Raw genomic sequence first — 72,089 nt, 5'->3', positions numbered from 1 at the left:
CAACCCGAAAAAAATTTTAAAAAATGCTCGAGGTTTTAATATTTCATATGAAAAAATTAAGAAATACTCCATATGAATATAGACTATACATGTTGTAAATAATGAAGTTTAAAAGATTATTTCAAAAGGTTTTTTATCCCACATTGAAAAGATATTATCTTATACTTTTAAGTCGAAGTATTTAAACCAAAAAAGTTTTTCTATCTCACAATGAAAAAACATTACTTTTTTTTCTTGTGAACATAGAGTATATATACTAAAGGGCTTTAAATTCCACATTGAAAAAATAAAACATTCTTTTGGTATTTATATAGTGAACTTTGAAATAGAGAAGTAACCAACTGAAAAATATGAAAAAAATAAGGGTTTCTAGCTAGGAGAAAAAACATATTTGAAAAAAATAGGGCCTCTATCGAGTTTTACCAAGTCTCTCAGGTTTTAGGTTGACCCGGCGGGTCGAACGATTTTCCCCGGGCCAATTACAAGCTCGAGTTTTTAATGAAACAGACCCAGGCAAGGCCCCAGGACACCCGGGTTCCGGGTTGACCCACCAGGCCAAGCCAGGTCTGATAACTATGCTTCTTGTTCTTTCTGTACATGTGATTCGTTGGCAAAAACTATCGGTGGTAATAAAAAAAGACATTTTATCGTTATTTGTTAGCGTGACTACCTTGGTAATTTCCATACAGTATGGACATGCTAGTTTTTCACCCGTGCTCCAAACAGAACCATTCTATAAACAGGGAAAATCATTGATAATCCACATAAAAACTGCCTTCATCAAAAAAATTTATTTCTTCAATACATCATAAGTCAAAGCCTTGGATTCTAGAACTACTTCAACCCATCAATCAATGGTCAAAGACAAATATATATATTTCAACCCGAACTATCAGGACTAGGTATGATCATAGATAAAAACATGAACCCTGGCATCATACACATCCCCAATGTCATATTGTAAACCGTGAGTATCATTGGTCAATAAGAATAAAGAGTAGAAAATGACCCAGATGAATTCAATTCGTCTGTACATAACCCAAGAAACGTGTTCCTTGATTCCACTAAAAATTTAGGATACACATTGTTAAAGCATTTACAGGCTTCAACAATGAAAAAATACACCATCACTCCATCCACTGCATCATGTGATTGGTGTCATGTCATATGATTAACAGTCTAAATATGATTGTGAAGTATCTAAGTTTTCTGTGTATGACAAGAGTCCTTTCCTTGACAGTTCTGGGTTTATAATGAGAATGCTCACATGTTAAATGTCCATGTGTTTCGCAGTCGGTCAACTCTATATTTTCAAGGTAGTACAAAATGCAGCAATTTAGACACGTGTTAATTTTTTGATATCCTAAAATGAGAGGTTTCATCATAGACTTCGCAACATAAAAGTTCTCTTTCAGCTTATTCCCTTCAGGTAAAATGTTTCTCGCCCATTCGACAATTCTGTTATAATCAAACTCACTCAACCCATGATCTGACTTGATGGTAAACACATGTGCAACGACTGATAATTTAATATAATTTATGCAACCATCCTATAATGGTTTGTTAGAATCTTTTAAAAGATCAAAAAGTTTAACATTAAGTTAAGTTCTTCATCTATGATTGAACATTGACTGAAATAATCCCGATTCATTCCAATCACATCTATAACCATATTCTTATAAGAAATACTATTGTCATCTACAACTTCATGCACGTTGTTAGCACTAGAAGTTGACCCAACCATCCTTTATACCATGGTATCGTAAGGAACATATGATTTTCTATGTGCATACTAACACATGTATTTCTTCATAAACCCTTTTTTGTAGAAGATGTATCATTACAACATCTAGATCTAGAAATTTGTTATTCTTACACGTTTTTCATGAATATCTAATACCGTCTCCACTAATATTTCTCGAATTAGATAGTGCGTAATTAATAAAACCTCAAACCCCATTACAATAATTCCATCATCCGCAACCCTTGGGGGTGAATCTTGATATATCTATGAACGAATCATTCATTACTTACATCAAACCTATTTAAATAATGATGACACCATGTATTAATTAACTACGTTAACTAAATAAATTTGCAAAAATATGGGTTTAGCTCAAACTTATTCAATGTATTTTAATAGTACTCTTAATCCATTATCAATTATCTATATAAATTCAATTTTTTACATATTTACTGAAAACTTCAACTCGGCAATAAAATTGACTAGGAAATAAAACGAACATGTTAAATAAGTCATTATTTATTTCATCACAAAACACCTAAGTCAAAAATTCGACATAAGCTTCATCAATTTACAACAAATAAAATTTTACAAAAAAAAACTAACCCTAATATGTATAAATCATAAATCCATACAACAAATTTGTATGAAAAAAACTATAAAATAAGTAAACACTCAAATAAAATACATATACTACAGAAATATGCAAAGAAAAATTTAGATTTTAAAATTGTGTTTTAAAAAATAAAAATGTAAATTTGTTTACTTAAGATGGAGAATCCTCAATAAAATTTGAATAAGAACGTGAATGTTTACGAATCAAGTGTTGTAGTAACTGAATTTGTTGTGGGAGGTTGAGTTGTGTTAATATTAAGAGGGGTGGTTGTTTTTGTTGTTTGTTGCAAAAACAAAATGCATAAGGAGCAAGATAAAAATTGTAGATTGGAGAGGAGGGCCGGTCATTAGGTCATAAATTAAATATTATTGATGAATTTTTCGATGAAATTATTCCATCGATCATTCTATTGGTGAAACATTCCATGTCACCGTACGATTTGTCTTTTTAAATCCTACTGTAATATTGTCTGTAATTCTGTCGATATATCTATGAATGAACTTTACCGTCGGGTTAGTTCCATTGGTAAAGCCATTGGTAAAAGATATATGTCATCATACTTTTTTGGTTTTTTTATTCATTTTTTTTTCATTGTAATTCTCTCGGTATATACCGGAGGAATATAGTGATGGAGAAGTCTATCGGTAAAATTCATTGCAATCTATAAATGAAAAAAAATTCATCGGTATTTCTTTTTATATTGAACAAATTTTTGGCAATGAGGATTTTCAATCCCATGTTTTAGTCAGATCCTACAGATTGTGGCCATGAAATTGTGAGTTTGATGCACTTCTCAATTAAAACTAGCTTGGTCCAAAATGAAATTTAAAGTATGTAAAAAATTCTCTAGTCTTTCTACAAGCAAACGAGTAAGTTTGAAGGTTATTGACCAAGAAATCAAAACAAGTTAAGGCTAGTGAGATAAACAAGATTCGGTAATGTTCTCTAATGGGATGATAATAAACAATTGATATTATATATACTTTATTTAAGAGTGTAGTTATAGTTATTTTTTAAATTATTTTTTATTTAAAAATATATTAAACTGATGTTTTTATATTTTTAAAAAAATTATTTTTGATATTAGTACATTAAAATGATCTGAAAATACTAAAAACAATATTAATTTAAAAAAAAAAAATAAAAAATAAATTTTTTTTAAAACGTTTTTACAAACAAAACCTAAATAAATGGTATAATTGACGATCTCTAATTCCTATAGAACTAATGTTGGGAGAAAAAAAATGAGTAAAACCTACGCGTAGATATCTTTTATATATGAGCCTGCTAGAGTCTATACCTATGTATTGGCAGGCGCTTCATTCACTTTGAATCTTTTTTTTCTTCTTTTGCAGGCAATTAAGCAACGAAGGGGACGACCATTGTTTTGTCTTGCACGTTGCAAGCCTTCTTAATCCCTTTTAATCTATTAAATTGCTTGACAAAACCATCGACTGAGTATTTTGATTTCCATTCCTTGTTTTTTCTTACAATTATTTAGAATTCTAATAATTAAATTTTCCAAGTCAAAGAAACACATGAGTTTGGCCAAAGTTCAACGACTATGTCGCTGGCTTCCAGAAGTTATTAGATTGATTAAAAAATAAAAATAAAAAAGAAGTTATTGAATCATAAAACCCTAAAAATCAAACAAACTACTTAATTTATTTTTTTCCAATATAAAACGTCAAACATTTTAATGGAGTATTTCTGGATAAATTGTGTAATTAGAATTGAAAAAAATAATGAAGTAACACATGATAGTTTTTTTTTGGTTAAATAACATAGTTTGAAGATGTCACGATTCATAATCATGATATTTTAATCATGTCGCATTTCAAAACCACGATATTTCAAAAAAATAGTTAGACAATAGCTAGAATGGTCCGACTATTTTGACTAATGTCCAGTTTTGAAAATTTTTTATGTTTTGAGCCTGGAAAAGTTCATAAAATCATAGTTTTTATTAATCTAAAATTTAATTTACTTTATGATTTTAGAGAGTTAAGAATTTTATAATTTTAACAAAGTTTGGACAAAGTTTTCCCTATATATGATTTATACCTAAAATCTCATTTCTCTTAAAAAGACTTTCAAAAAATCACAATAACTTCAATAGATAAATTCTAACTAAACTCAACAAATTCTCATATTTCATATCAACAAGTAGCCACACAAACTCTTAACTAATTTCACATTAATTCAACAAATCCTAAATTCAACCTAAACAATTATTTCATTTCAACTAAACAAAATATAAATTTATAGTAATATAGTATGTTTACCTTACTTATAAGATTAGAAAACAAGCTGGGGTGGCGAAGGCGGTGACAATGACAAACAAAATGATCAATTTTGCACACATAAACATCTAATGATGATTACAACCCTCCAATTGGTTTGATTTTTGGTTGTTTTAAAGGTTAAATGAAGGTGTTTAGCAAGGGTTTGTAGAAAGAAAGCGAACGCGTAAATTGGTTTGGAAGAGAGTGGCTATGAAGGTCTTTCTATTATGTATTCTTGGATTTGGGTTGATTTTAATTGATGTTATACTTTTAAAGAATGAAATCTTAAGTTGTTGCGCTTTTTAAGTGTAACATATATTTTGTTGCTTTGCAAAAACATAATAATATTAAATTGTGTTATTTCATCCATTTTTTAAAATAATACAATCCTATTAATTTTTAATATTTACTGTGCTAAGTTTTTTTTATTAAAAAAATCAATATTTCTTCCTGAGGGATCTGAAATACTTGAGTCAATAATTGCCTGCTGTATAGCATTTCTTCAACCTTCTGGGTCTCCTCTGCAAATGTCAAGTCTTCTTAACGCGATAAGTATTGGATTAATGAATCCAATAATTTAAAATTGAAGTGTACGTCAATGGAATCTAACATGACAAGACTTAAGAAGGTTGTGAAAGGAATGCTGCCGAGTGCCGACATTTGTTGTGGTGGAGAGGGAATAGATAGATAGAGAGAGAGAGTTTTTCTTCCCTCGGTACTCTATAATTATTTTTGGACAACGACTAGTGCCTTTCAAGTTTCGGTGTAAACTCATAGTGCTTGGAAACATGGTATTTGTTGTTTTATTAAGATATATTAAATTAATTTTTAATTGTATTTTATAGTTTTAATAAGGTGATATTAAATTATTTTTTAAAAAATTTTATATATTTTTAAATAAAAATATCCATCACAATACTAAATACTCGTTAGGTTGTTTCGTATTGTGATTAAAATTATGTTTAAGTGTGTTTTGGCTTGAAAAAAATATTAAATTTTGATATTTTATCATATTTTCTGATAATTTTGATGTGCTAATGTAAAAATAAATCTGAAAAAATCATTTTAAATATTAAAAGAAAAATATTTTTGAAAAATATTTTATATCACAATATCAAATACACGCGGTAGTAGTATATTAATTCATTTTCTTCTAATTAATTGTTTTTCTTGTTTACATTTTTCAACCATTTCATTAGATGTTTAGCAGAAATACCAGGTACTAGTTTATCAATATAAGCTAAGTGTTTGTTTTTGTTGCAGTACCATGTTTTTTGAAAAAATAATAATTTTTTTTTTCAAATAAATTTTTTATTTGATGTAATTATGTCAAAAATATTATTTTGATGTATTTTCAAATAAAAAATAATTTTAAAAAAAATCACTACCATAATACTAAACACTATCTAAAATCAGTAATTGACAAAGGATTTTAGGATGCTTCACAAAAAGCAATTTAAAATGTTATAGATTCTTTTTTTTTTTTTCAATGAGTTCCAAATTGTTTTCGTACAAGTAAGGGTAAAACTATTTCCAAATTGTTCAATTTGATTATGATATATTTTTTTTAAAAAAAATTAGATTTTCCAACCTTGATTAGTTTTATTAAACTCGGTTTAATTTAATAAATTAATTAGGTAATTTATTCACTTGAGATCTAACTTGAATTAAATTTTATGATAAACTGATGATAGTTGACTCAATAAAATATTGTTGATCTAGTTAAAATATAAGTGAGGCTAGTTTGATTTTAAAAAAGTTAAATTGAATCATTTTAATTTTTTTAAAATATTTAAAATATGTTATTTTAATTGGATTTAGGTTCATCCATCCAATCTATGATCCGAACTAAATTATGGGCATGACCAAGTTTTATAACCATGTTTTAATTACTTTGTATTCATCAAAATTAAACTCCTCTTATTAAACAGGCTATCCACATTTAGATTGTTGGATTCTCAATTTTTATTTTGCTTGCAAATAAGCCTTAAAGGTAGAAATCAATAAATTATTTTCATGCAAGAAATCTGTCGAAGTTCTCCCTCAACATGACCACGCTCAAATTTACAAGCTCCACTACGTGATATTTATTAATTAATTAGCAAAAAAAAAACCTAAGGAGGGTTTATTTATCTACCTCTCTTCTATTCATTGTGATTGTAATTTTTTTTCCCCTTTCCTTCCTTTATTGTTTTTTCATTTTATGTTTTTTTTTGAAAAAAATTAATTTTATTCTTAAACATTAAATTTATTAAGGATCAAGCTTCGTAATTCTTTTTAATTTAATTATTTATAAGGTTATTCTAGAATTATGACTCAAACCACGATTTTAATAGGTTAACTCAGTTGGTTTCAGTTTTTTTTTCCTTTTCCTAATTAACATTTTTTTTCAATTTCATACTTTAAAATTGGGTTGATTGGGAATTAGGCTTCTTGATTTGTTTTGGTATGCTTTTTATGAGGTTATACCCATCTCATGACACGGGTCACTGTTTTGACAGGTTAATCCTAATTGACTCGAGTTGTTTTTTTTTTTTTATGTCCTTTATAATCATTTTATTTTCAATTTCATCTTTCAACGCAAAGTTAATTAAGAATCGAGCTTCATAATTTGTTATAATTTTTTCTATTAGGTTATTCCGGTCTCATAACTTGGATCGCGGGTTTTGAAAGATTCACTCTAGTCTTTTTTGGGTCATTTTTCTTAATTGGCTTTTTTTCTACTTTGATCCTTCAACATTGAGTTTATTAGAAATTAACTTTTATATTTTGTTTTGATTTGCTTTTTATAGGGATACTCATCATCTCATGACTTGGCATGCGCATTGGCAAATTAACTCGGGTTTACCCGAATCGATTCAATATATTGTTATCTCAATGTTTATGACCAAATCTCATTTTAAATATTTATTTGAGTCAAATTATGTTTTTACTTATCATTTTGATCATTTTTGGACCCACCAAGACAACTAAGTCACATAGAATCAATCTCAACTTTGGTCATGAGACTGAGATAATGTCATAGAAAGTAAATTAAAACAAATTATGAAACTCAATTTGTATTCGCTCTTATTGGGACCAATATTGAATGATGGAATTTGAAAAAATATTAACTAAGAAAATGACACAAAAAATAAGACAAGTGAACCCAGGTTACTCCGTTAAGCACTATTTTTAGGTCATGAGGCTGAGATACCCTAATAAAAAGAAATAAAACAAATCATGAAACCTAATTTTCAATGAAACACACTATTAAATAATGAAATTTAGGGGGGGGTCAATTAAAAACACTGAGTCAATTGGGTTAACCGGTCAAACCCACGACTCGATTCATGAGACGAGGACAACCCAATAAAAAAAATTCAATATTGAAGGACCCATGACCAGGATTATGAGACCGAGATGAACTTCGTTAGAAAGAAAATAAAATACGACTCTATAGATTATACTACACAACATATTCATTTGTTAAAATACCAAAAATTCCAGCGATCTTGAATCATAATTATGGAGAGCCAAAATCTGGCATCAGTTGCTTTGATAGAAAGCAAATAAAAATAGATTATGAAACCCAATTTTCAACTGAAAGTTCGTTAAATAATGAAATTAAAAAAATCAATTCAAAAAATAAGATAAAAAAAAAAACAACTAGAGTCTACACTAACCCTTTTAAGCACTATTTTTTGAGTCATGAGGCCGGAATAACATAATAGAAAGTAAACAAAACAAATTATAAAATCAAATTCTTAACTAATTTAATATTAAAAGATGAAATTGAAAAAAAAAAATTAAAAAAACCTTGAATCAACCGGTTAATTTTTCAAATTGGGTTAACAAGTTAAACCCACAATCCGTGTAAAAAAAAAAATTGATTGAAAACGAATAAAACAAAGCATTAATTTAATGAATAGTGTTTTGAAAGTAGCGGTACAATAAAACTAACTATTCTTTTAGTTTATATAGTTAATACAACAGGCATTTTCCTTTGATACTTAAGAAAAGCATGGATTAAGAGGGCTAATTAAGAGGAGAGTTCATTGCTAATCGGAGTCGTCCCCACCAATAAATATCATCATACTTCAATTTAATTGGGGAGAAATAAGGGGTCAAGATGAGGCTTCCAACTGGCATCTTTTGCTTCCATTCCCAGCTTTTCAAGAGCATAATTCCAAGTCTATTCTCTAACCCTACATTTTGCATAATAATAATAATGTCCTGTGGGCAAAATGTAGCCACAAATCATTCAAACTCGTGATAATGCAACAGGAAGGATTTACGTCTTTCATGGCACTACCTGCATTCGTCGTATACACTCACATCGCTCTCCTCTTTTACCCCTCCGTGAACAGGTTGCTGATAAGCAGCTCCGGCTATGCCACAAGCTGCTATCTGTATTTATCAAGCTTTTTTTTATATATATAGTGCAATATTGTACTGTGTTATTGACACGCAACGTGTAGTGAAAACCCTAGCTTAACAAGCTAGATTGAGTTAAAATTTTGTCAGTCGTCTTGTCATTTTTAATAAATATGAAAAAGCTTCATCCCAGCATAGCTAAATTTAGCCTAGAATATTATTTACTTTTCTAGTTGTAATTGGATTTTTTTTCTTGTTTAAATTATAATTTTTAATTTAATTAGGATTTTGCTAATTAAAATATGAATTTTTTTTATATTTAAACAGCTTTGTAGGTTATATTTTTGAAGGAGAGTTCATGAATAAAAACTATCAAAGCTTTTAGGGTTGTAAGACATTAAAGATTAAAGAAGCTTGTCAGCATCAATTAAGCCATTATAAATGATAACTCTTTATTTATTTATTTCAGTAATAAACGACACAAAAGCTTAAAAAATCATAAACGAAGATGATGCATTCGGAGAAGAGCCACCCCACCATGTTAGCACAAAGCAAAGGACCGGAATCTAGGTCTAGAAGATTGCCATGACTGGCCTCTTTAAATAAATGTAAGATCAATTTGATCTCTTTCTTATTCTGTCTAAAAAAAAATAATTGCCAAACTAACTATCCCACAGACGGACCATGTCTTTACAGCATCTTAAAATACTGTAAAACTTGCCAAAAAAATACAAGAACAAAAGTAATTAAACTTGGGACACAATTTGCGGATACTAAAATTCAATCTAAAAGGAGCTCGATTAGTAAATTGGTTTTGACCCATTTCATAATTTAAAGAAATATAGCTTGTGTTGAGAAAAGAACAGTGATTTTTTTAGAGGTGGTTGTTTGCAGTTTGAAAAAGAAAGAATTAGAATAGGAAAGAATAAAGAGAAATAGAGAAGAAGAGAGTCATCAGAGTGGTGATATATTAATTTTTTTAGAGGGACTCATCGACAGACTCATTTTGTCGATGATTCTATTGGCAATTTTAATAGAGAATTGGTCACGTCATTATACAGAGATCCAGGTTTGAATCCCTCAGTGATTCCATCAAGAAAATCAGCTGTAAAAAATTTCACGTCAGCGAACTGTTTTATTTTTTAATTCTTAATAGTTTGTCTGTAATTACGTCGGTATATACTGAACAAAGTATTTCATTAATATATACCGACTGAATTACAGACAGAATAGTGTTTATTAGTAATTATCATCGTAATTTATCAAGAGAATTATTTTATCGTTAATTCTATTGATATTAAACAAATTTATAGTAGTGATCATTAACGAAGATGATGCATTAGGAGAAGAGCCACGCCACCCCACCATGTTACCACAAGGCAAAGGACCGGAACCTCTGGAATGAGGTCTAGGTCTAGGTCTAGAAGATTGCCATGAACCTATTTAAATAAATGTAAGATGAATTTGATCTCTTTCTTATTCTGTATAAAAAATAATAATTTTCAAACTAATTATCCCACAGACGGGTCATGCCTTTACTGCATCTTAAAATACTGGAAAACTTACAAAAAGAAAAGAAAAGAAAAGTAATTAAACTCGGGACACAATTTGCAGATGCTAAAATTCAATCTAAAAGGAGCTCGATTAGTAAATTGGCTGTGACCCATTTCATAGCTGTTTCACTTGCAAAATCTATCCAAGAACACAGCCAGCCCAAAGTGGTCAAAAGCCATCCAACTGCAGCACACAGACAAGGAGGAAGATGACCACAGCATGTAGATATACAAGGATCGACAGATGCGATGCATCTCATTGGGACACATCTTGTCCAGTGTTTCCAAGTACAAATAGAACAGATTGTGAATGCCCTAATTCATGAAAATGAACTTATTATCAAGTACTAACGTACCATAGCATAGTTACAAATGCCACTAGCTAGCTAGTCCACCGTCTCTACTAGATCTTTTGACATATCAACTCTCTGTCCATATCAAAATACCAATTAGTCTTTGTTTACTTTGGTAAACAATATCTATCGTATATTAAATTGTGATTTTCTAGTTTGTCTCCCTTGATTTATTAATTTCTCTTTCTTTCTTTGTCTTTATCGTCCCATGTGATTAGGGAGACCGACCTTACAAGTAAGGGTATATATATTGTAGAGAGCCCCATATAACAAGGTACCCTACCAACCTTCCCCTTCCCTTCACATCCCATTGTAGGCTCCTTCCTCCCGGCTTCTCCCACCGGCTCGAAAGGACACAATATGTAGGGTCCCATTACACCCTTGTGATTTTTTGGACATTGATTCTAGGATGTACGTATGAATGTGATGAAATTAACTTGCCTAAAACTTTAAATTTTAATCCATAACAGATAGATCTACTCATCATAATCATGCATCATTATTATTATTAATCTAAGCTAGAGACAGATAGATCTCCATTTTCTTGGGTCTGTAGTGTCGGAAAGCAAGAATTTTGAGGTCCATTTTCTCACTTCTTCCTTGACAATCACTACAAATTGCCCACCATTTTGTTAGGATTTACAAGATCCAATCCCAACAATATTGTTCTAGATTCTAAGACCAATCTTTTTGGCTAAGATGATATATATATATATATATATATAGACAAGACTAATCAATTAAATTAAAGATCACCGTCATGTTATAGGAACCTTTGTTATGGTAAAAAGGAAATTTAGATATGTCATGATTTTTTCTACAATTCTCCAGTTGATTTTGAGGTTGAATTTAATGGAGTAATTTTCCATGTAATTTTCCGAACGAATTCCCTTGTTTTTTTTTTTTTTGCTCCATTCATAATTAGTTGTGTTACCAAGTTTACTAACATAGAAATATTTAACATACATTATCAAAGAAATGATATACCGGATAACCATGCACATCTACTCTTTTGTTCGGAACTTAATCATGAAAAAACATAAAAGATTACAATATAACTAAAATGAAAAAATAATAAGAAAATATTTAAAAAAATTGTGAACTATTGGACCGCTTCGATAAAACATATTTAGTTTGTTTGTAATCGAGTTCTTAGCACTTGAATGAATAAATTAATATACATAAATTATAATATTTTTATATGATATATAAAACATATGTTATTACCACCAACGTTACATCTCAAAGGTTCTTTCACTGCTAAAATACCGACAAAAACATTTCTAAATAAAGAATGAATAGGTAATAATGACATCCATTGATAAAATTAGACATAATTAACCTAATTCCAGCCCACCAGTTTAGATCCGTAATCAAGGCCACCGACTAGTCGACAGATTATTCCTCGCAGCATCTTGGATTTAGGGTGAAGATGGGCACCAAAAAACGAAATCTCACTTTGACTAGCCTAACTCTACATCAAATACAAGTGCTTAAAGAGAGGATAGATTGCACCATTTGATCCTTAACAAAGGACAAAATCTAAAGTAAAAGATAGTTAGAGGCTTTAACACTCTTGTCGGTAACTACCAGTCAGACGAGAAACAGCATTAATTTGTAATCAACAACAACTTTACCACGTGGATTTGTTTCTCTAACCTTTTCTCTTCTCTTCGGCCAAAAATATCAGTCTTTTGATCTTTTTTTCTTTAATTTAAAGGTGTTCGAGCTGTTCTTCTTTATTAACGAGCTTCTGTTCTTTCTAGATGACTAACCATTCTTGTTCAAGCATAAAACACGAGATTATCTAACCCAAAGAGATGGAGAAAGAGAGGTTACAAAATGAAAAATATCCATTTTCATTATACTGTAGCTAAAGATCAATGCTTTCTCTTTTTTCAATAAGATCCAAAAACACCAGTAAAAGGCACTCGATTTCATCCAAAACAAAAACCCAATTAATATCAGCATATACCTTTCTCTTTATCGTATGATAAAGAGGAAAAGGGATTACAATGAGAATTAAAGAACAAAGATACCCGCACCAAATATGCAAGAAATTATTTATCCATGAGATGAATGTGGAGGTTGTGTCAGGAATATAGTAATTAAACATAATATCTAAATTTTGATAATAATTTGATAAATTCACTCGAGTTAATCAAGGTTAATTAAAACAATATTATTTTTATCAGATCGAACTAGTTAAATCAATTAAGTCATGACAGATGGACATGATCAAACCTAGTCAGCCAAGGCTAAGAAGCCAGTTGGCTAGGTCCTCAATTGATCCACCTATTTTAATAGCTGTGGGAAAAAACTTATTTTGTATATTTGTGATTATGATGATAATTGTATAGTTGTAATTTTAAAAAAAATTATAAACTGTAATTTTTTATAATTATTTAAAAAAATAATAATATGACATCTTTAAAATTGTAATGTATATATTGATTAAAGAAAGACTTCAAAACTAAATAAAATATAATTTTAATCACACCCCGCACACAACCAAACATATGTCAGACCTACTTGGCTAACAACAGGATTATTAATCACCCCATCCACGAGGTGAATTAGACTTTAAAAATTGCATAAATCCATGCCCTTATTACCTGCATGAAACTCAGTTGACCCCAGAAACAGCCGACTAAGGTAAACCCATTTTGTCAAGCCTACTAATCATGTCTGAATAGGATTTGAAAATCAAAAAAAAAAAAAAAAAGACCCAAATTAGTTAAATAAAACGGGAGTAGTGCTCGCATCAATCCTGAACCTGAACCTGAATATGAGCAAGAACTCACATGTGAGTGAGGTTTTCTACAGACCAGGGTAGCTGGCACTTTCTACTTTCCATTACTTAATAATTGCGAAGGATGGGGGTGGATATTCCTTTGTAATTAAAACTTGAAAATAAGGGCATTTTCTTAAATATTGTTTTTTAATATATTACTTTTCCCCACTTTTCCATCTGCAAGCAGCTAGTAGCCTAGCTAGTAGAAAGAGAGTATGTGTTAAAGACGCGCAAAGTGGTCTCCAACCAACACCAACCCATCCCCACTCCCTCTCTTTCCTTTATATAATCTTCTATCTCCGCTCTTCACAAAATCAGGGCTCTAACTCGAAATTCAGCTCTATCACATTGAGCCCTTTGATTTCTTCCCCTTGAAACCCTAAACAACAGCAAGACCATCGCTCACCATCTTCCTTGATAGCAATACCACTTGTTGATTTCTTTCTTTCTTTCTTTGACACAAAGTAATGGCTTCGCCACCAGACACAAGCAAGACCATAAAGCTTGAGCGTTACAATAGTTACCTTCGCAGGCTACACAGTACAAAAGTACTGAATGCCTCATCTAAACTTCTCTTCCGTGCTACGCTCCTTATTGCTCTTGTGTTGATTCTCTTTTTTACCCTTAATTACCCTCCACTTTCTGATAATATTCCCAATCATGCCCATCTCCACCACCACAACTTCCTTTCCACTGCCTTCTTCGCCTCCTCAGCCGGTGGCGCTGCCTGGGAAAAGCAAGTCCGCCACTCCTCCACTCCAAAAAGGCGAAATGGGTTCTCTGTTTTAGTGACTGGGGCAGCTGGTTTTGTTGGTTCTCATTGCTCTCTTGCCTTGAAGAAAAGAGGTGATGGGGTTCTTGGTTTAGATAACTTCAACAGTTACTATGACCCAACACTTAAAAGAGCAAGACAGAAACTTCTGTTGAGACATGAAGTTTTCATTGTTGAAGGTGACTTGAATGATGCCTCATTGTTAAGAAAGCTTTTTGATGTTGTTCCTTTCACGCACATCCTCCATCTTGCTGCACAAGCTGGGGTTCGCTATGCCATGCAAAACCCACAATCCTACGTGAGCTCGAACATTGCAGGTTTTGTCAATCTTCTTGAAGTTGCAAAAGCTGCAAATCCACAGCCAGCTATTGTCTGGGCATCATCAAGTTCAGTTTATGGACTAAACACTCAAGTACCTTTCTCAGAATTGGATAGGACAGATCAACCAGCAAGTCTTTATGCAGCTACCAAGAAAGCAGGAGAAGAGATTGCACATACTTATAATCATATTTATGGTCTTTCACTCACTGGATTAAGATTCTTCACGGTTTATGGTCCATGGGGTAGACCTGATATGGCTTATTTCTTCTTCACAAAAGATATCTTGCAAGGTAAACCAATTGATGTCTACCAAACTCAAGATGACAAGCAAGTGGCTCGTGACTTCACTTACATTGATGATGTTGTCAAAGGGTGTCTCGGGTCATTGGACACGGCTGAGAAGAGCACAGGAAGTGGTGGAAAAAAGAAAGGGCCCGCACAGTTGAGAGTTTACAACCTTGGCAACACCTCACCAGTTCCTGTTGGAAATTTAGTTTCAATTTTGGAAGGATTATTGAGTACAAAAGCAAAGAAGCATGTGATCAAGATGCCAAGAAATGGGGATGTGCCTTACACGCACGCTAACGTTACTTTGGCATTCAAGGATTTTGGGTACAAACCCACCACAGATTTGGCTACTGGGTTGAGGAAATTTGTCAAGTGGTATGTTAATTATTATGGGATTCAGACAAGGGTGAAGAAGGGCAGTGCCATCAACAGTGAGCATCCCGAGGAATCAGCTTAAGGATCATCATCACATGGTTGGTCTCTTCTTTTTCTTCCCCCCTTTTTGTGTGAATTAAATGAGTTCTACTCTCTCTTTTACTGGGTTCAAGTTATTGTCGTGGTCCTTCGATGTATTGGTTAAGATTGTGGCAGCTGTCGCTGATGTTGTAGCATATAGAAATAGATTTGATACAGAAGAAGAAGATAAAAATGTGAATGAAGAGAAGAAAAAAAAAGGGCAGGGGGGCAAGGTGTAAGATCTGTGAAGTTGGAGGATGTAATAATTTGGTATGAGACTTCTGCTCAAAAGGGGATGCAGATCTCAACCAATAGAATTCATATTAAAGAAATTTGTGATTGAACAACAATGATCACATTAATATTCTTTTTTCTTTTTTATTATTTTGATGCTTTTTTGCCTTGAATTTTCTTTGTTTGGCTATAATTAGCTTTTCTTCTTTTTAGTCCACGTTTGTTACTGCGTTTCCATTTTAAGAATAGATTTGTTTTAAAATTGTGTTTGTTTTGAGAAAATATTAAATTGATGTTTTTCATATATTTTAAAAATATTTTTAAAAATTATCATCCACCGTACACGTTTTGTGCGCGTAAATGAGATCTTATATCTTCTATTTTTCTTTTCAAGTTGCCTTTTTTCATGTTGTTTACAAGCATCATGAATAAAGAGGGGGCAAGGCTGTCCCCTTCCATGTTTATCCCTAAACCAATTCCTTAATTGTCAAATTAGGTAATAAAGATTAGTGGTTAAATCTTTTATTATAATATTGTTAAAGAATTATATCAATCTAAAAGTTTAAACTGTTAAGTAAGATTTCAGACTATAATTTATATTATTTTCTAACACACTCTCTCAAGTAAAAATCTTTTGAACTAGAAATTTATACAAGTTTACATTATCTTATGCTTAATTTTTTATCAAATAAATGAGGATGGTGAGATTTGAATTCGTAACCGCTTGATCATTAAAGCTCTAATATCATATCCAAAAAATTATCTCAATCTAAAAACTTAAGTTATTAAATAAAATTTCATGATATAATTTATATTATTTTTTAATAACTATCATAATTCATGCAAAAAATTCAGGTGGTACAGGCAAGATGGGAAATAAAATTTAGATTTTCCACTTCTGAAGTGAATAAAAAATATGCCAAAATGTTTCCACTAACAATTTCTCATCAATATAAAAAATATTAGTATTATTTTATTTCAATTCCAACACTATCTCAAATACCTCCTATAAAATAATTTTAAATACCTAAGGTATATAGCTTTTATGCAATTGTGTTTTTTTTTTTTCATGTTTATAAATTCTCTTCACTTAATGAGTATTTTTAGTTAATATATAATGTAAAATAATTTCATATTTTAATCTTAATAATTAAACATGTTTTTGAATAATAAATTACAGGACTAATTGGCTATTCAGAATACGACATCAAATATCATCATCTAAAACTACAAATATAGATATTGATTTATCCATATCTTACAAATTTCAGGGAGATTTAGTAAGAAATTCTTTTTGTTTTTTTATTAATACGAGTGTTTGAGTTAATTTACGTAACTTGACTAATTTCACATGCTCTAAAATTATTGATCATATAAGTTTATAATAACCCTAAAAAAACTTGAACGTGTGATCATTCAAGAAGTAAATTCAATTTATGATGAGTTGGACTATCTCTTAGGATTATTATTATTTTATTTTATTTGTGAATGTATTGCTCAAATGATGTAGATGGTTAGCTTAAAATCCACTCAAAGAAGGATTTAACCTCAGATCGTAAGAGTTAGTTAAAAAATATCCTCTTCGACGTGACAAAAAAAAAAACCCATTCTATGCACGCTAGTCAAGGTTGAGTTTGCATGTCTACATGATTACAAGATTGAAGATGAGCGAAGGGCACCTAACACAATCATTAATCATGTAATCAAATTTTGAAAGTGGAAGAAATTTGTTAGGTGCAATAATTATTCCAGAGAGAAGAGAATAGCAGTGTTTGACACTGTGATTTTTAAAAAATTTAATTTTGTATTATTTAAAATTATTTTTTTAATATTTTCATATTATTTTGACATACTGATATAAAAATATTTTTTAAAAAAATAAAAAATATATTATTTTAAAATATTTTTTAAAAAAAATTATTTTACACCGCAATCAATACTACACTCTCAGACACCCCATAAATTAGTTTGTCCATGCATGTGTCCCTTTCTAAATCAATCCCTTAATTGTCAGGTTGCGAAGATAGGTAGATATAAATTCGCTAAATCTACTATTTATGTACCATTATAGTAACTTAATACTATACTAATTAGAGCTATATTCCAATTAATATCGAACCCAAAATTTAGGTCTTCAATTTCTAAATTGAATTCATGTATTATGAGGGGGAAATTGGATTCATGATTTAATTAATTTGTTTCATTATACAGAGAATAACAAGTAGAATATAAATCACAAAAAAAACACACTTTATTATATAATTAAGATTCCTTCACCGGTTAGGTTTTCTTGAGTGGTTTAGAATGTGTTATAGATATATAATATGAAAAATAAAAGTTAATTGCTTCTATGCTATTTCTTGCTTTTCTCTTGTTATAATATTTATCAATAATTACTATATGTTTTTCACATAGTTAGCCTGAATTTAAAACAAACTAGATACATAGAGTCTTCCTTCTCTTGTGTCAAATTTTTTTTCATAAAATAATACACTACCAAATAATTATTAGCATGTAGAAATAAAATCAAATAAAAAATCTCCTCCCTTTTTTCTTAACCCAAACATTATAATCAACAGATACCATTTAGGTTAAATTTATGTCAATCCAACAATCAAATTGCAAAATTAATCTAAAATCTTTGAACTTGAAAATATTTATTTGATTTTGATCCAGTAAATTAATCTGAATTTATATCCTTTCTTTTGTTTGTTTTTATCTTTTTATAAATGATAGTGTTTTATTTTTTTAAAAAAATATTTTTAATTATTATTGTTGTTGCTGCTGTTATGGTGTAAAGAAAGACGAGAAATTTTAATTTTAATAATAAGGAGATTTATAAATTTTTTTCATCAATCTCTTAACAAAATCCTAATAATAAGGAGATTTAGAAATTTAGTAAAAATATATATTGTTTAGGAAGAAAATTAAGAAATTTTAGTTTACGAGTATTTGTTTTTTCGTCAAAGTTTAGGAATATTTTACAATTTACCCTTTTTTTCGGTTTTTGTGGAAACAAGAGGCAATTAGCTTGTTATATCATATGAGGCACTTTCGGATTAAAAGTAATGCAGAAAACAAAATAGAGAAAGCTAAAATATTCGGGGAAAATACTGTATATATACTTTGTAGATTATAACAATGAATTCATGATTTTGTTTTTGAAAAAACTTAGAACAAACTTCTGAATAACTTTGTTATCCTTTAAAGCAAATAATCATTTAACTATGTTTTATTTGTTTTATATAATATAATGATTCTATCATCCCTTAGCTCATATTTTCAAAAGCTTGACTTGAAGGGTTAATTTATTAATTCAAAATGTTTTTTGTAATAAATTTTTGTTTTTAGGGGCAGTGTATTCTTTTTAAAAATTAATAAAAAGCAAGAAGTTATTGAGGTGTGTGTTGCATATGTTAGCCGCTTCGTCACCTACGAGTAGTATAATGTTATTTCATCGCATCATTTGATTCATCTTGGCTTCGCCTTCCTCCCTATGCGGCACATGTAGTTGTTGGATCTTCGATGCATCACTGATGTTTTTTTGTTTTGTTTTGTTTTGTTTTTTCCTCTTTCTTTCTAGAAATTCATGTTTGGCCCTCCACATTTTCATATTAGCCCTTCAAGTTATTTTTATTTTGATTTTGTCCATTTCTTATTTATATTTGTTTTATTTTAATTCATTTTTCAAATGTTGTTTTGCTTTCAATTGCATCCTCCTTTAATTTTTTAATCTATCAAATTTGATTCTTATTTTTTTTTTTTTATTATTTTTATTTAAGATAGTTTTTTAGATTGTTTTCTTTTTTAATTACACCACTTCTTTTTTCTCTCCTTTCATATATGATGTTCATTCTTTTTCTTCTTCTTTTTCGTTTTCGTGTTTTTCCTTTGGTTAATTTTTTAATTTGGGATTTTTTTTTAATTTTATTATTTAGCATTAAATTGGTTAATAATTAAGATTCTTAATTGAACCTGAGCTTTTAATTTCACATATTGTGAATTTAAAATATTAACTTAGGTTTAGAAGATTTGTCCGAATCAATTACTATGAGTTGAAATAGTAAGTTTACTGGTTTTTCCTACCATGACTTTTTTACTCTTCCTCCTTCAAATATTGTGGATTAGCTATTTTTTAATTGATAAGGGTTAATGTTATCTTTTTGCTTCTTTTTTGCAAAGTTAAGTTACTAGAATACACAATGCAAAACAACACTTAACTTAGGTATAAAGTTTTTTTTAATTTCACTTTTAAAATTTTACTTAATTTTAATCATTTACTTAATTTGATCCTTTACTTAATTTTGATAATAATTAGGAAAAAAACTATATTTTTTCTCGATTTCATTCTCTGATGTTGTATTGGTTGGAAAATAGACTTTATTAATGATTTTCTTTCTTATTTTGTTCAGGGTTATCACAATCTAGAACAAATATTTATTTTATGATTGATTCTTGAAATTAAAAGCATCTATTTTTTTCATTTAATTAAGTAAAAACTATTTTAATTTTTTTTATTAAACCCAACTAAATCCATGAACTAAATTACTTGTGATCGGAGTCATCCAATATGACATCGACTGAATACTTAAAAAAAACTTTATTTTTAATTTTTTTATAAATTAACTTATGTTTTTTATGGTCATTCAGCTTATCTTTAAATTAGTTTATCCATGGTTTAATTAAAAAATTATGCTAACCAAGTAAAGAAATTTCAAGATTTTCCATTTTTTTCTAAGTTTAATGACATTGACAACTGACATTGTATAAAAAATTATCATAATCTTAGTGTTTTTTGTTTACATTTTTTTTTAAGGCCAACAGGCTAGTCAATACAATTCACAGTCACCGTCAGTGGCGGAGCCAGGATTTTTTAAATGAAGGGGCAAATTACAAACAAATATTTGATATTATATGTTATATATATATATATATATATATATATGTGTGTGTGTGTGTGTGTGTGTTATATATAGAAATTAATTTGAAATATATATACCAGCAAAAGTTAAGTAAAATTAATTTAAAAATATTTTTAAAATGAAAAAACTTACATTATAATTGTTATCTTCGAGATTTTATATTTTAAAACTGTTTCATAATAATTTTATTTTTAATTTCATTAAAAATATGTTTCTCAATATATACAATAAATTTTTATTTATTTATTTCTAAATTTTTCAAGGATTAGAAAAGTTCTTGACAACAATTCTATACTGATATATGGTACATAACATCTTAAATCATAGCTTAAAAGGATTGTTCAAAATTGATGTTGTTCTTGCTAGCTTGTTGTTTTGTACAAGTTAATTAAACATAAATATTAAATGCTTTTTTTTAATTTATTTATTATATCCTTAATTTTTTTAGTTATCATGTACTTCATTTTTAATTATTAGTAAATTCATTATCATCATTTTTCATATGAAATTCATAACAAAATATTTATCAATTCATCAAACTCATTTTAATTTATATATATTAGCTATAATATTACTCATACACATATTAATTCAACAAACCCATAAATTATTATAAACCCTAACATTTTTAATAACTAATTATAAAGAAATAAAACTAAAATTATATAATGAAACAAATAAAAAAGTAACATAACTTTATATTAGTTTTGATCAACTCCTTTTTTATATTATATTATATTTGATTTAGCTGTTAAATCTCTATAATTTATTTAATTTAAATATTGATTTATCACTATTAATTTATATGAACCATTTAAAAAAATAACACAACTTTATACCATGAAATGCTTAAATGCTTAAAGTGGGATCGAAAGTGGCAATGGATACTAACTGGGAGGAGAAGGGGGGCATTGGGGGGGGCGGCAATTGCCCCCTCTTGCCCCTACGTGGCTCCGCCACTGGTCACCGTCGTCCTTTGTCTGTTCTGCAAGAAACTTAAGAAAGAAGAAGCCATTAGAAGGGCCAGTAAAGCATTATGATAGCTGGGTGTTTTTTTGTTGACATTTTTGCCAAGTGTGATATTGAAGCTTTAAGAATATAGTACTCATCAAAATTACTTAATGTTGAAGGAAAACTATAATTAATTATTGGAACATGCTGAGCACACATGTACACCCACAAATTAACATAAATAAATAGTTGCAGTTAAAATTTTGTGACATGATCTAATGTAGTGGCATTTAAATTGATTAACCTGGTATCTAATCTAGTTGCAGAGAAAGAAAATGCAACAGCTTGAAGTGTGGAATCCCCAAGTTAATGCCTGGGAAACTGTAGCTAGCCCTGTCAGAAGAAGTCAGAAGATCAGGTCAATGGGAAACTTCAGCTGGGTTTAACTTCTGTGGGAACCAAGGTTTCACATATTTAAGAACACAGTTTTTGGATTTCCAAAAGGGATTTGAAATTTTTCGGCATTCGAAATTTCAGCTGAGCTTCTGTGGGATCCAAGGTTTTAATTAACACCAATTGGGATCCAAGGTTTTAATTAACACCAATTAAGAACACAGTTTTAGGACTGCCAAAGGGGATTTTAAATTTCTTGACGTTCGTATGACATTACAGCTACCTGTCTAGATTCGGATCTGTCATAGTTTGAGTTTTTTTAATTTTAAAATCATTAAAAGTGTATATAATAATTAATTTTAGAGTTTTTTTAAATCAAGATACACGCAAGCTGATTCGAATACCCGTATTAATCTAAAAAAAATCTGTTCGAATGTTTAGGGTCCATAAAATTAGTCGAGATATGTATAAGTTAACTCAAATATCCACGTTAATAAAAAAATAAAAATAAAAATTGTTCAGATGATATTTTTTTCACGAGTTTGAATTCTTTTATACAATTGGAAGCTTATATGATCATTAATTTTAAAATTTATGGGATTAATCGAGGTACATATATATTAACCCGAACACCTATGTTAATAAAAAAAAAAATTATTTGATATGGTTCTCAATTATGGTTTTTAATTTTGAGTTATAATCCAAAAACTATTTTTCATAAATAACATATTATAAAAATGAGCTAAAATGATTGAAGTTAGAATTATGTTTTATAAAAATAACCCATAGCAACTTTATTTTTAAGATTTATTGTACAAGCTAGAATTTATAAATTTAAAGTTCGGAATTTTAGTTTTTAATTAAATAAAAATATTCACTCGATTTTGAATGAATTTTTTTATTATTATTATTCAAGTTAAAAGTCATTTTTAAGTATAGCATTTTTTTTAATCAAGAATAAAAAGAATTATAAAAATCATATCGGAAGGTGATCTAAATCCTTTCACATGCTCTAGAAAGTGACCTCGGATTTGTAAATGTTATTTTGACCTAGTTGTCATGGTCAACGATGGTATCTCTCGTCTGGAGACAAAACTATGGTGCCCTCCTCTAGCCAGGAAATTTCCACTGAGATATGTGATCCAGCTATTCTGATTTAAAAATATAAGCAAACAAACACAGAAGTTAGCTTGTGCTCCATTCTGATAATGAGGCTGAAAGTGTTTTTTAAATTGATTTTTATTTAAAAAATATCAAATTATTTTTTATTATTTTATATAAAAAATATTAAATATAAAAATATATTATTTTAATATATTTTCAGTTTAAAATTAGTTTTACAAAAACACATTACACAAACAAACACTTAATTATTATTAATTCCATAGTTTTTTTTCTCTCTCTCTCTCTCTCAAGGTTTGGATTGTGATGAACAATCGCCAGCTATTTTTTTCCCCGTAAATTTCTATTTATTCCTTAAGAGATTTAAATTAAAAAAGTGGATCTGAGAATCGTAAACACCAACCGATTGTCCCATCGGAGACGAGCTTCACCGACCGAGGGAAAAAACAGCATCAAAAAAAGCAGGCAAAAGTCAACATTCAGTTTCAATTAAAAGCAACCTAATGCTGTCTATGAGGATTATTACAAAAACGCGTTGAAGAAAGAAACTGAACAGTAAGCAGAGAAAAAGGAGGAATAAATCCAAACACACAGCTCGCGAGGATTGAATGCATCTTTAAGATCCTGAGGAACGTAAATAATAAATGACTTGCTAGTTGTCAAATGCCTGCCATACTGCGCCGTATAAGTCAAGCTTTAGATGTCAAGCAAATTCGATGGGGATTTAATTGGGTAAAAATACTGTTATGTCGGCCATGTAGTTATTTCGCCATTTTATGAGCAATTGATCAAATCTTGTGGATCGGTTAAGTAGGCAGATTCGTTTACTTAATTCCCACCTTGATTCCCCACTTCAAGATCGTGTATATATGGACGGTATATATGTCTTTGGTTAGATTTGAAAATTGGATTTAATCTTGGCATATACAGACTAATTAATTAGCTGGAAGTTAATGTTATCCGATGAAGAACATGCATGTATGACCAATCGATAATTAAGCACTTAAGAGCGATTCAAGACTTAGAGATAATTAGCTTAGATCGATGTAAATTGTGCTATCAGCAAACGTCAGCTATGGCAAGCATAAAGAAGCTAATTCTTTCTTCTTAAGAAAAACATCTCAGGGTGTTATGTAAATGGTTGAATCCAATCTCAAGCTCTTGGAGCGGGAAACTCATAAATGGGCACTAATTTGACCTCCAAACAATCTAATCAGTGCTCATTTTATAAATTATATCTTAAAATATGAATTAAAAGTTTAAGTTATTGGATTGAGATAATTCTTTGATATAATATCAAAATCTTAATGACTAAGTAATTACGAGATTGAATCTTACTGTCTTTAATTATTTAATATAAATCAAACATAAAATAATGTAATTTTATGTAAATTTCAAGTTTAAAATTTTTTTACTAAATTGAATCGTTACTCCCATCAGTTTCATGAGTAGCATGTGTTTTCACCTCATGCAAACGTTCCCCAGATGGTTGGACATCTAGGAAGAAAGAAAGGGGCATGGAAGTTACAGGAGATGTCATTTTCTTACAGTATAATCACGTAAAGATGATTGATTAACGTAAGAAGGTAGTACTTTGAAGAAGTGACACAAAGTAAAGAAGAGAGTGGACTGACCTAGAAGAGAAAAAAAAAAAAAGAAAAAAGAAGGAGATAAGCATGAGAAAGTGGCATTCCTTTTGATAATTTGAGGTATAATCTAAGCAATAAATAATTAAGAACATGACTACAGTAACGCAAGAAAAAGACCTGCCAACTACCCTCCTCGCACAACCACGCGTTCCACCCATATTATTGTTTTCTCTTTTTGCATGTTGTTCTTGCATGGCTAGGCCCCACCTTTTGTGCTGTCTGGTTTCGTGATCAGTCATTGGTGCTCACCGACACTTCCATGACTCATGGGATATTTGATTTTTCAAGATTCTAATTCCCGTAATTGCATGGATAATTGAGCTGGTTCCGTATGTTTTGCTATACTTATTCCCTAAATATCAGCCCTAATCGTGCTTATAACAAAACACTAAGTCAGTTTGGTATGATATGATGGGTTGACCTCATATTAATTTCAAGGATCTGGAGTTTTAGAATCAGAGTGATTTTTAATTTAATTGATCTGATAAAAAAAAATTTAATGACACCATATTATAATCATTCAAAGGAGTTTTTTTTTTTAAAAAAAACTAAAAACTATATTAATAAAAATATTGATTTAGGTTCATCAAGATGACTTAAATATGTAGAGTCTTGCAATTATTGTGAATATGATCCTAGATATAAGCTCAAGACCACGTCCAACCCTTAATGTATATAGTTTATAAATTCAATTTCCTATTGAGTATTAGAAATGAGATCTTTCTTTAAAAAAAAAAAGATAAAATGTCTTTATTTGATTTATAATCTCGTCAACAAGATCTGAACTATGAGTTCTAAATTCATGAAAGACTAATTATGATCGTTAAATATAATCCTCAACTACTTGCTTACTTATAAATATAAAAAATTAATTGATCCATTTTTCTCGTATGTCATTTAATTTATTTTCTTTTATTCTCGTGTGGTCTTATATTTTTCATGTTTTCTTCTACATGTACAAAATACCCTGCAATAACTAAAAGAAAAACTGGTTTTGAAAAATATTATATATATATATATATATATATATATATATATATATATAAAACAATGAATAAAAACATTAAAAAACTGAAAATTGAAGAAATTTTAAAAATCTAAAATATAAAAAGGTCATAAAACCTTGTAAATATAAACATGTCTATAACATTGAAATAAGTCTGCAAGACATGGCTTTTCAGTTTTTTTATTATTAGTTACCAATGTTTCTTTTATATTTTTTTTATGGATTATTTCAATTTTCTTGATATGATTTAACTTTTTGCATTTCTAGGTTTTTTTTTTTTGTTTTTTTTTTTTTTTGATGTTTTCTGGAGAGTTGGGCAATAACCATCTTTAATTATTGGTAGATCCCTTGAGAAGTTGTAGATAGTCTGGTTTTCAAATGAGCTAATGGGCTCCTTGCTAACCAACAAAGGCCCACGAATGGAGTCGACGATTCACAATAGTGACAGGATTTTGCAGGTAGCATCGTTTAATGAATTTTATTTGCTTTTTTTTTAGAGTTAAATAAATTTTCCTCTTTTTTTTTTAATTTCACCCTTAAAACATTTAATAAAATAAAGATTGATTTTTATGCTTTTATTTTTTCAATTCCTTTCTATGAGGTTTTTTCAATATTAAACCGATGATCAATGGATTAGTGGGGAGTTTTTTCATTGCTTAATAGTCCCACAGATTTGCAGACCATATCATGCAAATTCGCCGTGCATTACAACACTTACGATCAATATGCTTTCATGATAGAATCTACCCAGTCAGAAAAACTAAGTAACCAGCACACAAGTGCCAAAATCACAACATAATTTCATAAGTTATAGAATCATTCAAGAAAAATGCAATCTCTAGCTACAGAAGAAAGGCCATTTAGGGCGTTAGTAGCGCATAAAGCTGTAATCCATCCACTTCAATTATCAAAACCTCGACTCCCTTGGTGATTGTCATTGTAGGATTGTGGTGGTCTCCTTTCCTCTGCAAAGCTCACTCGAACAGTTCTTCCTCCCAAATTCTGCAACAACAGCACGCGTCAGTCAGTATATAATTCAGGAATCAGAGCATTCAACTCCCTCAAAAACATTCTATTTCTGACCTGGCCATCCATTGCTGAAAGTGCTTCGCTGGCATTTTCAACGCTGTCGTAGTGAACAAACCCAAATCCACGAGACCTCCCGGTCTCTCTATCCATGATAACCCTTGCTGTAAAACAGAACCAGATTGTGAATCCCAACATTGACAGCACCAAGAACCCAGCCAAGTAAAGAACGTTTTGCAACAGCTACCACACTAAACTCAATATTACTGTCGTTAAAAATAACACTTATCTTTCTGAAATTGTCAAAGCAGAATCAGATCAGGAAAAATTTGACATGGAATATAATATATTAATTTTGAAACCTAATAATTGAACAGAACCGGACCACTGTCATTTCACATGTAAAAATACATTACCACCAATTCACATCTTAGAACTAAAGCAAAACCCACATGTTACATGACAATTACAAGAAGCTATTAGCACTTGTCACTCCAATACATGGACAAGCAGTAATAAGAAATTGCCGCGTTAAAGATAAACCACACAAATTGTAGTATCCAAACCACCAAATCAAATAGCAACAAATCCAAATGCCAAAGTTTAGTTTCAAAGACATCAACTGAAAATATAATCCACCAGTCTCAGTCATCATTTAACAGCCCCAGAGAAAAATATTGTGCTCATGTTTGATTCAACAACGAGATTTAATAAAAGAACCCTTTGCTATATAACTGGTTCAACTACACATGATCAAACTTACCCTCTGTCACTTCCCCAAAGCCAGAAAATGCATCTTTAAGGGTTTGGTCATCAGTTGACCATGGAAGCCCTAAAACACAGACAAGATAGACAGCAGCAGAGCATTAATGCAAAACACACATGAACTTGTATCATCCAAACGTCATGTATTCATCAATACCACTTGTAGCATTCAAACAGCAATTATTCATCAGTACCTCCAATGAAAAGCTTGGATGAAGACATGCAGCGAATAGAGTTCAACATGGACACCATTGGAACTTGCCCCTTCTGGGAAATTGACTGCCTTGCTAGGCTCCCGAGCTTGTTAAAGAATGCCATTTCAATTATGGACTAAACCATAGGGATATCACAGCATCAGTATCAAGCATTAACAATATTCAACCCAAACAAACTCAAAACATAGTAAACAAATTCATAATCATGCAATATCTCAAAGCCACAGTAAATAATGGGGTCAATTTTCAAATTCTATGTTTATTAAAAGATCAAATAGCTAACTTCGAATAAAAAAACACAAACTGAAAACATTGACAAGAACAAAATGGATTATTCAGAACACAAAAATCACTCAGAAAACCAAAAAACTCTAAAAGATTAGTTGAGCCTCGACTCACACCATTCACACTCCATACGCAGCCCAAGTTAAGAAATAATAAATAAATAAAAAACACTCTAAAAGGCTATCATTAATAATCTGAAAAATAAATTAACATTCAAACAGAGAAGAAAATCTTATAAACAAGACAGAATCAATCACGTGGCAAACAAAACATAACCCAAAACCAAAAAACACAAACCAAATATCAAAACAAGACCCTTTAAGAAGACAAACCAACAAACCCAGTTTAGTACACAACCAAACAATATCAGAGATTAAGACAGAAAGAACGAAACTTTACTGAAACAAAAACAATCTATGTGTGATCCATAAAACACCATAAAAAAAAAACGTTTTACATAAAACACCAACATCAAACATCAAATACAAGTAAACATAGTCTCAAGAGAAAGAGAAACAAAAAGAGTTCATCTATCAACCTGGGCTTAAGGAAATACAAGGACTCAATCGCGTGGCAAACAAAACATAACCCAAAACAAAAATACGCAAACCAAATCTCAAAACAAAACCTTAATAAGAATACAACCCACCAAACCCAGTTTAGTAAACAGCAAACAATATCAGAGATAAGACAGAAAGAACGAAAACAAAAACAAACCATGTATGATCCATAAAACATCATTAAAAACATAACTTTTTACATAAAACACCAGAATCAAAAGTCAAATACAAGAAAACATAAAGTCTCAAGAGAAAGGGAAACAAAAAGAGTTGACCTATAAACTGGGGCTTCAGCAAAGAGGGTAAGGATTATACCTTCAAAGAAGAAAAGAGGGAAAGGGTTTTAGTTTTGGGAGAGTGAAAGGAGGGAAGCAGCTAGGGTTTAAGAGAGATTCAGAGCGAGGCCTCTTGAAAGATATATTGCTGAAGTGACTGTTTGGAAATGTCTTTTTAATAAATATATTAAAATAATATATATATATACACACACACACACACACAAAAAACAGTATATTGAAATAATTTAAAACTAAAAATAATTTTAAAATTTTTTTAAAATACAATTATAGTGCGACATCAAACACAATCCAAGTGACAGGGTTTAAGATGTTTGTCAAGGGTGGTATTGTCATTAACATAGCGGAGAGGGTTTACCAGTGAATTTGATGGATTGGAGGATGGAAACTGTAGAGGAAGAATTTGTTTTTCAATCCATTTCTGATTGCTTCTGCTAGAAAAACATCTTGGTGGATACAGCGGCGGCGTGTCACGGCCACGGGGATGAGTTGACGGACAAGGCAAGGCAAGGCAGCATATCAATGGTCCTTGGCGGTGCGGTGCCTTTACCTAACAAATAAATGCATCAAATTTAGGAGGTCTATCCTATCGTCTTCGCTCAACTCAATTCAACAAATAAATAAATAACTTTTTACCAAATTTTCATATCCTAATAAAAATTTCAGCATTTCGTTTCAACCCTCTTTACCGATATCAATCATCATTTATTTTATTTCTAGTCTCTATTGAGTTTTTTTAAGAAAAAATTATAGGTTCATATATTATTTGTAATTTATTTTATTAAATGTAGATAACATTCTTTCACTACTTAATTAAAAAATTACGCAAATCAAAAAGGTATTTATAATGTTTGGTTCTTCTTTTGCGTTATAAATTAACTTAGAATTCCAGTAACACATATTATAATACTAATATATTTATATATAAAAAAACATAATCACTTTCTACAGCTAATTATTTAAGCGCAATTTATGAAAATAATAACCTTTGCTTTAACTAATTTTTTTATTTATTAATGTGAATATTTAAATCAGTTTACGTGTATTTTATCCAATCTCACGGGCTTTAAAGTTAAAAACTATATAAACCTCTAATCATCTTAAGGGAACTCGAACTCGTGATTATTAAAAAATAAATTTAAAATTTAATTAGATGAGCTACCCCGCAAAATTACCTTAACTAATTTTTTATTACGCCTAGTGTTAGCATGGATTTCTTTTTCTAGTGTGATTTGCATGATACTTATACAATTAGTGTTGGTAATGTAATTGTTCCATTCCAAGCAGTAGGTTTATTGCTTAAAAAAAATCTTATTTTTCATCAACCGCTAAAATTTAAAATTCCCTTTAAAAACCAAATGATTTAACACACAATCAGGGGTAAATTAGTATATTTTTGCATTTGTTATATAGTGTAATTATGTTGATATCCTTAGAAAAAAAAAAAAAAACAATACTAATATTTAAGGGTGTTTTGAAATTTTTATAATGTGTTATTACTACATAGCTCTTTCCCTTAGGGTCAACTTTTTTTCCCGAAGGTTAAGGGATATTTTTTGTTTTTTTACAGTTATCACATAGGGTAAAAAATATTCTGGTCTTTTGATTAAAAAAAAAAAAAAGGTTGGCGCCCGTATATTTCTGAAGGGGTTTGCGGTACCTTCTAATGGCTATTATACCTTGTTTGTTTCAAGGAAACCAGATTCCAGGAATCCATTTTCCCACGTTTGGCAACCACCCGAAAAGTTGGTCAAAGAAAAGTTTTTTCCGGTCAAAGGAAAAAACTGTCTTGTAACGCAGGAAAGTGTTTTCCTTTCCTTGTCAAAAGGAAAACACTTTCCATCTTTACAAAAAAACACATCTTTGGAAACACTTCGTCAAATCTCTCTTTCTCTGGTCTCTCTCCAAAAACAACAGAAGCAAGAAGAATTGATATGTAAGAAATCATATCCCTGGACACTTTTTATTTCAGGTATTTTTTCCCCTTAAATTTCTCTATTTCTCTATATTATTTCCTTTATATGTTTTTATTTTTTTCGTTCATAGATATGTTCTCTATTTCTCTATATTATTTCCTTTATATGTTTTTTTTTTCGTTCATAGATCTATAAGAATTATAGCAAGAAATCCTTTGATCTGTTTAATTTGTTGTGTCTGTTACCAAAAAACTATTATTTCTCTCAAACAATCCATGGTTTATCTTCTGCCTGTAAAATTTTTTTCCATACCCAACACAAATAGAGAGACGCAAACAAGGCACCAGTTTTCTTCCTCATCTGACCTCGTCACGTTCAAACAAATTCACAGAAAAAACCAACCAAATTCATCACAAGCAAGCCATAAAAATTATTGCATTTTTTCTTGCACATTCGGCAGCTTCTTTAGACAAACCAAACTTCCCCATCCTAGACCCTACCCTGTTTCCCCGTCCCCGGATCCAACGCAAATAGAGAAACGCAAAGTAAAGGGGGGGATTAGTGAATCTGTTGTTTGCTCTCTTTCCCAGCGTTATCAATACATTTAGCCGGGGAAGAAAGGGATGAGAAGTGGGGAGGAGCAGGTCCTTGAGGTCTAGCCCGCTTGGCCTTGCCCCTTGCATCTGTGATGTTGCCCTGCTTCTTGAGAACAAGGGAATGGCGAGAGAAAGCCAGGGGAAGTTAAAGACCGAGAGAGAACAACCGATAGAGAAATTTAAGGCGAGAGAGAACAGAGAAAACAATCGGGGAAACCGAATACCAATTACCCAGGGAAATTAGAGAATGAGGGGAAACCGACAGAGGGGAAACCGGGGGAGAAACCAGATGAGAGAAAAATAGAGAAATCATGGGAAATCGACAGAGGAGAAACTAGGGGAAACCAGGGGACACCGACAGAGGGGGAGGGGAAACCGACAGGGAAATTATAGAAATCAAATGAGAAAACAGAGAAAGCGACGATGCTGTCTTTTAATTTATGGGAGAGAGTTGGGGAACGGTTAGGATTGTAATGCAGGAGTCGGGGGTGGGTTTTTTTTTATATATATAATTATAGTTTATATTTGTAATTTCAATTATAAAATTATGTGTTTAATAACATAATGAAATCTAATGTAATACAACTCTAGGTAGGTATTGTTCCTCTAAAAATAGAGATTAACAATAAAATCTTTCTAATTTGTAATTGATGATTGGGTAGATTAGTTTGTTTATCATCCAAATATTATGGCCCGCCTTGCCAAATCAAAATAGTATAGAATTGAACCTAGCCATGAACTCGATCGTGAGTTGTGTTGCTGCATGCGGGATGATTTTTGAAACTTATTTGTATTTTAATTATTCGATAATCAGATTAATTTTAAGAATTAAAATGATTGATCTTATTGATCATTGTGAACTTATGAATTGTATATTGTCAGCTTCTTTGAGCATAATTTATTATATTGATTGTGTAAGTATTTTATATGTTTTTTTTAATATTTATTTCCTTAATTTTTTAGGTTTTGTTATCAGAAAACTTCACTTTCATGTTATGAATAGTAAGATAATTCATACAGCATATATGGGAGCAGCTGTAATTGTAATAGCTACGGGGGTAGCTATTATTGAACAAGAAAGAAATAGAATTTATATACCAAGAAAACCACGTATAAATGAAATTGCTCAATGAGAATTCTATATTGACAACATTTTGAATCGAGGTGATCGACATTGCGTTGAACAAATTCGTATGAAACCTGTTGTATTATATAGATTGTGTGATGTTCTCACAAGTCATAACCTATTACGATCAACTCAAAATGTGTATATTAAGGAGCAAGTAATTATGTTCTTACAAATTGTAGGCCAAAACCAAAGATTTCGGGTTATTAGTGGTATATACTATAGGTCTGTTGAAACTATCCATCGTTACTTTAGAATTGTTTTAAAAGCAGTTCTTAAGTTATACAAACATCTTATTAAAGATCCAGAGGATACAATTCCAGCAGAGATAATGAATAATAGAAGATTATATCCTTATTTTAGGGTATGAAAACAATACCACTATTTTTATGAATTAATTAATTACATTCATAAGAAAAGGTTATAAATTATTTTTTCATGTTTATATAGGATTGTGTGGGAGCAATTGATGGTACCCATGTTCCTGCAAATGTTCCTGTTGAGATTCAAGGAAAGTTTCAAGGACGAAAAGAAGAAAGAACACAAAATGTTTTAGCAGCTATAACTTTTGATTTGAAGTTTATATATGCTTTAGCTGGCTGGGAAGGAAGTGCCCATGATTCACGGGTTTTAGGTGATGCATTATCAAGATCTAATAGTCTTAAAATTCTAGAAGGTATATAATAAAGTATGTATTATATGCAATAAACATATAAAATGTCTTATTACATAAAGATTAGTAACAAGTTTTTTTTTTTAATTTGTAGGGAAATATTATCTTTGGTGATGTTGGTTACGGTATTCGAAAAGGAATCATTTCTCCTTTTCATGGAGTTCGATATCACTTGAATGAGTTTACAGAACGTCACCAGAAAATAAAAAAGAGCTATTTAATCTTCGACACTCTTCATTGAGAACCGTTATTAAGCGAGGGTTTGGTATTTTGAAGAGTCGTTTTAGATCAATTGATGAAAAATCTTTTTGGTCTTATGAAACACAAGTAGATGTTGTGCTTGCATGTTGTATTATTCATAATCACATAATGGGGGTTGATCCTTATAACTTTCTTATGGAAAAAATAAGTTCGGAAAGTGAACCAATTAGATGAACAATCAACTTAAGTCAACGGGAGGAAAAGGAAGAGAATAGGAAGTGGATAACAAAACGAGAAATGATTACCTCAACCATGTGGAATGATTATAACACTCAAAGAAACTAGTAATTGAGTGTTATTATATGTGTTTGTTTTTATTATGTCTTACTTGAGTTTGTATTATTTTTGTTATGTATTTGGAGTGGATGTTGACTTTATTATAATTTCTCCTTTAATTATTAATTATAGTTTTTATATTAAATTTATTAAATGTAAATATTGTATGCTTTTATTTTGTATAAATTTGTAATTTCTTTTTTGTAGAAATGAGTTCCACGTAGAATGAAAAATGCAAGGGCAAGCACTTCACATGGTCTAAGCCTATGTCTCACATATTGCTTGAGATATTAGCTGAGGAGGCACTTAAAGGAAGCAAACATTCTTCCACCTTTAAAGCAGAATCTTTTGTTAAGGTGGCTACAGAAATCAGTCAAAAGTTCAACATGCAATGCGAGCCTAAGCATGTGGACAATCATCTCAAGACTGTGAAAAAAGAATGGGGAATAATAACCAAGCTTAAAAATAAAAGTGGCTTTGGCTGGGATGATTGTTTGAAGATGATTACAATTTCGAAAGATGTATATGATGAAAAAGTAAAGGTATGATAAATATTATACTTTTTGTAATTTTTATATTTACTTTTGTTTCTAAAATGTTATACAATCTAAAAAATTGCATATTCTATACCTTATGAATAGGCACATCCCAATCATGACAAGTATCTCAACAAAAAACTTGATATGTATGAGATAATGACAATTGTTGTTGGAAAAGATATGGCAACCGAAAATTATGCAAAATCATATGCTGATGTCAACTTGGAAGAGAACACTGAAGAGCAATCAATTTCAATTGAAAATAAAGGGGAATATGAAGAAACTTCAAAAGGAAAAGAGACATCTTCCTCTAGTACACAAAAGAAGCAACATAGAAAGAAAAATCGCATGTATGAAGATGATGGTGTTGAAAAGTTGTCTAAACAGATTGGAGATGTAGCATTTGCAATTCAAAGTCTCAGCAAAAATCAACTTGATGTTAATGCGTTGTATGCGGAAGTGATGAAAGTTGAAGGTTTTGATGAGATAACTCTTGGGGATGCATTTGATCATTTGGTCCAAAATGAAATGTTGGCAAAAGCATTTATGGCAAAAAATGCTAATTTGAGGAAAATATGGGTTTAAAATTTTGTGAACCAACACTGCTACAGGCCTGCTTGCTAAGATGGTTTGAATATGTGGAAAATTTGGGTTTAGACTATGTTTATTATTTGACAAGTATGTTTACTTGTTTAATTCAGTCTAGCATGTTTATATTTGTAATTTTGAACTAATATGTATGTATATGACATCGAAACGTAATATTTATGCATGACTATGTTTGATGTTAGGTATTTATATTTATTTCTTGATGCTTATTTGATATATATTAAAGGGATAATTGCCTTTACCCGTAAAAAAAAAATATTTATCCAAAAAACCCATCAAAATATTTTTGTATCTATTTATCTTTTAAAAAAATACTTCATACCAAAAAAAAAAAAACCCAAATATATAACTCTTACCATAAACTAATTTGGCTTTCTTCATATGAAAAAAAAAAAAAAAAAACTTATTTTAAGCTTTTAAAATTTTAGAAAAAAAAATATTAATAGGTTTTACGTAAAAAATATTTCACAGGCTTATTTCTATATAATATGATATGACATATATAGTTATATTTTTATAAAATAAGCTATGTATGAATATATGATATAATAATAAAAAAAACTTTTATCATTATACTTTTTAGATTTCATTTTTTTATTGTAAGTGATTAAATATTTATATTAAATATTTTATATATAATAGATAAACCTGAAAAAAAAAATTAATTCATTAATAAATATTTTCCAGTTCATTTTCCATAACATAAACAAACACTGGAAAGTGTTTTCCAGTTTATTTTTCATAACACTGGCCAAACATCAGAAATTATTTTCCTGGAATTCACTTTCCCGGAATTTACTTTCTCCAGAATTCACTTTCCAAAAAGAAACAACTTTCCTGCAACCAAACGGAGCCTTAGTCGCTCGATTTCTGAAACCTTGCACCACCCTCTATATAGTGAGCTAGAGTAAGTCATGGAGAAACTCCAACGATAATTTTTCTTCTCCTGCTATTGTCTCTCTTTTCTACCTTAAAAAGTAAGGTATGCTAGACTTGTAAAATTACAAAGTAATTCTTAATTTTTTAATTATATTAAATTTAATTATTAGTTTTTTAATTTCATCTTTAAATTAGAGATTCGACCCTCATCATGTCCCTTTTGGGTCAATTAATATACAATATGATTATATGAACTTAATTTGAGGAATTTGTAGGGATTAAAGAAAAAGAATAATTTATTTACAATTTAAAAACTTTAAACACAACACCTTTTTCATTGTAGGATTTTCAAGTAATAAGAACACGAATCCAATTGTATTAACAACTACTAGATTCATATATATTTTTATTTTTTAATAATTTATAAAAAACTATTTTTAATTTATTAATTTTAAAAAATCATGATACCAGAAAGACTCTTATTTATATTTTTTTATATATAATTAGTTTTAAAATCCTACATGCAGTGCAGCTTACATGCTACGATTACCTTCTATCTTCCTGCCAATGCAAAACAAGGTTTGATAATTCTTTATTAGAAAGTGGTTGTGATTTTTTTAAAAATATTTTTTAAATTGAAATATATTAAAATAATATATTTTTTTTATTTTTTAAAAAATATTTTTAAGATTTGAATAACAAAACGATTCAAAATTTTTTAAAAAATTATTTTTAACTAAAAAATTAATTTTAAATTTTTTAAAAACTCAATTTGCACGCATTTTCAAACAGCTTCGGCAGCCTCACTTAAGCAAACCTCTCCACATGAGGCAAAAGTAGTCGTTATGGCAGCTATATTGAAATAATTATAATTGAGCAAATTTTTTAGAGATTAATGAAGAATGTAAATCACTTAATTGTGTACATCAAAACTTTATTTCTGTAAATGGAATCATCGTCCCAAAACATGGATAAAGTTAGGATTTACTTCAAAATGATCAAGAAAATAAAAATGCAATCTCTACTCCGCTAGAAGCAACTAGATAAAGCAGCAAGGCTATTTAGGGCCTTAGGAGCGCATAAAGCTGTAGTTCATCAACTTCAATTATCATAACCTCGATTCCCCTGGTAATCGTCATTGTAAGATCGTGGTGGTCGGCTCCTTTCCTCAGCAAAGGACACGCGAACATTTCTTCCACCCAGCTCCTGCAAAATCAGCATGATCCGTCAATACATAGTTCAGGAATCAGGGCAATCAACTACCTCAAAAACATTCTATTTCTGACCTGGCCATCCATTGCTGATTGTGCTTCACTGGCAGATTCACTGCTATCATAACTCACAAACCCAAATCCACGAGATCTCCCAGTCTCTCTATCCATGATAACCCTTGCTGTAAAACAGTACCAAGCAGAGTAAAGAACGTTTTGCAACAGCAGCCACACTAAACTCAATTGCTGTCATTAAAACTTTAAATATCCAACAAAATGACACTTATATCTTTCTGAAATTGTCATAGTACAATCAGATTAGGAAAACTTTGACATGGCTAATCCACCAGTCTCAGTCATCATTTTACAGCCAGAGAAAAATAGTGTGCTAATGTTTGTGAACGAGGTTTAATAAAAGAAAACCTTGCTAAATAACTGGTTCAACTACACATGCTCAAACTTACCCTCTATCACTTCCCCGTAGCCAGAAAATGCTTCCTTAAGAGTATGGTCATCAGTTGACCATGGAAGCCCTAAAACACAGACAAGATAGACAACAGCAGAGCATTAATCCAAAACACACATGAACTTGTATCATTCAAACATCAAGTATTCATCAACACCATTTGGAGCATTCAAAATGCAATTGTTCATTAATACCTCCAATGAAAAGCTTGGATGAAGACATGCAGCGAATAGTGTTCAACATGGACACCATTGGAACTTGCCCCTTCTGGGAAATTGACTGCCTCGCTAGGCTCCCGAGCTTGTTAAAGAATGCCATTTCAATTATAGACTAAACCAAAGGGATATCACAGCATCAGTATCAAGCACTAACAATATTCAACACAAACAAGCTCAAAGAATCGTAAACCAATTCATAATCTTGCAATATCTCAAAACCACAATAAATAGTGGGGTTAATTTTTATATTCATTGCTTATTAATAGATAAAATAACTAATTTTGAGCAAATAACACAAACTGAAAACATTGACAAGAACAAAATGGATTATTCAGAACACAAAAATACTTAAAATAGAGAATCCAAACTCTTAAATGATTAATTGAGCCTGCACTCACACCATTCACACTCCATAAGCAACCCAAGTTAAAAATAAAATAAAACACTCTAAAAGGCTATCATTAATAATCTAAAAAATAAATCACTATTCAAACAGAGATAAAATCTTATAAACAAGACAGAATCAATCACGCCGCAAACAAAACATAACCCAAAAACACACAAACTAAATCTAAAATGAAAACCCTTTAAGACAGAAAGAACGAAACTTTACTAAAACAAAATCATACTATGTATGATCCATAAAACATCATAAAAAAACATTACTTTTTAAATAAAACACCAGCATCAAACAGTCTAGTACAAGGAAAAATAAAGTCTCGAGATAAAGAAAAACAAAAGGAGTTCATCTATAAACTGGGGCTTAAGCAAAGACAAAGAATCAATTGTGTAGAAAACAAAACATAACCCAAAACCAAAATACACAAACCAAATATCAAAACAAAACCCTTTAAGAGTACAACCCAGCAAACCCAGTTTAGTACACAACAAAACAATATCAGAGATAAGACAGAAAGAACGAAACTTTACTCAAACAAAAACAAACTATGTATGATCCACAAACATCATTAAAAACATAACTTCTAACATAAAACACCAGCATCAAACAGTCAAATACAAGAAAACATATTGTATCAGGAGAAAGGGAAGCAACAAGAGTTCATATATAACCTAGTGCTGAAGCAAAGAAGGTTAAGATTATACCTTGGAAGAAGAAAAGAGGGAAAGGGTTTCAGTAGTGGGAGAGAGTGAAATAAGGGAAGCGGCTAGGGTTTAAGAGATTCAGAATTACGAATGGCACTTGAAAGATATCTTGCTGAATTTATAGTCGCTAGGGTTTAAGAGTGGGGTTTAAAAATTTTGAATTTTTTAATTTTAAGTAATTATTTATTTTTAGTTTTGAATTGTTTTAATATGGTGATATTAAAATTAAATTTTAAAAGAATAAAATAAAAATTAATTTAATATATTTTAAAATAAAAATTATTTTAAAAAATAATTTTTATTACACTTAGTGTCAAGGGTGGTATTGTCATTAACATAGCGGCTAGGCCGCTAGGGTGTAACAGTAAACATCTTGCTGGATACAGCGGACGACGTATCATGAGGGTAAGTTTAGTGACAAGGCAAGGCTGCGGTGTGGTGCCTTTCCTTTCACAACTAATTAATGCATCAAATTTAGAATGTCTATGTTATCTTCTTCGCCCAACTCAATTACCCCAAACAAAAAAAAACATATATAACCCTAAGAATTATAATTTAACTGGTTAATTTTTAAATTTATTTTCTACTTATTATCGATTCGAGTTTTACAAACCTCATAGTCACTTAAGACTTATATAATCATTAACTTCAGGACTGTGAAAATAGTTAAAGCGCGTGCAAATTTGCTCGGACACTCACATTAATAAATAAAAAATATGTTTTTTTACTAATTTTTTCATATCCCAAAAATAATTTCAACATTTTGAATCTTTCAAGTTTCAACCCCCTTATCGATTTCAATCATCATTTTTTAGTTTTTAATCTCAGTAAATGTTAAATTTATTTATTTATATTTTATTTTATTAAATATAAATAACATTTTTTTCATTTCTTAATTAAAAATTATGCTACTCAAAAACACATGTTATCATTTTTTCTCTTTTTATATTAAAAATTAACTTGGAGTTTTATCTATGACTTAGCATAGGTTATAAAACTAATATATTTATATATACAAAAAAAGAAAAACTTAATCATCTTCTACAAGTAATTAAATAAGCTCAACTTGTGGAAACATGTATGATAACTTCAGCATCAACTAAACTTTGATTAATTAAGCATAGTGTTAGCAAGTATTTGTTTTTTTAGTGTGATATGCGTGGTACTTGTATAATTAGTGTCGATAATTTAAAGTATACATTCAGTTCCTAGCAGTAGGTTTATTGATTGAGAAAAATTATTTGTTTTTCATTATTCTACTTTGTTAAAATTAAATCAAATCGATATAAAAATATATATTTACAGTAAAGTCTCGGTACATGTCTCTGGAATGCAATTATATTGTTCCATTTATCAATATTGTTGACGTAATACCATTCATTATATTTTGACAAAGGATCTCGATAAGAGAGTACCTGTGTTGTGGTAGCAGAATCTTTGATGATTTAGAGTCATTGTTTCACCCCTGATCGGCGAAGAAGTTCCTATATATATTTATGGGCTCCGGTGTGCTTTGCTCCTCTCCTCCTCCATTTTCCATCACACGAACACCCCCTTTCTCCCCTTCCATGGCGCCGCTAGTTTTCACAGCAATAGTAGCCCCTTGTAAAAATAACTATTTTGAATCTTACAAATCTTAGAGTTATTAAAGATTTACATAGTTATTAATTTTAGAGTCTATAAAATTAACTAAGATACACGTAAATTGACTCAAATATCTATATTAATAAAAAATAATAAAAAAAATAAGATAGCTTTGCATAAATTTTGGTTATGAATATATAGATATTTGATAAAAGTTTTTAATCTATAATTCTCTATTAAATTTATATTTTTAATTTTTTTATAAGATATTTTTAAATTTTTTATTTTAAAAAGATATTTATTTAAATATTAAAAAATTAAATAATTTTTTTTATAAATACCAGCTACGAGCAATTTTAACTAATTAAATCTATTAACTATCTCGACTAAAAAAAAAAAAAAAAAAGAGATTACTAGTACTTATTCCCAGACTTGTCGAATTTTGGAGAGATATCACCTGTCAAGTGTTTGGTTCGTTTCAAGTGTGTATCCACCTCAAACGTTCAAAGCAAGATGACAATGTTAAACACCATAGAATCCCTCTCTTCACCTCTCCTGGGAGGAATCTTGAATCCGAGTTTGAAATCGTGGGATCTTGTACTGGCTTGGTTTGTGCAGTCTCTGACTCTGAAAACCACATCATTGTGTGGAATCCAGCTACAAGAGACTCCCAAGGAATTGCCTAATGGTAAGTTTTTTTCCAGATGTGGTCATGATTTACGGCTAGATGATTGCAAATAGTAAGAGATTCCATCTCTACTTATACTAACATTATAGAGCTAAAAGTAGAGGTATTGACCTTGAAAAGTAATATGTGGAGGACAATTCAGGACCTGGAATCTAGTGTTGCCATTCAGGGTGCAGGCACTTATGCGAAAGGGGTTTTGAGTTGGCTAGCTCAAAAGGAAAGTGTACCAAACAAAAAACTTGTGACAGTTTCATTTGATCTAAATTCCCGGAGACGGTGCCGGTGCCGGTGCCGGATATAATTAACCATGCTTACTTGAGCACCTATTTGAAAGTCTCAAGAGACTGCCTATAATTGTACACCACTTTTTTATGGATCTCTCTATGCATCTTACTTTCAAGCATGGATAATGAAGGAACATCGTCCTGAGGCTTCTTGGACTCTTTTGAGCAGGTTTCTAGTATATGTTACACAGAAGGGCAATGTTTTGATGGAGGGGACATAGTCCTTTATAACAGTGAAAATGAAGCAGCTTCTGTAGGTTATCTTTTATAACCTCCTCCTTTCTTTCTTTCTTTTTCTTCTTTGCTGTTCTTATTTAATTTGTTTTGAAAGCATATATATGTTGATCATATGCCATAGAACTACATAAATAAACTTAGAATTTCACTGGCAAGGCTCTAAGGACAGAAGGTGAGTTGTATCCTCTTTTCCATTGTTAGAGAATAATATAAATCATATTCTGGAACCTCACCTAATAGCTTAAGTTATTGGGTTGAGATGGTTCTCTGACATGGTATCAGAGTCTTGATGACCAAGTGGTCACGAGTTCGAATCTCACCATCCCCATTTATTTGATAAAAATTAAGCACAAGGTAATGTGGGCATGTGCAAGTTTCAAGCCCAAAGGGCTTTCACTTGAGGGGGTGTGTTAAAGAATAATATAAATCATATTTTGAAACCTCACCTAACAGCTTAAGCTATTGGATTGAGATGGTTCTTGACATCCATGTGGCCATGAGTCTATCATATTTTTTTCTTACTAGATATATCTGGGTTAATTTGTATGAAATATTTCAAGAATTCCAAATAATTTGAGTCCAAGATACTCTTAACTAGGTACCAATAGTCAAACATGGAACATGAAATCATAGCCGTCAAACCTAGCCTGAGTTCATGGGTTGACTTCGAGAACCCATGGTGTCAAGTCGTTGGAAGAAACATAAATTATTAAAGCCAATTTGGTAGATATCTTATTCAAGCTAATGACTAATTACGTGCTTCGGGTTTGACTAGCTTATAATTTATAACCAATTTCAACCAATCACCAGTGTCAGAGATGCAGGTTCTTGCTGATGGATATTTATTGGAGGTTGCCTGCATTGGACAGCATAAAATGAAAACAACAAACAAGACAGAAGTAACCATGCGTAGGTTGCCTGAACTCCCATCTGAAATCAAGTCCGATGTTCTCTTGAAGCTGCCTGTCATGTCTCTGGTACGATTTAAATGCGTATCCAAGACATGGCTCTCTTCAATCTCCGATCTTGAATTTGCCGAAACGCCTCCAAGTACCAGGCTGAACAATAATGTTGATTATCAGGAGTTTTATTTAATAATTATGAATTTAAATCTCATCACTTATATAATTATTAATTTTAATATTTATAAAAATTAATTAAAATATACCTAACTCGGATACCTGAAATATGTTGACCACCACAAGATCCTACTGTCTGCTAGTCCTTTCCAATCCATTAACCCTGAAGTATGTTGTCACAGTGAGGATAATCTATAACAAACAGGCTCGGCATTTCTGACAAGGACCTTGATGAATCTGAACTCGAAGCCATAGGATCTTTTAACGGCTTGGTGTGTGCTGCTTATGACTGTAAACGAAGGTTTGATAGAATTAAAATATATTTTTTACTTGATTTTTTTTTTAATGTTTTCGATTGTTTTGACATATTAAAAATGAATTTTAAAAAATAATTATAAATCCACTTCTAAATATTATTTTAAAATAGATGGAAAATCGTCCTTTATAACCCCAAGAAGAGACTTTGCAAAGATTCATCATTGAAAATGAGGCCCGACCACAAGATCTATATCATCTTTGAAACCAACAATATACGTAGAAAGTGTTGTTTCTCCTAACGTTGATGATGGGCTGCACCCCACTATTTGCCCAATATAGTGTTTTACTGTTTATTTTCTTCATCCCTAATAATTGCTTCGTTGTTTCAACTTTCTACAACACGTGAACTGTTGTTGTGATCAATATATATATATATATTGAAACTTTTGAGAGAGAGAGAGAGATGTTAGAGTCCTATTAATGCAAGCAATATTTAGTTTGAATAAATTCCTAGCTTTTAGGAGCTACGACTAAGTCTTATATTCGGTTACCTCAGTTTTCGGGATGTGAAGACGTGGTTTATTTCTTTTCTGTTATGTTCCAGCTGTAATGGCTATTTAAGCCATAGAACTTCTGTTTAACAAGTATTATTCATGATCTATACAATCTTTAGTTCTTGAATACATCACAATTGGTATTAGAGCCTTGTGGCCTGACTGGGATTATAAGAGTGAACGAGAGTTTGAGAGTTTTTTTTCTTTTCTTTCAATGGCAGAAGGAAGCAGCACCAGTTATGTGCCTAAATTTACAGGGCACTATGATCATTGGGCTGAACTGATGGAAAATCTACTTCGTTCCAAAGAATATTGGAATGTTGTGGATTGTGGCGTCATGGTGCATGTTGCAGGGGAAGCACGATCTTTTTCATCAGTGGTGACAGAACGTACTCAACTCACCGATGCTCAAAGAAAGGAGCATGAAGAAAACAAGTTAAAGGATTTGAAGGCAAAAAATCTTCTTTTTCAAGCAATCGAGAGAGATGTGCTTGAGACCATTCTTGACAGAAGTTCCTCAAAGACAATCTGGGATTCTATGAAGCAAAAGTTTCAAGGTTCAACACGGGTTAAAAGGGCACAGCTGCAGTCATTACGATGTGACTTTGAAGTTCTTCGCATGAAGGAAGGAGAATCAGTGAATAATTATTTTGCCCGTGTTCTATCCATAGCCAACAAAATGAAAGCTCATGGAGAGAATATGAGTGAAACAACAATTACAGAAAAGATTCTTAGATCAATGATTTCCAAATTCAACTATGTAGTATGTTCGATTGAAGAATCAAACAACATGACTACCATGACCATTGACGAACTACAAAGCAGTCTTCTTGTGCATGAGCAAAGAATGAAGAGTCAATGTGAAGAAGAACAAGTCTTCAAGATCACTCATGAAGCAAACGCAGGAAGAGGACGAGGAAGAGGAATTTGGCGAGGTGGACGTGGCAGAGGAAGACAAAGCTTCAACAAAGCCACTGTGGAGTGCTACAGATGTCATAAACTAGGACATTTTCAAAATGAATGTCCTAGTTGGGAAAAAGGTGCAAATTATGCTGAGCTAGATGAGGAGGAAGAACTCTTGTTGATGGCTTACGTAAAGGACAGGAATGCAAAGAGAGAAGATGTTTGGTTCCTGGACTCAGGTTGTTCTAATCATATGTCAGGAAACAAAGATTGGTTTATGGACATGGATGAACAGTTTAGACACTCAGTAAAATTAGGCAATGGTGCAAGGATGATGGTGATGGGGAAAGGCAACATTAAGCTTGAAACTGAAGGCTTAACTCAGGTGATACGAAATGTGTTTTACATTCCTGAGCTCAATAATAATTTATTGAGCATAGGTCAACTGCAGGAGCGAGGACTAGCTATTGTCATGAAAGACAGAGCTTGTAAAATATATCATCCTACAAGAGGACTCATTATGCAAACTTTGATGGCTGCGAACAGGATGTTTGTCTTACAAGCAACCATGATTCCTCAGTCTTCTACGTGTTTAATAGCAATGGATGATGACTTAACAAGACTGTGGCATCGTCGTTATGGTCATGTGAACAACAAAAGCCTCAAAGTTTTGGAGAGCAAGCAACTTGTCAAAGGACTTCCACCACTCAAGGTCACGGACAAAGCCTGTACAGTGTGTTATCAGGGAAAACAACATAGAACAACCATTCCTAAGAAGAGTCAGTGGCGGGCTTCAAGGAAACTTCAGCTAGTACATGCCGACTTGTGTGGTCCAATTACTCCAACATCAAGCAGTCTCAAAAGGTATTTACTATGCTTTATTGACGACTTCAGTAGAAAAGCTTGGATTTATTTCTTAGCTGAAAAGAGTGAAACATTTTCAATGTTTAAAGCATTTAAACAACTTGTTGAGAAAGAGTCTGGGTGCAATATAAGTTGTTTAAGAACAGATAGGGGAGGTGAATTCACTTCTATGGAGTTCAATGTGTTCTGTGTCAATAATGGTATTAAGAGGCAACTTACTGCTGCCTATACTCCTCAACAAAACGGAGTGGCAGAACGTAAGAATCGAACAGTATTAAACATGGTTAGATGCTTGCTTTCAGAAACGAAAATGCCTAAACTATTTTGGCCAGAAGCTGTTAGATGGGGATTACATATATTGAATAGAAGTTTAACTGTGGCTGTGAAAGGAATGACTCCTGAAGAATGTTGGAGTGGAGAAAAACCGAATGTCAAATACTTCAGGGTCTTCGGTTGTATTGCTAATGTACATATTCCTGACAGGAAGAGAGCCAAGTTAGATGAGAAGAGTCATAGATGTGTATTTCTTGGTGTTAGTGATGAATCCAAAGCCTATAGGCTTTATGATCCTGATGCCAAAAGAGTGATCATTAGCAGGGATGTTGTGTTTGAAGAAAATGAAAGCTGGAATTGGACTCAGAGTACTGGTGAGGTCCAAAATGATGTCTTCACCTGGGAAGATATTGAGGATGGGGAAGTCAGTGACTATGATGATGAAGAAGGAAGAGACAATGACCATGTACAAGCAGTTGGTCAGGGTACAGAAGAGTTGGGTGGAGAAGCTGATACTGCTGCAGGACAGGATACAGAAGAGTTGGGAGAAGAAGATGATCCTGCTGCTCCACATACAGAAGTAGAAAGAGAAGATATTGCAGGATCAGGGGAGAGAGTAAGGAGAGCACCTCGATGGATGGAAGACTATGTCAGTGGAGACAACATTCCTGACGAGTCAAACTTGGCTTGTTTCATGGTACATGATGATCCAATATGCTATGCAGATGCAGTAAAAGAACAAAAATGGAAGGAAGCAATGGATTTGGAAATTGCAGCTATAGAAAAAAACAAGACATGGGATCTTGTAAGTCAGCCGAAAGGAATAAAAACTATTGGTGTCAAATGGATTTTTAGAACAAAGTTGAATGAAAAGGGAGAAGTGGACAAATGCAAAGCACGTTTGGTAGTCAAAGGGTATGCTCAGAGGTATGGGATTGACTATAGTGAAGTCTTTGCACCTGTGGCTCGTTGGGACACCATTCGTTTGATCTTGGCTCTAGCAGCGCAGAAAAGGTGGATTGTTTTCCAGCTGGACGTCAAGAGTGCATTCCTTCATGGGGAACTGAATGAGGCAGTTTACGTAGAGCAGCCAGAAGGATATGTTCATAAAGGGGAAGAGCATAAAGTGTTGAAGCTTAAGAAAGCTCTTTACGGCCTGAAACAGGCTCCAAGAGCCTGGTATAGCAGAATCGAAAGTTTCTTCATAAAGGAGGGCTTTGAGAAATGCAGTCATGAGCATACATTGTTCCTCAAACATGAAGCTGACGGTAAATTCTTAATCATTAGTCTTTATGTGGATGATTTAATTTATACAGGGAATGATGTTAAATTATGTGAGAAGTTTAAGAAGTCAATGAAGCTAGAATTTGACATGAGTGACCTGGGGAAGATGAAATATTTTCTGGGAGTTGAGGTCCAGCAGAGTTGTGAAGGAATTCATTTATGCCAAATGAAGTATGCTGGGGAAGTCTTGGAAAGATTTGGAATGGGAAGCTGTAATCCTGTGAAAAATCCTATTGTGCCAGGAACGAAACTGGTAAAGAGCAGTGAAGAAGCCAGCATAAACTCAACACCATTCAAGCAAATAATCGGCAGCCTAATGTATTTATCAGTAACAAGACCAGAAATCATGTTTGTTGTCTGTCTGTTAAGCAAATTCATGACAGACCCGAAAGTATCTCATATGGCTGCAGCAAAACGGGTCCTCAGGTATGTGAAAGGGACTATGAACTTGGGAGTATTCTACAAAAGAGGTGCGGAGAACGTGGGGAGCTTGGGAGTGAAGTATGAGAACAGTTCTGCTAATCTTGAGGCTTATACTGACAGTGATTATGCGGGTGATATAGAAGATAGAAGAAGCACTTCTGGATATGTGTTTATGCTGAGTGGCGGTGCAGTTGCATGGAGCTCAAGGAAACAACCTGTAGTAACTCTTTCCACCACTGAAGCAGAATATGTAGCAGCTGCAGCATGTGCTTGTCACAGCATTTGGATGAAACGAGTGCTCAACAGTATCGGTTTTTCGTCATGCAAGTGTGTCAAGATTTTTTGTGATAATAGCTCAACAATCAAGTTATCAAAAAATCCAGTTCTTCACGGACGAACCAAACACATTGATATAAAGTTTCATTTCTTACGCGACTTGGTTAAGGAAGGTGTTGTGGAGCTGATACATTGTGGCACTAGTGAGCAAATGGCAGATATCATGACAAAGCCGTTGAAGCTTGAATCATTTTTGAAGCTACGTAATATGCTGGGAGTTCAAAGCATGAAGGCATGAAGTTTTTTTTTAAACTGACTTACTTTCAGCAAGTGCAGTTTAAGGGAGGAGATGTTAGAGTCCTATTAATGCAAGCAATATTTAGTTTGAATAAATTCCTAGCTTTTAGGAGCTACGACTAAGTCTTATATTCGGTTACCTCAGTTTTCGGGATGTGAAGACGTGGTTTATTTCTTTTCTGTTATGTTCCAGCTGTAATGGCTATTTAAGCCATAGAACTTCTGTTTAACAAGTATTATTCATGATCTATACAATCTTTAGTTCTTGAATACATCACAAGAGAGACGTGAAACTTTTGAGATGGTAATCATTTGATGCAATTTCCATTTCTTTTACCATTCATTTTAAGTTAAATGATCCACACACACACATATATATAGTAAGCACATCATGAAGTGAAATCATTGGGCGTGCCCTCCTTTTTTTATTTTTTATTTTTTTGAAGAAAATAAGATAGATTTCCATAAATTGTGGGTGTGAGAGAAATAGAGTAGAAAACTCATGCACCTGGACGTGACAAAATATTAGGAGCATAGCATATACATGTGGGAAAGGGCTGAATGTTCCCTTTTCAGCTCTACATATTCACATGCCAGTTTTTATTGCATTCCAGCAATGATTGTCAGCTCCAAATCTATGTTGACACTTCCAGATCTTCTCTATTTTTTCTTTTTCCTGGTGAGACATCAGAACTCTTTTCACGGGAGATTGTTGGTTTCACAAAAAAAAAAAAATCTCATTTGAGGAAAATCGTTTTTTTTTTTTTTTTAATAGAGGGCCCTAATGCTAATTATAATTAAGATAGCTCTCACGTATCCCTAAATCTTCACCCGTGAAGATATTTTAATAAAAAAAAAACTCGGATCTTAGTTGTAGGAACATCCCTTTGGGAACCAAAGATAATAGATTCGATTTTAATTATTTTGCAATTATAGAGCTCGTGACTTATGAGGGTTCTCACCAAATTCACTCCCATTTTATGGCATGTATCTTTATCCAATCTAATCTCTCTTTCCCTGGTAATAAACCCATGGAAGGATTTTTTATTATTATTAAATAGCACATTAAACATAGAAATTGATAAAATAGCACCATTTCAAAAAACATTGGTGAAATAGTAAAGTTTTACCATGTTGCACTTTAAAAACATAATATTTACTAAATATCAATTCACTAATATTTTTACTAATTGTGACAAAACTGTAATAATTGCTCAATTTAAATCAAATGTCAATCCACTAATATTTTTATATTTTTATATTGAACAATGAAGGAGCCATGCATACATTCCTCTTACCTCACCATGTTATTTTCAAGAATAAGGTGTAATATATTTTTATAAAAATATTTTATAATTAAAAACACATAAATTTTAAGTTTTTTATTTTTTTATATTAGCAAATCAGAATTATAAAAACATATTTAAAAAAAAATAATTTAATTTTTATTAAGATAAAAAATAATTTCAAATATTATTAAAAAATACTTAGGAAGCGTTTGGGAACGCGGTTTCCCATAAAATTTAATTTCTTTTTTTTACTAAAATTTAAAATAGTTTATATGTTTTGGATTATTTTAATGTGCTGGTGTCAAAAATAATTTTTTAAAAATAAAAAAATATTATTAATATATATTTTAATATAAAATATTATTTAAAAAATAATTATTATCGCAGCTATCAAATATTTTTTTTAATCTTGATGATGTAAAACTTTTCTCGGGGAAAGGAATTTTGAGCTCGAAGAAAGATTTTCCTTTTCCCTTTCCGTTTCCTTTTCCATTAGGGCAAAACATGCCAGGCAACGATGCTCCATGGCGCGTGCTCCAGTATAAAAAAGAGACCATTGGCACTGAAGAGAAGAAGACTCGTGTCATGGAATGGATGGATTATCTTCTTTTGTAGGTTGTGATATAATGACACGTGTATGGACAGATAGATGCTTTGATAGGCTAGGGAGGTGCCACGTGCTGATGCTGATTGGTACGGTGGTGACAAATGGGACCTACCCACGTGCTCCTAGCTTAATGGCTTTTCTTAAAACTCTTCTATTATTGAGCTTGTGTTAGCCACGCGCTTTCAATAGCGCGTGCATTTGTTCTCAACCCATACAAGGGCATCAAAATCAATTTTCCTGCTGCTTGATCACTCATTGCTCTAGTGTGCAAGACAATGATTATGCATAAATATGTTCAAAGAGTTTTAATTTAAACAAAAAATTAAAATAAAGTATTTTCAACATAATAAAATTATTTGATTATAGTTACTTTTTAAATAATTTTTTATATTAAAATACATGTTAATAATATTTTTTTATTTTTAATATTAACACATCAAAATAATTTAAAAGCACTAAAAATATATTAATTTAAAGTTAATAAATAAATTTCAATTTTTTCAAAAACATTTTTGAAACAAAAAACAAAAATGTCCATAAGCATGATGGAAATAAATTTACATTTTTAATTATCTCAAAGATAAATTACTATGTTAAAATAAATAAAAAATAATAATATTATTATTTTAAAGAGTTCAGATAATAATGAAGACAATATTGAATACGTCCATTTTGATAAGAAGTTTTCAACCAATAAGGAGATTGTGCCATGTGACAATCTCTATAATAAATGATGATATGAAAATGAGTGAAAACTAGCTTATGATTGAGTGACCAACCTTGTATGAAATTATTAAGTGGTAACCTTGTAAGCATATCCCACTCGGCTTATTTTGAGAAGTTTTAAACTAGAGCTTGATATGATCTTTGAAATATCATCATGGATATGAATCTACAAGTTGAATGTGGAATTGCCTTGACAATTTAATGATTTTTTTTCCATATCAAGAAGATTCATTATCTCATCCTTGCAAATTATTGAATCGTGGAACTTAAATGTATTAGCTTTAATATACTATTTTTTAAAATTATAAATGTAATAAAATCATGTTTAAAATCTATTTAAAATTTTAAAAAATAAGAAAATAATTTGAATCAAGTTTTCATAATTATAATAATAATTATTATTATATCATATATATAATAATTGAAAAAAGTATACAATAGAATTCAAATAAAAATTTATGATAGTGTTTAAGAACCGTGTTAAAAATAAAAAGTATGCAGATCTAAATTTATTTTATCAAGATGACAAAAAAAAACTAAAAAAAAATAAAAAATTAGAAAAAGGGTCATGCCCGGTTGCCTGCCCTGCTATTCATCAATATGTTTTTTTTTAGAACTATTATCATTATTTTTTTTGGAGGTGTTGATTAAGATGGTACAAGGATTTGCTCATATTATCCTATCATATTTAAATTTTAAAATAATATTGTATTTATATATATATATATATGTATGTATTGTAGACATATCTTATACCTAATTAAAAAAAAATTCTATATACAAAAAAATAACTCATAAATAGGATGATGATTGTCATAACTCATTTCTTACCCCTATTTTTTCTAGCATGATAATTGTTATAACCTATTTTATACCCCCTAATTTTTCCATGTATTTTTAAAATATGTTTTTCAAAATAAATAATAAAAAAGAAGAAGAAGAACTAGTTTAGGAAGTGAAACTGAGAAGAAAGAGAGAGCAAAGGGACTGTTGTGAGATCAAACAAAATTGGAAAATTATTGGAGAATAATAAGAGATTATATAAAAGAAGAAAAAAAATAGAAAGATAAAAAAAAATTAAAAAATTATTGGAAGATATTATACACATTAAAAAGATGCAATTAATTAATCAGGCATAATTGTCTAATATTATTTTTTTAGTTTAGTTTTTCTTGTTTCGTAGAGGATCTCAAATAGTATAAATAGAGAGAGAGACATTTAGACAAAAGGAGCACACACATAGAGCTTGAAAGAAAGATACTATTACAAAATTAACTAGTAAAAACCCTAGCACTAGAAGAAGGAAAAAATGGAGGACATAGCAGTCCAATTTGGGTAATAACAACCCTTTCTTGGTGTTTGATCTCTCATCTTTCTTAGAAATATTTTTTTTCATGTTCTAGCCGACTCCAATGACTCATAAAGGTCAATTCTGGTCCCATTTATTTGTTGTTTGAACAATTTATTAATTTGTTTTATAGAATGATGAATCACAAATATATGTTGACGTGCATTTTGTTTTGAATACATTTGTAACGTATTCATGATTTTTTTTTTCATGTTCGATAATGATTGCTTGTATCAATTGTATATATTTTTACTTTTGATGAATGTGAGTTTAGTTTAATCAAATCTTAACATGTATGCATAATAAATATATTTATTTTGTTTCTTTAACGATAATTACTTGAGAAAGATGTACTTGGCAATGAATTATTAGTTACAATTAAATAGTATATATGAGAGTATGGTTGAATAATATTTTTTAAAAATTTTGATTTGTTTATTTAAAATTATATTTTTGATGTTCTGGCTTGTTTTAGTATGTTAATATTAAAAATAAAAAATATTTTAAAAAATAATATTTTTCGTAGTAGAAGACAGGTGGAAGTGATCACATGGTTTAGAAACTAGGAATTCTTCACGTGAAAGCTTTCTACCCTACAATGGCAACAAGATGCCGTACCATCAATAAAAGTCTTTAAAAACAATCCCATAAAATGGAGTCCACATGCAATGCAAGAAACATTCTCCATATAGGTGCGTAAATTCAAGATAGACAACTAGAGCGTGAGCAAAAATATTTGGAAGAAGAGTCGAGGAAAATACATCCTCTCAATTCTCAAAGCAATTCTTTCTCTTTCTTTGTCACACACAAGTGAGGGAGAGAGTCACAAAATTATATGGACCTAAGTCCCTCTTCCCGTCTCGTATTTTCCTTCGCTGTCTCTTCTCTTTCTCTCTCGCGTGTTACTTCCGAAGACAAATAAAAGAAACCCCTTTCCGAGAAGAACAATAGGAAAAACAGAGAAAACAAACTAAGCAGAAACACGAAAAAAAGATCAAGGCTTGTTGTTGTTTCAGCTCACGATATTCAATAAAGAAAGGGAAAGATCTTGTTCCTCTACAATAATATTCTGTTTGTTGTAGCGGACAAGGTAATCTGATTAGATGGATTTATTGATTTTGAGACAACCCTTTATTTTCCTGGTCTAAATTGCGTGCTATTTGTTTTCTTCAAGTTTACTCTTTGAATCAAGCTTTCTTTTTGGCTTTTGATTGATACCCATTTACACTTAGGTACTAAAAAGAAAAGGGTCTCTCTTGTATTCCCTTTATTCTTTATAAATTCTACAACTTTCTTTGATTTTTTGTTCTCTTTGGAGCTGAATTTAAGGGTTTTTTTTGGGGTTTGAGAACTGGATTTTTTGTGCTTATTGGTCTATTTTTGTTTAGGGTTTTGCCGGATCGTAATTGGGAACTTATTGAATTTCTTTATCTTGGACTGATTAGGGTTTTTGATTCAAGAGCACAGCAGGAAATGAGCTGTCTTTCAAGTGATTGGAGTTGTGGATTGGACAATTTTTGCTTGTCGCAAATTTGAGATTGCATGGAGTGGTATTGTTGAGCATTGCTTGTTTTTGGGGCATGGAAGAAGATTGCACATTTAGGATTGTTTGGCAGTGATCAATAATTTGTGCTTCTGTTGTCGTGGAGGGTGAGGGATTCTGGGCTTTGGATATTTTGTGCTTGATCTTGAACTTGGGAATGATTTGTGTATCAGGGTTTGGTTTTAAGGGAAAGGAGGTGATGATTCTTTGCTGTCACAGAAGGCATCATAGAAGATCAGATTGTAGTGGGCAATTTTCATTTCTCAAGAAACCTTTTGGTTTAACATAATTTGATTATAGTTCTTCATCAAGAAGGAAAACTTCTCCAAGTTATTGCAACTGAGTTTTTGTTGAACTATTGCAGTATAGTGTAGTATAATAGCAGATTCAACCGAGCAGATTAGTTTTGAGCTTGGCTTTTGAAGTTAATTGTTTTTAACGGCAAAGTACTGCATTGAAATTAATTTCCTGTGAATTCCGCCTCACTGGTGTGTGCATTACGGTGAAGGGAATTTTGGTGGGTTTGGAACTCGTGGCTGTTGGATGTGATATACGAGTTCATGGAGAAGTGTTGAAGCTGGAAATGAATGTGGGGACATGGTGCATGGACAGGAGCATAGTTACTGGTCCATTCCCTTATCGGAACAGTGCTACTGGAAAGTAATTCAATCATTTTCTTTGGTGAAAGGCATTGCTGTTTTGTGTTTTGGGTTTCTGTTCAATGTCGCGTTGCTTTCCCTTCCCACCACCAGGATATGAAAAGAAGGTCAGGAGTGACGATGTTGATTTACTAAAAAAGGTTAATACACTTGCCTTTCACCGAATGACATTGCATAATCAGCACAATATTTATTATATCCATCAAAAGGAATTCTATTCTGATTTCCTTTCAATCGAAACAATCCAATGAGAACCATTTTGTTTTTCCATTGGTGTTAAATACTTGAGAGTCTTTGCTGTCCTGTCTTGAATTTAATTACTCTTAGACTTGTCACTTAATAGTTTTACTGAGGATACAGAAGCAGTATTCCTTTCTGAATGAAGCACATTCATTTTCATACACTGTGAACTAAGATAAGATCTTGCTTGTATGTGAACAAAGAATTCTACTGTTTGTTTGGAGCTAAGAGGTCTTGTTGGATGAGATGACAAAGTGGCATTTACCTGCTACAGATAGTTGTGGTTACATGCTTCTGATAAATTGATTAATTCATGGTTTTATTTGTTATTTTTAAGCTCAGTCTGGATTTTGTCTCCTTGTTTGTGCTGTAGATAGTTTTGGTCATGTACACCAGGTTGATTTATTGGTTCACAATTCTATTTGTAGTTTTTTAATCTGTCTGGCCATTGCCTTCTCAGCTATGTTATTGGAGTATTAAGCATCCTTAGTGTGGTATTTGCAGAAATTTCTTGCATCAGAAATCAGGAAGAAGTGCTGGTATTTTTTCTTCTATGAATCTGACCCCTGATTGTTATGACGTTTTCTACAAGAATTTTTTATTTGTATTATTAGCCCAGACAAGCATATTAATTATGGAAAGACTATGGAATTGAGTTCCAATTTTTTTTAATAAAAAAATCTTTAACGTAGTGCAGTAAAGGAAAGCTTTGTTCTCAAAAACTTGAAACTTATAATGTACCTTTTTATTTTTCATCTTAATCAATTGAAAGCCTTTTTTTTGTGCCACTAATTTGAATGAATAGAGAGTTTTGAGAATGGTTGTTCACTGTTTTGCTTTGGTAAACATTCATGGTTAAATCCTTGGTTAAGTCCTGTTTCTCTGAATCCTACGTGGAAAGTTTCATGTCTATAATAATAATAATAATAATAATTTATATGAGATAAAAACACTTTCTTGTGTTGGCTCCCATTAAAATGTTCCTTTAGTGTCTGCTTTTTGTTTGCATCTGTTTACCCTGGAAAGTGAAATGAATTAACCTGCCTTAAATAAGGAATTAAGTGGTTGTTTTAACAATTTTGTGCTTGGTGTTTGAGTTCACACACAAATCTTTGGTTTTCTGCAATTCCTGTTTTAGTGAATTCCAATTGAAAGGGTAGAATTAATTATATCTATCTGTAATTTCTACTCGAAATTAGGGGAGATGAAGTTTGTGGGTCTACAAGTGCATTTGTGTCCATTTTGGTGGCCTCTTTTACTTTGAACTGTCTCTTGCAGGTTTGCAACAATGTTGCTTCTCAGATTTGCTTATGCTAGAAAAATTATTTGATGAATGGACAGGCTGAACGTTTAGCTTTCTTTTGGTGTAGATTTTACAGGGTAGATGTTCTGAGTCCTTTTTATATTTCCTTATCAGTATGATGCTTCTCCAGAAACGGAGCAGTTTATTTTCTTGCTCATATTTGGTGTTGATGGCCATTTATATCACATCAAGTTTCATGATTTTACTATTTTAGTTTCATATTGGGGTTGCAAAGAGATTTTATAGTTCTAGAATACCTGTTCAGAAATGTAAGGTTGCAGGTATTGGGGCTAGATTGCAGGTAAGTGCACTTTGCTTCAAATATCAGGGATCATGTCCATTGCACAAGTATGGCATAACTCATGTTCTGCATAAGCTTTTTTGTTCGGGGTTGTAATGATACTATTCAATCTGATGGTTGCCAACTTTTATTACGTGGAAAGAAATGGAAAGATGCCATTATAACTCTATATTCGAGCTTTTTTGTGGAAAGGATGGGAATATCTTTGCCTGGGAGAGTAGGTTTTTATTTGAGGCAGATAAGATGGTTAGAATTTTGAACTTACAGTCAATAGAGTTTCCCTGTCCTTGGCTGCAACTTCTTAGAGGTCTTGGAAGAAGGAATTGTTTGGGTGGGTGGACTATTTCTGGCATTTCTGTCTACAGGGGTATTACTTGCTCCAGGATGTTGTTTCTTATCTCTTTCACCTATCTGACCTATTTTCTTGTATGATTTTCATTGTGATTAATTTGGCAATGACAAATGAATGAGTTAAAATTTAGGCACACAGGAAGTACATGGCATTGTCCTTGTTTCATGGATGATGCTTAGAGCAGGCTTCCATGTCAAAGTTTTGATTTGTATTGTTTGCATTTTGTTCTCAAGTTTTGGGTAGTAAAAGGGTTGACTATATTTTACGTGATTCACCTATGTGATGGATTCCTGTCTTTCTCTGATTCTCTTGAGATGAATGATTTTATATCACTATCCATAATTTTCAGGAGAAGGAGAGAGAGAAGAAGCCCAAGAAGGAGAAGAAAGATAAAGAGAAGAGAGAAGATAAAGAAAAGAGGGAGAAAGATAGGAGTGATGGAAAGCATAGGGATAAGAAAGACAAAAAGGAAAAGCATAGAGAGAAAAAGGAGAAGGATAGAGAAAAAAGTAGCGCATCAGATGAAAAGAGACTTCCGGGGCAAGCTAAGCTTGACAATGGAGGAGATAAAGCCTCAGGTGAAAGGAAACTTCCTGGGCAATCTAAGCATATCAATGGAGATAAAGCCTTGGATGGCAGGAAACTTCCAGAGAAATCTGAGGGTAATGGTGGAGAGATTATTGCTCAGAAGGGTAAGGAAAGGGATGGGGAGAAGAATAGCATCTCTGGTGAGAAGAAATTTGCTGGGCAATTTTCAGGTTACAATGGTCAGAAGCTCATTCAAATTAACAGCAATTTATCTCACCATGCTAGGGATTCTAAATTTTTACAAGAGGCGGGGAAGAGAGCCAGAGATGAAGACAAAAACCAGTTCTTTGAGAAGTTTCCTGGTAAAGATGCAAAAGGGGATGAGGAAATGGTCAGACTGGTGGCAAAAGCCCCTGGCAATTGGGTTGATGGAAAAGAAAAGAGCAAGAGAGATGATGATGGAAACATGGATGATCAAGGAATCAGGGATGAAGCAAGATTTAATGGCAGTACTCAGAGCCTTTCTGCAACATTTCAAGGTAGATGTGATGAGATGCCAAGACCACTGGAGAAAGACATTGAGAAGATGGAAGGGAAGGATAAGTCCAAACAAAAGGAAAGCAATCATAAACGCAAGTATAAAGAGAAAAAAGGCAAAAAGAAGGATAAAGTCAGGGATAAGGAGAAGAAAAGTGAGGAGAAACCAAAGGAGAAAAGTGAGCATAAGAAGAAAGAGCAAGATAAATTGAAGGAAAGTGGTAGGTCTGATGCTGTAGCTAATAATACTGTAAAACCCTCAGATCTTCCCAAGGAGATCACTAATAGTGCTGTTGATGAAGTAAATATCAAGAAACGAAAGGACTCGGACACAAATGGATTTTTGCATGGTGAGTCAAATTCAAATGACTATTGCTGAAACCTTGTCTACAAATGTTTCTTATAATCCCGTTTTCTCATATTCAAGGTGTAGATTTTCAAGTTCTGATATTGATTGATCAGAAATTCCTTCACAGAGATTAACCCCTTGTGTTGCAAGTCCAGACTCCACATACTTTTTTAAGTTAATGCATCTGCTTCCATTTTGTTTTCCATTGCAGCTAATGATATTAAGCCGGATAAGTTGCCAAGATCCGCTTTGTCCTTGCCTCTATCAGCTGTGAATGGAAGGATGTTGGGAACCTGCCAAAATCCCACTGCAGCTATACGAGGTAAGCAGGAGGCTGTCAATAATGATAAGGTGGATAATAAAGGACACAAGAAAAATGGTTTGATAGAAGCTCAAGCTCTGTCAATCTCCTCAACAACTCAGCCGCTATCTATCTCTTTAAGGAAGCCGTTGCATTCAACTGCAGAAACGGATCAAATAGCTGAAGTGTCTAAGAAACAACCCCATCCAGATTCCAAGTATCTGCCTTATGTGCTTACAGTGCCCAAAATGGAAGATTGTTCTGATTTCGAGGACCAAGAATGGTTATTTCAGAGCACCGATTCCCAAGCAAAGAAGCCCAAGGTTGGATTTTCAGGGGTCGACGAGACACCACTGGTGTGGTCAGAAGCTCTACACTTTGAGTGGGCTGATGTTTATGCGCTGCCATACGTGATTCCCTATTGATGATTTCAGCAATTGGACATGGTTGACCATCTGGAACAATGTAATGTGTTGGACCCTCCGTAGAACCACATCGAGGAGAGGTATGGCAACATCTGGGCCTTGGGTTGGCTATTCGATTCTCAAGCTGCATTTTTCTGATTCCTTGGACAGTTTGGTCTGCAACTGCCAGAGTATCAAGGCAGTAGTGATGTGCATTCTTTAACTGCCTGAGTTTTGAAAAGGTGGTGAATGCAAGCTAATGATCTCAGACACTTCATTGCATGCCGGTGCGAGGACGAACAGGCAGGTTTTTCCTCCTTTCTTCCCGGCACAGTATCACTAATTCATTCAGAAAACGTAATTGAGCAGGGTTGCTTGGAAGAGATGCACAAGCCTGTGCAATTTTATTCTATTTGCCTTTAGCCAAAGCTCTTTCCAGTTGAAAAATGTAGGAGGAAATGGCTGTGGTCTTGGCAACTCCACACAAATTTTGATTTGTAACATACGAGGCTTAATTTACAGAAAATATTATATAGAAGAAAAGTAGTAGCATTCATTTATTCACCACCTTCAATTTTTTTTCTTGCCTGGTCTCCTGCCTCGTTTTGGTATTGTCGACACAGGTACACCTTGGTCTCTGCTTTATGATTGATCGTCTTTCCATTGTTTTGTGCTTGTCTCCTAAAATTGTTTCCTGGGTAAATTTTAACACGGTTTATTTTTTATGGCTTAGAAATTCTGTTCAATATTTGAGGTGTAAATGAATATGCCTTATTAAATTATAGTCTTAATATTCGAATTAATAAATAAATAAGATATTATTTCTCCCTAACTATCAACTATATCTTGTTGTGCTTTCATCCTTGCAATGGCATGGGATTTTACTATTAAAATTTATGTAAGATTTTATGGTTTTGTAAGACCACTGGAAATATTTCTACTAAAAGTGTGATTAGGAGTGTGATAAATGTTATTTTTTAAAGTGTTTTTAACTTGGAGATATATCAAAATAATATATGTATATTTTAATTTTTTTTTTTTTACATTAGCATATAAACCAATCTAAAATTATAATAACAATAATAATTTAAAGCTAAAAAAATAAAAAAATAATTTTTTTAAAAAACACTAATGATTATATTATAACACCTAAGAAACTTGTTCAAATGAAAGTATCTTTAATATTGGGGTGAAAGATATATTTTTTTATTTTTGATTTTAGCAAATTAAAGCCATCTTAAATCACTAAATAAAAATATTAATTTAATATTTTTTAAAACCAAACATATTTTTAAAACTCAATTCTAAACATAAAAAACAAATCAATGTAATACATGATACATATATAACAAGACAAGAAATAGTTTTTTGTCATCTTTAAGTTTGAGTTTATATCCCACCATTCTTCCAAGACAAACCTACTTTGTCCCATGAGATAAAACTTATCTAAACATTTTTACCACGTAACCCATTCTTTATTCTCCATAAATTCGAAAACTACATAAAAAAATAAACAAAATTATTAAAAATATATTTTTATGTAATATAGAATTATTTGATTATTTGAAAAATAATAAAAAAATAATTTAAATTAATAATTAAATTTATAAAATAGATAAAATAAAACAATAATTTTATCTATAAATGAAAGAAATAAAATATATTTAAAAAACAAATAAACAATCACTTAGATATATTAACAAATAAAATAACCATAAAAATAAAGAAAGAATTATTTTTAACAAATAATTCAATAAAAATAGAGAAAAAAACCTATTTTATTAATAAAATAAATCTAAATAATACGATATGAAATGATTTTTTTTTTAATATAAACTGTTGCTTTTATTTATCAATTGACGTTAAAATAATATGTTAGTTAACAATTAAAAGAGAATTAGATTATTATTTTTATATTTGTATACATGACACGGTATGAGGGCATTATCATCCTTGCATAACATATATATTGCTTTTATAATTTTCCTTACTTATCAAATAGAAATCATAATTCAATAAAGTATACACCGAACAATAGATCATAGAATAGCTGCCTAAAAGAGTGATGTATTTGGAAGGTCATGGAGAAGTGCTCCTCCAAAGGCAATATTTCAGCCAGTCATTTTCTTGTTTGGAAGGTGTGTATGTGTTTCCTAATGTGGGATTTTGTGAACGTTCAAAGATAAATGACATTCCTGAAATCTTTTGCGAGAGTTAATTTTTTGTTTAAGATTTTTACAAATAAAAATTATTTTAAATAAAATAGATCTAATAAATATATTAGATCCAAAATATTTAGGTTTGATAGTTAACTAAGGTAAATGTAATGTAAATCTAATGAAAATTGATTCAAAAAACTTGGTAATATTCAAGTTTTAAGGTTATATATCTGATTGTAACGATTATCTGCAATAAAAAAATATAAAAGATATAATAAATCATTATGTCTATATTCATAGGTGTATACAGAGTCTCCTTCGTGAACTTACTATATTTATTATCTCATTACTAATATAAGAGATATTTATCTTTTATTAATATCATCAAAAAGGATTCACAAGGTATATAATTACTCCTTGGATTATTTAGGTAAAATGTAAGAACTTTTCATCTCTTAGAATAAAAATATATAGATTTCAGAGTATTAATCAATTTAAAACTCAAGAACAAACATTTTTATTCCATAAATTTAAAGTGTTTTAAGTTATTTAATACATTTCTTATAAATATACTTACTTTTACATCAAGTAATCTTTAATTCTCTAATTATAATGTTTTTGCAGATATTCAAACCTATATCATTAATATAAAGTTCTTTAAATTAAAAAAAAAAATCATAAACACTTGAATATAGTAATTAGCCACTATCACAAACAGTAAATAACTTTCTATTTATATATCTTTAATTTTAAAACATTATCTCTTACAACGAAAGATTTTGATTTCCATGTAAGAAGGAATGTGATGTCATGAATAACATCCATCGGTCACATGCCTAGGAATTATTCTTCATCGTAAAGTTTTATAGTCTACAAGTACAAGACTTCATCATCGTGAAGTTGAACACTCTCTCTCTACCACCAGTCCTAGAAAATCTAGTCCACGTCAAACACTCGGAGGAGTTGAGATTTAAAAATCGGTTTGCTCAAAATAGATTATTCCATTAATTCGTTGATTTCCAAATCTAAAACTTATTCCTAATCGAGTTTTTTTTTTTTTTTTTGATAACCGGTGTCCGGGCCACCGGGGCCACTGAACGCAAGCCCAGTGGTATGACAGGGATTCTTTAAGGTTCGAACCCGGGACGTTCGCAGTTGAACTTGCAGTTGACCACAATCCTAATCGAGTTTTTTCGGTCAACTAAATAGTCGAAGAAAGAGTAAAAAACTCTCGAGCATTTCAGTGTCTTTCTTCGTCAGTTCTCACAGAAGTGACTTCGGTCACAAATGCACACGGAATAGCTAGTTATTAAACTCAGTATGCGTGACTCTTCGAGTTAACTCAGTAATTTATTTATCCGAACCGACTCCTCATTCAAGTTAGATTTTAAATTACAACGGATAAAAATTATATATGAGATAGACCCATGACCGGATCAATATTATCAAAATCTGGTTTTATATATTTTTTAAAAAATAATATTATTATTTTTAAATAATCTTAAAATAACATATTTATTTTTTTATTTCAAACTAATTTGTTTAACTCGTGACTCGAATTTTAATTAAGATGATAATTGCTCACTTCTCTCATAAAAAATAAAACCATGATATGTTTTTTGAATTAAAATTGGGTTAACTAAACAAAACCTTACTTCCTAACTTTTCTAAATTTTTTTTAATAATGTTAATTATTACAATAGCATAATGATACTTGATCACCCTTTTATATAATAAATATTTTAAGGAAAAATAAATATTATATAATTTATTTTGTAACTTTCATGATAAGAAAAATTACATTATTATTTTTAACTTAAAAAATTACCTCATGTTATCATATATAACAAACTGAAATTATTACTAATCTTTTCATAATCATTATAATACTTATGGAGATATCGATCCTCCTAATCAAATATAAATAACATGATATTTATATTTTCTTTTATATATTTTTGTATTAACTTAATTATATATTATTATTGGCTATACTTTTTAAAGTTTTATTTTCATTTATTCTTAAGTTAATAAAATTCATTTGTTTTCGCAAGGAAACTTTTTTATAACATATATATATATATATATATATATATATATAACTTTAAAAAGTTCCATAGTAAAAGTATTCCCAGAACAACTTACTTCAATTAAAATTAAATCTATTATTATATGATATTTAAAATACACTCTCATATTAAATTAATATATTAAAAAAAAATAATAAATTCTCAAATATAATTTAAATGAAAAATTAATTCCAAATTTTTAAGAATGGTGTCATCAAATACCTATAATCTCATATCTCTATTATTACTAATTTTTCTTCTTCCTTTTCATTCTTGCGTGTAACTTCCGTAGACAAACAAAATAAATAGAAGGAAACCCCTCTTTCTCTATTAGAGAGCCACAACAGTAGCAGGAACAGAGAAAAAACCAAGACAGAAACACGAAAAATGATCAAATTCTTTCATTGTTTCTGTTCACCATATTCTATAAAGAAAGCGAAAGATCTTGTTCCTCTACAATAATGTTCTGTTTGTTGTAGCGGACAAGGTAATCTGATAGATAGATAGATATATTGATTTCAGACAACTTTTTTTTTCTTTTTTGTCTAAATTGTGTATGATTTGTTTTCTTCAAGTTTACTCTTCGAATCAATCTTTCTTTTTGGCTTTTGATTGATACCCATTTCTGATTAGGTATTAAAAAGAAAAGGGCTTCTCTCATATTCCCTTTATTCTTTATGTATTCTACAAGTTTCTTTGTTTGTTTCGGGGTTTTCTTAGAGCTGAATTCAAGGTTTTTTTGGGGTTTGAGAAGTGGATTTTATGTGCTTGTTGCAAAGTTTGTATTTTTGTAAGGTTTGCTGGATCATAACTGGGAACTTATTGAATTTCTTGATTTTGGACTGATTAGGGTTTTGATTCAAGAGCAAGGCAGGGAACGAGCTGTCTTTCAAGTGGTTGGAGTTGTGGATTAGACAATTATTGCTTATCGTTAATTTGAAATTGCATAGAGTGGTATTGTTGAGCATTGCTTGTTTTTGGGGATGGAAGAGGATTGCGCATTTAGGATTGTCTGGAAGTGATCAAGAATTACTTTTTTTTGTTGTATTGAAGGGTAAAGGTTTCTGGGTTTTTGGCTGTTTTATGCTTGATCTTGAACTTGGGAATGATTTGTGTATTACGGTTTCCTTTCAAGGGTAAGGAGGTTATGGTTCTTTATTGCCACAGAAGGCAACGCTGAAGATCGGATTTCAGTGGACAATTTCATTTCTCTAGAAACCTTTAGGTTTAACATAATTTGAGTAAAGTTGTTCATCAAGAAGGAAAACATTTCAAGGTTACTTTTGCAACTGAGTTTTTGTTGAATTATTGCAGTATAGCGTAATATACTAGAAGATTTGATCGAGTGGATTAGTTTGAACTTTGTTATTGAAGGGAATTTTGGTGGATTTGGAACTCGTGGCTGTTGGATGTGATATAAAACTTCATGGGGAAGTGTTGAACCTGGTAATGAATGTGGGGACATGGTGTATGGACAGGAGCATAGTTACTGGTCCATTCCCTTTTCAGAACAGTGCTTTTGGAAAGTAATTCAATCATTTTCTTTGGTGAAAGACATCGCTGTTTTGTGTTTTGGGATTTTGTTCAATGTCGCGTTGCTTTCCATTTCCACCACCAGGATATGAAAAGAAGGCCAGAAGTGATGATGTTGACCTACTAGAAAAGGTTCATACACTTGCCTTTTATTGAATGACATTGCATATTTGGCATGATATTATTAGAGCAATCAAAAGGAATTCTTTTCTGATTCACATTTAATTGAATCAATTCCATTGGCAACCAATTTGGTTTTCCATTGGTAGTGAATACTTCCTAGAAGTCTTTGCTGTCTTGTCTTAAATTCATTCATTCATAGAATTATCATGTAATAGTTTTACCTTTGGATACAGAAAAAGTACTCCTTTCCAAATGAAGCACATTCATTTTCGCAGGATTTGCTTAAACAAAGATAAGATCTTCGTTGTATGTACAAAGCGTTATGCTGTTTGATGCTAAATGTCATGGTGGATGAAATGACAGTGGCATTTTCTGTTCCTACTATATGGAGTTGTGGTTACAGGCTTCTTATTAATTGATCAATTCATGTTTGTATTTGTTATTCTTTAATATCTGTCTGGCTATTGCATTCTCAGTTATGTTATTGAAGTATTTTGCATCCTGATTATGGTATTTACAGAAACTTTTAAGTGCTGGTAATTTTGTCCATGCATGAATTTCATCCTAGATTCTTGTGATGTTTTCTACGAGAATTTTTGTTTTTTTATTATTAGCTCAGATGAGCTTATAATTTACAAGAAGACTATAAAACTGAGTTCCAAAATTATAGAAAGCTCTTCAATATAGTGCAGTGAAGGAAAGCTTTGTTCTCAAAAAAGTCAAAACTTAGAAAGTTACCTTTATATTTGTCGTCAGATGATCGACTTCCATGAGTCAGGAAATTATATCTACAATGAGATGCTCTAACCTTGTAGAGTCCTGATTAATTGAAAGCCTTTATTATTGGCTCTGTGTCATTAAGTTGAATGAGTGAGAATTATACGTGCCATTTTTTTTTTATTATTGAGTTGACCAATTTTGTATCTTGTTAAATAATCAGCTCAATTTGCAATGCTGGTTGCATGTAAAATCTTATTTGGTTATGGTTGCTTATGAGATTAGATTTTCTGTACACTTGTTATGGTCAGGAATTCAAAACACACATTCCTTTTTAGGTTTAGATGGATAAATGGTTTCAGGGTGTGGAATGTCAAATGGCACAAAAAAGAATTCTGTGTAAGTTGGAATGTGTTGTGATTTTTTTGGTTGAATTTAATACCTACTGAGAAACTAGCATGAAATAATTAGAGCAGGACCCTTTTATGGAAAAAAATGGGCAAGTCATAAAGCATTCTGTATTTTACATTTGAAAATGTGATGTTCAAGCTGTTTTTATTCAGAGAATAATAAAGGAATAGGATAACTTAAATACTAGGTCCTGTAGTAATGGAGGAGAGCGAGGACAGGTTGAACATACTACCCAAAACCAATGCAAACAGAGTTGAAGGAGTACCCCCAAAAAATGAAAGTGGATATGACTCCTTACTCATTATTCAAAAAAAGAATAGGAAAAATGAGGAGAAACTCAAGAAATAAATGTTTAAATGTTCAAGTATGTGAGAGCCGTAATATTAGCGTTTCCAACTTTTCAATTGGAAACCACACTGTTTGTTATGTTTAGGGTTTTACAGCATTGTAAATCTCTAATGACTTCTTATTGCTAATGAAAGCAGTAAATGAAAACTCTTGGATTTACGTGGTTTAGCACACCTGGATTTGCCCCTTATTTCACTTAAGCCTCAATGGAACATTGATGTTCTTGCCTCATCATGATGTTGGGTGCACCTTGTACAAAAATATCTGACAGGATAGAAAAGTTAAATGATTTTCACGTCTATAATTCCTTAAAATTCTTTTCAGCTGAGGTCCTTCATGGGATTGAAGTTTCTATGAAACATTGATGTTCCTGCTCTATAACATCTGGCGGCCTTAATCCTGCACAAAAATGAAAAACAGGATAGGAAGTTCACAAGTTTAACGTCTAAAATTTCTGAAAATTCATTTTCAAGGTCCATTGTGCAGAGAGCCTTCTGGGATTGAAGACTTGTAATAACTATCTTAACTTATTGTATGGAATTTTGCTTTTTAACTTATACGGTATTTGCTCTATAGAGTGTTAAACTGCCATTAAAGAAAACTTGTGGAGGTAGAGAAATACATGTATATTTGATTCTTAAGTCGTAATCTCATATGCTATTTCGATTTTCCTGATGAGATATGTGTAATATGAAATCTTATTGCTATGTTTTGGAAATTCACACTGACTAGGGTGGTATTACTTGGTAGTACTTTAGCTTAAATAGGCTTTACAACATTTCTGTTTAATTATGGTCTGATTATTGAAAGTAGATTGTCCTTTCAGGATACACAGATTAATAAATGGATTATAAGAGAAAGTACTAGAAGTTTCTCTAGAACTTTTAACTAAAATTCAATTATTAGATATGTTTGTTTGTTCCAAGGTGTGTGGAGATGGGCAATGTGTCTTAAATGGAGATTTTGGAGAATGGTTGCTTACTATTTTGCTATTGGTGTTCTAGTTCATGGGTAAATCCTTGGTTTAAGCTGTTTCTCTTTTAATCCTATATGGAGGAGGAACCAGTAATTGCATGTTTATAATAATAATAATGATAAAAAAAAGATTCTTGCAAGCTGGAACTAAGTAGTAAATATGAGATCGGAATATACACCTACTGGTGCTGGCTCAAATTAAAATGTTTCTTTAGTACCTGCTTGTTGCTTGCATCTATTCACCCTGGAAATGTGATGAATCAACCTGCCTTAAACAAGGTATTCTGAATATGATTGTTAACTAGTTAGCTCTTGTTGTTTGAGTTCTTAAGTAAATCTTTGGTTTTCTGCAATTCCTATTTTAGTGAATCCCATGTGTAAGGAGTGGATTGATTGTATGTTTCTACAATTTCTACTGAAAATTAGGGAGATAAGGTTTGTGAGCCTGCTAGTGAATTTGTGTTCATTTAGGTGGCCTCTTTCACTTTGTCAAGTTTTAAGGTTAAAAAAAATGAGACGGGCTTGCAAAATTGGAAGAAAAAAAAAATTGTATTTGCCATCTTATGTTTTTTTTTTTTTTTTAAATCCATCACTCTGTTTTGGAGATGCGCAGTCTGCTGAATGCATCAAGAACTTCAATTTCAACAGTTTATAAGTCTCCAAGTAAATGCTAGTATGCATATGCATCGCGAGTCAGATGTGGAGATCTGTCTCTTGCAATGATGCTCCTTAGATTTGCTTTTGATGGATGAACAGGTGGAATGTTTACCTTGTTTTTCCTGTAGATTTTCCAGGGGATAGATGATGTGACTCCTTTTTATATTTCCATATCAGTATGACGCTACTCCAAAAATGAAGTAGTTTATTTTCTTGCTTATATTTGGCTCTGTGGCCATTTATATCACATCAAGTTTTATGATCTTCCTATTTTAGCTCTGTTATTTGGGTGCATGTAGATTTTTTTTATCTCTGCAATACCTGTTCAGGCACATGAGGTTGCAGATATTGGGGCTAGAATGCAGATGAGTGGGCTTTGCTTCAAATATTAGGGATTCTGTTCATTTATAAGTATGTCATAATCATGTTCTTCATGAGTTTTTATATTTAGGATTGTAATGATAGCATTTCATGGAATGGTTTCAGGCTTTCAGTGTCCAGAGAGAAATGGAAGATGGAATTATAACTCTATATTTAAGCTACTTTCTGAGCATTGTGAAAAGGATGGAAATTTCTTTGCCTGGGGGGGTAGGGTTCTATTTTAGGTGGATATGATGATTATAATTTTGAACTTAGTCTAATTCATAAAGGGCCCTTTCCCCGGCTCCCTCTTTGTAGAGATCGTAGCAGAAGGAAATGTTTGTCTAGATTATGTTTAACGTGGAAATGTTCGGTAATGGGTGTTTCTCATCTCTTTTACGTCTCTGACCTCATTTCATGTAATTCTTTTTAGCGTGATGAAGTTGGCAGCTCATAAATTTAGGCACAAAGTGTTACCAGGCATTCTGCTTCTCTCATGGATAATGCTTAGGGCGGGTTTCTGCATAAAAGTTTTGATTTGTCTTATTTGCATTTTGAATTGATGTTTTGGGTGGTGAAATAGTTGAATATATATTTACGTGATATGCCTATGTACAGACTCCAGCGTAATCAGTGAACACGCTGTCTCTGATTCTCTTGAGTTGAATTATTTATTATTGCTTTCCAAAAATTTCAGGAGAAGGACAAAGAAAAGAAGCACAAGAAGGAGAAGAAAGATAGAGAAAAAAGAGAAGATAAAGAAAAGAGGGAGAAAGATAGGAGTGATGAAAAGCATAGGGATAAGAAAAACAAAAAGGAAAAGCATAGAGAGAAAAAGGAGGACAGAGATAAGGACAAGGAAAAAAGTAGTGCCTCAGATGAAAAGAGACTTCCGGGGCAAGCTAAGCTTGACAATGGTGGAGATAAAGCCTCAGGTGAAGGGAAACTTCCTGGGCAATCTAAGCATATCAATGGAGATAAAGCCTTGGATGGCTGGAAATTTGGAGAGAAATCTGAGGGTAATGGTGGGGAGGTGTGCACTCAGAAGGGGAAGGAAATTGATGTGGATAAAAATAGTGTATCTAATGACAAAAAATTTGCTGGACAATTATCAGGTTACAACGGTCAGAAGCTAATTCAAAACAGCACTTTGTTTCACCAATCCAAGGAATCTAAATTTTTCCGTGAGCTGGGCAAGAGAGCCAGAGCTGAAGACAGAAACCAGTTCTTTGAGAAGTTACCTGGTACAGATGCAAAAAGGGATGAGGGAATGGTCAGACTGGTGGTGAAGGCCTCTGGAAATTGGGTTGAAGAAAAAGAAAAGAACAAGCGAGATGATGATACAAGGTTGGATGGGCAAGGAATCAGGGATGGGGCAAGATTTACTGGAAGTGTTCAGAGCCTTTCTGGAACATTTCTGGCTAGAATTGATGGAATGCTCAGACCACTGGAGAAAGACATTGAGAAGAAGATGGAAGGGAAATATCAGACCAAACAAAAGGAAACTGATGATAAACACAAGGATAAACGGAAGGATAAAGAGAAAAAAGGTAAAGAGAAGGATAAAGTCAGGGTTAAGGTCAAGAAAAAGAAGGAGAAAGCAAAGGAGAAAAGTGAGCATAAGAAGAAAGATTCAGTTAAATTGAAGGAAAGCAATATGTCTGACATTGTAGGTAACCATACTGTAAAAACCTCACATCTTCTCAAGGAGAGCACTAATAGTACTGTCGATGAAGTAAATATAAAGAAACAAGAGGACTCGGACATGAATGGATTTTTGCATGGTGAGTCAAAATGACTATTATTGAAATCCTGTGAACCAATGTTTCTTTCAACCAGATATGATGGATTTATAATATTCTTAAAGGTGTTGATTTTCAAGTTTTGATATTTATGGACCAGAAATGTTCAGAGATTAGTCCATTATGTTTGGCAAATCCAAACTTCACATGCTTTTTATCAGCTAATGCATTCTGCTTCCCTTTTGTTTTCTTTTGCAGCTAATGATATTAAGCCTAATAAGTTGCCACGGCCTACTTCTTCCTTGCCTCTATCAACTGAGAATGGAAGAATGTTGGGATCATGCCAAATTTCCACCGCAGTTATAAAAGGTAGACAGGAGGCTGTCTATACCGAAAAGGTGGTTAATAAAGGACACCTGGTAAATGGTTTGATAGAAGCTCAAGCTCCATCCATCTCCTCAACAACTGAATCACTACCTATTTCTTTAACGAAGCCTTTAACAAAACCTTTGGATTCATCTGCACAAACTGATCAAATAGCTGAAGTGTCTAGGAAACAACCCCACCCAGATTCCAAGTATCTGCCTGAGGTGCTTACAGTACCCAAAATGGAAGGGTGGTTAGATTTTGATGATCAAGAATGGCTATTTCAGAGCACCAATTCCCAAGCAAAGAAGCCCAAGGTTGGGTTATCAGGGGTCGATGAGACACCAATGGTGTGGTCAGAAGCTCTGCAGATCGAGACGGCTGATGTTTATGCACTGCCATACGTAATGCCTTACTGATGATTTTGGCAATTGGACACGGTTGACTATCATGCACCATCTAATGTGATGGACCCTCCATGGGACCACACTGAGGAGAGGTATTGCAGCATCTTGGCCTTGAGTTGGTTATTTGATTATCCAGCTGCATGTTTCTTATTCCTTGGACAGTGTAGTCTGCAACTGCCTCAGTTTCGTAGTGAAGCGCATTCTTGAACTGCCTGATTTTTGAAAAGGTGGTGAATGCAAATGATCTCGGACACAGCAGTGCATGCAGGAGCAAGCACATATACAAAGTTATCATTGAAGGGCAGGTTTTTTCCTCCTGGAACAGAATCACAAATTCATTTAGAAAAAGCAATTGAGCAGGGTTGCTTGGAAGAGATGCATAAGCTTGTGCAATTTTATTTTATTTGCCTCAAGCCAAAGTTCTTTCTGGTTGAAAATGTAAAAGAAAATGGCTGTGGTCTTGGCAACTCCACAACAGTTTTGATTTGTAGCATACAAGGCTTGTTTACAAGAAATGTAAGATAGAAGAAAAGGTAGTAGCATTCTTTTATTCACCTTTCTTGTTACTGTTTTTCACATTTTCATCCTTTTATGTTCACAGAGGCAAGGCATTTTTGTGTCATTGTTTTTTCGATCCCCATCTCGTTGTAGTTCCCTTGTTGCTTTGGGTTCAAGCATGTGAATGTTTGTATTTTAGTCAACATGTATACACCTTGGTCATGATATCCATTGTTAGCTTAGAAAGTTTGCCCATTGGATTATTGATTATTATTTTGTTTATGCTTAGGGATAAAAAAAACATTTGGTGAAAATGAATTTGATGGATAGAGAGTGCTGCATGCTGCAATGTAAAGTGGGCAACCCTTGCAATCGCATGAAAATGGTGCGAGGGATGTTGTTCTAGCTGCTTGTGATATCTAGTAATATGCTTGCCATACCTGTGATCATTGATAATCAAATTGTGTTCAGTCAAAATTTTATTTTATTTTTTTAAAATTAAAATTATCAAAACAATATTAATATTTTAAAAAAAAAATCCTGAAATGATAGTATTTTGAGTCAATATAAATTAACACCTAATTTATAACTAAATCTTGAGCTATATCATGAACCGGGCAAGGTTTAATAACTTTATATGTCATTGAAAAAATATATATGAAAGATATTTTTTTAAAAATATTAAATAATATAAATTTCTCAGTCACAATAAAAATTTTAGAAAAGAAAGTTACGTTGTTAATTAACTGTATGGAAAATTAAAATTTTAAAATTGCTTTTACATTTTCACTCGAAAAGGAATGACTAAATGGTTAGAGTTGAAGAAATTCGAAAATAAAGTAATTTAATGATATAAGAAGAATAAATGGAGTAAGAATCAGGAAAAGTAAAAAATATAAGTTAGTTATCCATCTGTTTTTCGATCTTATATTTGTTTTTTTATATTCTATCAAAAATTAATATCATATATCTTAACATAAGAAAAATTCCTAAATCTAAAGAAAAAAAATATATGCCCAGTCTGAAATAAATGCAATTAAACTATAATTCAATGTGAATACAGGCCTTTAAGATTATTAAAAAAACTAATTATTTTTAATTTAGTACAAACTATAATTTTAAAATCTAATATAAAAATTGATTTGAAATAAAGCTCGCTTCATAGATAAATAGAGTCAACCCAAAAAACCAATTTACTAAAAAATTTAAAACTTCATTGTTTTGATAATTTTTTTTTTAAAAAGTTAACAAGTTGATGATTGGATTTTAATTCGATCAACTTAATTTTTTTTTTAACTTGAATAATTTTAAATCCCAAGTTTATCAGTTAAAATTGATGCACAACATGATACAAACTAATACAATAATATAATTTATTATGAATAAAGAAAAAACAA

General features: G+C 31.6%; 5 protein-coding genes across 9 annotated transcripts; 3 read left to right on the top strand and 2 right to left on the bottom strand.

The window, feature by feature from the left end:
• The first annotated feature begins 13,908 nt into the window (after positions 1–13,908).
• Positions 13,909–15,922, top strand: LOC118055212 (UDP-glucuronate 4-epimerase 6). Its single transcript, XM_035067034.2, has one exon. The coding sequence runs from the start codon at positions 14,169–14,171 to the stop codon at positions 15,537–15,539; it is 1,371 nt and encodes a 456-aa protein (XP_034922925.1). The 5' UTR covers positions 13,909–14,168; the 3' UTR covers positions 15,540–15,922.
• A 10,607-nt stretch (positions 15,923–26,529) lies between these two features.
• Positions 26,530–29,135, bottom strand: LOC118055214 (glycine-rich RNA-binding protein 2, mitochondrial). Of its 2 annotated transcripts, none has more exons than XM_035067036.2 (5): positions 28,982–29,135; positions 27,801–27,936; positions 27,605–27,673; positions 26,899–27,005; positions 26,530–26,817 (listed from the first exon to the last, which is right to left on the bottom strand). In XM_035067036.2, exons 2-5 carry the CDS (start codon positions 27,922–27,924, stop codon positions 26,716–26,718), a joined length of 402 nt encoding a protein of 133 aa, XP_034922927.1. In that variant the 5' UTR covers positions 27,925–27,936; positions 28,982–29,135; the 3' UTR covers positions 26,530–26,715. The 2 variants fall into 2 exon arrangements, with proteins under 2 accessions (XP_034922927.1, XP_034922928.1); XM_035067037.2 differs by having other exon boundaries at positions 28,942–29,094.
• A 7,611-nt stretch (positions 29,136–36,746) lies between these two features.
• LOC118055213 (glycine-rich RNA-binding protein 4, mitochondrial-like) lies at positions 36,747–38,993 on the bottom strand. Its single transcript, XM_035067035.2, has 5 exons — positions 38,837–38,993; positions 37,709–37,844; positions 37,513–37,581; positions 37,124–37,230; positions 36,747–37,043 (listed from the first exon to the last, which is right to left on the bottom strand). Exons 2-5 carry the CDS (start codon positions 37,830–37,832, stop codon positions 36,939–36,941), a joined length of 405 nt encoding a protein of 134 aa, XP_034922926.1. The 5' UTR covers positions 37,833–37,844; positions 38,837–38,993; the 3' UTR covers positions 36,747–36,938.
• A 13,537-nt stretch (positions 38,994–52,530) lies between these two features.
• LOC118055215 (uncharacterized) lies at positions 52,531–58,887 on the top strand. 3 transcript variants are annotated; one of them, XM_035067038.2, is made up of 4 exons: positions 52,531–52,900; positions 53,256–54,152; positions 56,558–57,623; positions 57,834–58,887. In XM_035067038.2, exons 2-4 carry the CDS (start codon positions 54,075–54,077, stop codon positions 58,346–58,348), a joined length of 1,659 nt encoding a protein of 552 aa, XP_034922929.1. In that variant the 5' UTR covers positions 52,531–52,900; positions 53,256–54,074; the 3' UTR covers positions 58,349–58,887. The 3 variants fall into 3 exon arrangements, with proteins under 3 accessions (XP_034922929.1, XP_073268791.1, XP_034922931.1); XM_073412690.1 differs by having other exon boundaries at positions 53,199–54,152; XM_035067040.2 differs by lacking the exons at positions 52,531–52,900; positions 53,256–54,152 and adding an exon at positions 54,813–55,632.
• A 3,947-nt stretch (positions 58,888–62,834) lies between these two features.
• On the top strand, positions 62,835–70,832 carry LOC118055216 (uncharacterized). Of its 2 annotated transcripts, XM_035067041.2 has the most exons (4): positions 62,835–63,042; positions 63,406–64,220; positions 68,377–69,463; positions 69,680–70,832. In XM_035067041.2, the coding sequence occupies exons 2-4, from the start codon at positions 64,143–64,145 to the stop codon at positions 70,204–70,206; spliced, it is 1,692 nt and encodes a 563-aa protein (XP_034922932.1). In that variant the 5' UTR covers positions 62,835–63,042; positions 63,406–64,142; the 3' UTR covers positions 70,207–70,832. The 2 variants fall into 2 exon arrangements, with proteins under 2 accessions (XP_034922932.1, XP_073268874.1); XM_073412773.1 differs by lacking the exon at positions 62,835–63,042 and having other exon boundaries at positions 63,082–64,220.
• Positions 70,833–72,089: the final 1,257 nt, after the last annotated feature.

The sequence above is a fragment of the Populus alba genome, chromosome 1, assembly GCF_005239225.2.
Source record: "Populus alba chromosome 1, ASM523922v2, whole genome shotgun sequence".
Classification (NCBI taxonomy): domain Eukaryota; kingdom Viridiplantae; phylum Streptophyta; class Magnoliopsida; order Malpighiales; family Salicaceae; genus Populus; species Populus alba.
Note: the sequence above shows the minus strand (reverse complement) of the source record. Positions and strands in the feature narration are given on the sequence as shown.

What these genes read in the sequence shown, in the direction of transcription:
- LOC118055212 (XM_035067034.2), top strand. Translation starts at nt 14,169, where the DNA reads ATGGCTTCGCCACCAGACACAAGCAAGACCATAAAGCTTGAGCGTTAC.
- LOC118055214 (XM_035067036.2), bottom strand. Translation starts at nt 27,924, where the DNA reads ATGGCATTCTTTAACAAGCTCGGGAGCCTAGCAAGGCAGTCAATTTCC. An exon ending in ATCCAAGCTTTTCATTGGAG is followed by an intron (nt 27,674 to 27,800) that starts GTACTGATGAAT and finishes TCTGTGTTTTAG; the next exon opens with GGCTTCCATGGTCAACTGAT. An exon ending in CTTTGGGGAAGTGACAGAGG is followed by an intron (nt 27,006 to 27,604) that starts GTAAGTTTGATC and finishes TCTGTTTTACAG; the next exon opens with CAAGGGTTATCATGGATAGA.
- LOC118055213 (XM_035067035.2), bottom strand. Translation starts at nt 37,832, where the DNA reads ATGGCATTCTTTAACAAGCTCGGGAGCCTAGCGAGGCAGTCAATTTCC. An exon ending in ATCCAAGCTTTTCATTGGAG is followed by an intron (nt 37,582 to 37,708) that starts GTATTAATGAAC and finishes TCTGTGTTTTAG; the next exon opens with GGCTTCCATGGTCAACTGAT. An exon ending in CTACGGGGAAGTGATAGAGG is followed by an intron (nt 37,231 to 37,512) that starts GTAAGTTTGAGC and finishes ACTGTTTTACAG; the next exon opens with CAAGGGTTATCATGGATAGA.
- LOC118055215 (XM_035067038.2), top strand. Translation starts at nt 54,075, where the DNA reads ATGTCGCGTTGCTTTCCCTTCCCACCACCAGGATATGAAAAGAAGGTC. An exon ending in ATGTTGATTTACTAAAAAAG is followed by an intron (nt 54,153 to 56,557) that starts GTTAATACACTT and finishes CATAATTTTCAG; the next exon opens with GAGAAGGAGAGAGAGAAGAA. An exon ending in CACAAATGGATTTTTGCATG is followed by an intron (nt 57,624 to 57,833) that starts GTGAGTCAAATT and finishes TTTCCATTGCAG; the next exon opens with CTAATGATATTAAGCCGGAT.
- LOC118055216 (XM_035067041.2), top strand. Translation starts at nt 64,143, where the DNA reads ATGTCGCGTTGCTTTCCATTTCCACCACCAGGATATGAAAAGAAGGCC. An exon ending in ATGTTGACCTACTAGAAAAG is followed by an intron (nt 64,221 to 68,376) that starts GTTCATACACTT and finishes CAAAAATTTCAG; the next exon opens with GAGAAGGACAAAGAAAAGAA. An exon ending in CATGAATGGATTTTTGCATG is followed by an intron (nt 69,464 to 69,679) that starts GTGAGTCAAAAT and finishes TTTCTTTTGCAG; the next exon opens with CTAATGATATTAAGCCTAAT.